At 35.0% G+C, this 72,089-nt stretch overlaps 1 protein-coding gene across 1 annotated transcript; it reads left to right on the forward strand.

The window, feature by feature from the left end:
• The first annotated feature begins 41,082 nt into the window (after positions 1 to 41,082).
• Positions 41,083 to 50,051, forward strand: LOC107842376. The gene is made up of 12 exons (XM_016686182.2): positions 41,083 to 41,392; positions 42,365 to 42,429; positions 42,881 to 42,979; positions 43,488 to 43,620; positions 44,779 to 44,838; positions 45,868 to 45,927; positions 46,405 to 46,527; positions 46,995 to 47,066; positions 47,141 to 47,278; positions 47,695 to 47,850; positions 48,584 to 48,691; positions 49,778 to 50,051. The coding sequence occupies exons 1-12, from the start codon at positions 41,168 to 41,170 to the stop codon at positions 49,811 to 49,813; spliced, it is 1,275 nt and encodes a 424-aa protein (XP_016541668.1). The 5' UTR covers positions 41,083 to 41,167; the 3' UTR covers positions 49,814 to 50,051.
• The last annotated feature ends 22,038 nt before the right edge of the window (positions 50,052 to 72,089 follow it).

Consider the following 72,089-nt stretch of genomic DNA (forward strand, 5'->3'; position numbering starts at 1 on the left):
CATTAAACTAAAAGTATTCATTTTAGGAGTGTACATTCAATCAAAAGGAGTTCAAACTCTAATTCAACAATCATAAATTCATTCAGTTATACAATTCTCCTCATCTCTAACGAGACCCGAGATTCTGCTATTATCTAAGAACCCTTACTTTCAAGTCATTACTAGATTAAATAGTCACTCCATTAGCTAGTTTTTCAGAACTATTTTACGTACGATCTAGTTTTAGTCAAACATATTTATACCTTTTACTTTATGACCCTTGGCCTAAATTGACTTTAGGCTCTTATGTTATGTCATTGCCTCCTTATACCATAATCAATACTTAACACTAACCTTAAGCAAGATCATTCCATATTCTAAAGACACATAATGACAAGTTCACCCATTTATGGTAATTAGGCTAAATAACAAAATTATGGTCTCACACATTTCCTTATCATCTATATTCACATAATTCATATTACAATCTACCATGGAGTCATACAAACACAAAACACTCATCAAGGATTCATAGATTAACATAATAACACATAATTATATTCTTATTTTATTAAAATCGTATTTTATCCATTCAAACTCCATGCCCGAAGGACTAATATGATTTCTCCCATCAAATCTATAAAATTACTAACCATAATCTACTACTCATAAATCATAACCCACCAGGGCGCCAAGCTGTTGCAACAAGTAGCTATAACACGAATGATCCCCCTTCTTCATCATGTTTTCAAAGGTTAATTATCTAAAAAACAATAATTATAAGAGTAATTAATAAACTACTCTTCAAACATATAATTTGGAAATTCAAACCCACTAGTTCTACCTTATTTATGATCTATAAAGTTACTTAAGGGTCAATTAACCATCAAATAGTTCCTTCAAGCTCAATCCAACTCCCTTAATGGAGTTTTAGGCTAAAGGTTCCATCTTTATTTGAATTCAAAATCCTCAACTATCAACTTTTATATTCTTGAACCTTAATTTCATACTAGAAGGAGATGATTCACAAACTATAATCAATTTTTGGTGAAAATACATGTACCCATGAGTTTTTCCCACAATTTCATGAACCTAGGGTTTTAAACCACAAGAATTTCACCTTAAATTTCCCATTCTAAATATTCTAAAAGATGAATGGATTAAAAGTCATTAAAACGAGTAAATTCTTACCTCAATGAAGGATTTCCACCCAAACTAAGAGAAAATTGCCCCTTTGGGGGTTTAGGAATGAAAATTTGGAGTTAGGAGATGAAAACCATCAAACATAGGTTATAAAATATTGTTGTATCACTATAGCAATATGCCATCACTATTGTGGCCTGACCTACTACAACATCCTTAGCTTTTCAGCACAGACAGTCTTCAGTAAAATGGTCATAACTTTTTACTTAGAAAGCAGATTAACAAATGATTGGTTTTGTTGGAAAGAATACTCAGATATATTTAATTTGACAGGTATAAGGCCCCATAATTCCTTATATTATAGGAGAATGCTTGTTTGAAATTGAACCTAGTTTAAATTTAACCCGAAACTAAATCAGTAAGGGCACTTTCAACTTAACTTTGTTCTAGGTGTATTGTATAACCTTAGTATATATCAAATGCACTCCTATACTAATGAATTACTCCTAACACTTATTACAAATGAGAAACATATGCATTTATAATAGATATTTTTAGTAACAACGGAATTGGTCATTACACATGTGAATGACCATGTGAAGTGCACAAGGGCATCCTTGTAGCCCAAGAACACCCACCATTTGTATGTTTACGTGATGGCTAAGTTCATCATTCTAAATCTTGATACATAAGTTCCTATGCATTCTTTTCTATTTGATTTACTTGTTCCATTTTAGATCACAAATTCACTAAGAAAAAAACAAAAATAAAGACCTCCTAATTCTATTTATAGAAAAAAGTGTTATAAATAGACTTTCTGTTGTACACTGTTATATAGATATAAAACAAAAGAAAAAGGGATAAAAGAACTAGTTCTCCCTCTTTTTACTTGTTGCAATTGCTTTAACTGTATTTTATCTTACGCTGTAATTATTTAACAGCAAAGAGATTTTACGTGAAATGGAAATAAATAGAATAACCCCATTATATATTCAATGAAAAAGGGACAAATACTATCCCAAACTTTCAAAATAGTATGTATATACACTCAGTTATACTTTAGGGATGTATATACTCTTATCTTCATATTTTTGGGCCATATTCGAGTTAAACGGAGAGACACATGATATGATATACTCCCAAACTTTTAAAAATAGTATTTATATACCCTCAGTTATACTTTAGGAATATATAAACCCTAACCTACATACTTTTGGGCAATATATACCCTTAAGTCAAATGGAGAGACACATGACATGATTTGAAATATTAACCCAATTTTATTTTATTTTTTATCCAAAATTTAAAACCCCCCCAACTATTCATCACCCTACCCGCTTAAAACCCGTCCCTAATTAGAAAAATTATCCCTCCTCATGTAATGATATTTATCTCCTTTGCATGTGCCGGTGCCAGCAGTGGCAGTGGTATCAGCGATGATGCATAGTCACTCAACTGTTTTCTCTTCCCCATGATCTTTCCCTCTGTTCCATTTGATTATGACACCATAATAACGAACTTCAAAGCCCTGCTTGGAGAGCTTAGATTTACCATCATCAACTCTCCGATCACCACCAAGCTCATTAGTATCTACATAAATCCACTTTAGTCTTTATAACAGTAAGCTTTCTTCGGATATTGAATGCTTAAATTGAAAAATAAAAGATGTTTGTCGAGTCATCCTTTAATTTTGATGACGTAACAAATAAAATATATTTGTGAAAATATACGTGGAATAAGTGTAGAGCCTCATGTTCTATATGGTTCCTTATAATTGATAATTTCTGGTAATGGTAATTTATCTTTTGACTAATGAATTTAGGATTTGGGTATGCCATGTTAATTGGCTACACAATAATTTTGAAGAATTATAATTCCAATCAAACTAAAAATATTGAGTTAGTTTCCATTTTGAGTATTTGAGTTTGATGATTAACAAAGAAAATATTTTTTTCTTCAACATCTTCTTTTTGCTTGAATTAATTAAACATTAAGTGCTGAAATGAACTTCACATTCACTGTATTATCAATTAAAAATTTATAGTGAAGTTTGTACCGAAGAAAGCTTCGATCACGGCCAATTTTTCGGTGCCGAAAGTACCATAGTGTATGCTTCCAAGCACGACCCAACTTATGATAGTAATTTTGTGATTTAACAGAATTTTCAAGATTGGATTTACTTTATTATTGAGAGCCACGTCCATGTCTAAGGTGTAATAGATACACATCGGGCAAAGAAAGGTTAGGGATGACATTGTTTTAATTCGAGTTGAATTTTAAGGGATTAAGGTAATAGATAGTTGGGTTAATTTTAAGATTTTGTGTAATAAATTGGATAAATTATATAATTCCCAAAATATAAGGATCATTAATACATAAAATCTCATATCTTTAAACAAGTACATAAAATCTCATATTTTAAGGATTAATGTTACTTAATATTTAATATATATCAAACCCACACTGTACCACATAATCCTCCCCCATTCTTGCCCAAAATAATTCTCTTCATTCTCGCCCAAAATCATGCTTATCAATATTTGAAAATTTTATCTTTCGAATGGTGCAAATACTGATTCGCCCTAAGGAGTAATGAAATACCTATCCGTTTTAGAAAATTCCTATACTGATTCAGTCATGAAATCCTAAAGAGATATGTAATTTTTCTTCTCTATTCTTGCACTACATCATTGCCATTTTTTTTGGTAAATAATTTTTTACTATACCAAAGTGAATCATTTAAAATCCTGAACAGGGGCTGAACCCCTAATCCTTAATTATTTACAATTAGGTAAAAATAGCCTAACAGAGGTGGAGATCCACTATCTAACAAGCAAACATACCATGTCTCTCTACATTAGGCCTCACTACATATCACTCAATATCTCTATGATTGCTATCTCAACACTACATTAACCAACCCCTTCCTTAGGGGAATGAGTTGAGCAATCGTAAAGCCGGCTGCCAGGCATTAATCGTTAATCCCCTTACGTGGAGAAAAGTCGCTACTTCTTTGCATATTTTATCTTCATGATACCAACCAGCATGAAAACTTATATGATTCCTTTCCCTCCAAATTATGGATACCATATTTGCAAAGGTGTAGGTCATGTTGCATTCCTATCAGTTTGTTTAAAATAGGGATTAAATTTGCACCATTCATGCCATTACAGATTCCTTCAATTTGTCATAGGGATACAAAGTATAGATGTACAGATTACAAACTACAAGTATTAATTCATTGTCCTTATAGTTGCATGAGTGATTAGAACTTGGTTGAGCAGATACAAGAAAATACATCTACTATGGTTTTGATGAAAATGATAGAGGTGGCGATGGTGGTTCCTGCGTCAATGCCAACTTTGAATGCAAAATTTTTATCTACAATCTAATTTTCCCCCACAACTGGTGATATTTTTAATTTTTAAATTACAAAACTCTTCCATTTAGAAGATTAGATCGACAAGAATGATGTAAGCACTAGTTTTACAAGTGGAGATTTGTGATATTTGGAATGGATAATTTAGGGTTGTTCATCTACAATGCATGAATCTAGAATTTATATTCTTATTAATGATTGATATCGCTCAAATTACATCTCGCAATGAGATATAAAAGCGATCACTATCAAATATATAACCCAACCATATTAGGGTCGGTCCCAGGGAAATAGGTTGAAATCTCAACCAAGTATTTATTCAAGAGATCAGTAAATAATATATAGTAAAGGGGGGTTTTGTAGATCAGAATTCCAATAGTAAAACTGGTTGATTTCATTGGATTTGAAATCAATATAAGGGAGGCACTAATACTGTGTTCCCCAATAACTTTTTTGCAGGTTCTTCGTACTTAGTGATCTCTCATGGTTCTTGGCATGTAGAATGGATAGGCTATGTTCACCGAAATGACATTATGACCCTATTAGACGACTATCCTCAATCACAAATTATTGTCTCATGGGTTTTACATTACTAACTCCTTTATTAATCCTAATTTAGTCCATCCAATTTATCGAACCAAGTCTAATTAAATAGAGGTTGATAGCTTCACGTCTCGTTGTTTATTCCCTTTTTCCATACATTACTCATCCTTTCATCCAGAGTAATGATTAGATGAGTTCTGTTGTCTTCAACCGTTAAAAAGAAATCAAATTAAAGAGAATAACAATACATGCCAAGACACCCTTTGTGAATTACCTCATACTTTAAACACCACTTTGTTAATCCATTATGATTCTCATAATCCTAGTTATGGTGTTTAGATACTCATAATTGCAAGTGCACAAAAATAATTCTGATAAGAAAGCACAATTATGAACCTACAAGAATAAGACGAAAAACCATGAATCCCAACTATAAATAAAACCTTAAGAATCAATGTCAACACTTCAAAGAACAACAATATGTCTCTAAAGTATCAATAGTGTGTAAAAGAATGTAAACTATTACAAAAGACCCATTAGTAGTATTTATACACAAAATAAAAATCTATCCTAAACCCAATTGGATTTGTTGAGCCAGCATATTGAATGAATAAAGGTACAGTCATGGTTAGATACCATGATCGTCCTTGGTGATCATAGCTTAGCACTTGACTTTGTCACTTTTCAAAATCTTAGTTGGCACGATGCTCAATACGACCTCGTGGATTCATTGCATGATCGTGCTTCCTTCTCATGGAATATTCCTTTTAATTTTCATCTTACAAAATATCTCTCCCACGATCTTCAGTACGAACTTATGGTATCCTGATATGGTCATGGAAACCTCTCGCCTGATCCTCCTTATACTCAATCATTAGAAGGCATGTAATATGAATTCTCTTCCCATGATTAATCATACGATCATAGCTCCTATGTTAGGTTATGGATGCCTTCGTCTACTTGACACCTAAGTATCACTTCTCTGATTCAACCCATGACAACCATGGTCAATCCCACAATCATAGGATGGCTTATCTAATGTCTTTAAGTCCAAAAATCTGCGCTTTCCTTCTCCAGACCTATTTGACTTGCAAATACCATAAAATCTATTATATCCATATAAAAATACCTTTTTACTTGCAAGTTTCCATAGTTTTAAGCATTGGAAGTGTCGTAAGTGTACGTCACATCAACACCCTCAACTTAGAATAGTTGTACATCTTTGGAAAAACAAAACCCAACTAAACTAACAACGTTTATCCAAGAAAAAACCAAGAGTACCAGGCAACCATTTCAAAGCTCAACTTAAGTATGCATAAATCAAACCACAAGTTTAACCCACCTGAAAATATCATTAAAACCAAAATCATTGGCTATTTACCATGATATGATATGATCAAGCAATGGCATTACATTATCTTTAGACAACCTAACGCATAAACTATTGATACTACCTGAACAACCAGTAACTGTGATGGATCCTCTACGCCCTTATATCAAGCAAGTCCCTAGAACTCATGACATGCATCGTATATCAAAATAGGGACTATAACTAAGGGATCATTCTCATAATGAAGTCTAAATAATGTGTGTTTGATACCATAGGATTGCCTTTATTTCTACATATTAGTTTTTTGGACAATCGGATTAGAATCACTATAGGAATTTTTTTGGCTTGTAATTTAGGCTTGGGTATGGATATGGTACATCTGGATCAAGTGATTATTCATCCTTAGCACTACACTACTTTTGGCTCCACCTTTTCTACTTTCTTTATTTTTCTCCTTTTATCAACTTTGTCGGGCCTCGAGTGTGGTTTCTTTTTCTTCTAACAGTTCTTTTTTTTTTTACCTTTTTCCCTTTATTCTAATTAATTATTTTTTCTTTTCTTTCTTTTTTTTTTCTTTTATAATACCGCACTTGAATCCTTTTTCATCTTACTAACTTGTTCTCCATACCCAAACTTTTTATGCACCCATGCAATAGCCGCCCTCAACTTAGGCGATTGCCTTGAGTTGAGATGCACAGTGTTCAAGGAGGGACCAGGACCAAGGTAGGTTCATTTTAAATGAGTGGGAAGGTAAATGTGTTAGTTCTAAGAAAGGCTTATTAATGCTCAAATTTTGGGATCAAGAGATATCATTTTTATTTGGTAGGTTTTTTAGGCTTATAGTGGACTTATTCAAGAACAGCCTATGATACTTTCCTAATCGACTATACTATGACTTTGTTGAGACTAACCAGACAAGTACTAGATTGCACACACACTCCGACTAGGTGAATCTTACACATTTGATTTAGGGCTATATGCTTAGTTACTGCCTATACGGCTCATGTACAGTTTGTCTATGGTTATTATATTTATAATTATAACCCCATGATGAGATTCACATTGTTCATAATTTAGGGTAAGCACACAATACAATAAAATATAACAAAATTCTTTTGAGGGGTATCATTTAAACACAACATTTAAATAAAAATCAATTGCATGCTCTTATTTATTCAGATTACACTAAGTTCTCCTATTTTACTCTTGGTTACATAAAATACATAAAAATAATGCAAAAACATAAATAACACTCCTAAACAAGATGGTGCTAACTATATAACACATCTAAGGAAAAAGAAGCATGTCAATAAAAACCCTCGAATGTGGTACACCTCCATACCCAACTTAGAAATTCTGTAATGTCTCTATTGCACGAAAGTATAGTAAATGGAATACTAGGGTAGGAACATTTATATGGATCATTAGATGCCTGTCATCAACTAATCATTAGGGGTCATAGATATGTCCCTTCTATGCTCTCCCTCTCTATTGGCTTCAACTGTGGTTGTGGAACTCATACTCAAGTTGGCATCGATGGCAGCCAGTGCACTCAAAGATGGTCTCGTAGGGGTAATCTCTATACACCCACCACTTTTACTAATAGCAGCAACAGTAATACTAGCAAGTGGTACCTCAACCCTCTCCAAAATATGTAACTCAGAGGTCCTTTCAGTCTCTAAAGTTGTTATTGTTGTTCCATCTTTATCCTTCTTTTTTCTTTCTTCCTTATCTTTCTTTTCTTTCATCCTTGTCCTTTTTTATGAGGTTGTGATTTATCATCTGACTCATCTATTATCTCACCCACTTCTTTAACCTTACCCTTATCTTTCAAGGCCTATGTATAAAATTTGAGTACTTGTGCATACTCTCATGATCCAAAATCTTAGGGTCACGATAATACTTGTCACGGCGAACCTTGACAAGTAAGCATATTACACAAATCGATACAAAAAGCAAAATAACAATCCAAGCCCAAGGCTAGGCTCCTAAAACAAAGCCGAGCCATATCAATATAAGAAATGCAAAAAAAAACATACTTAATAATACCAAATCCCAAAACCTGGTGTCATAGTGTAAGAATATAACTAGTACAACTCGAAGTCAAATACAAAAGACATCCAAAATAGGATATAACTTTGTCTCTAAAATACAATAAAGACATAGTCTAATAGGGAAAGATAGAAGTAGACTCAAGATGCCTGAAATCAACCACTACCTTGAAAATCTCCAAATGATGCTCAAAATCAAACACCATGAGGCGCATCTAAACCTGAATCTACACCGAAAGGGATAGTAGGAGTGAGTATGGTCCACTTGTACTCATTAGGTATCATAGGCCGACCGAACAAAGTAGAAAATAAAACATACAAAATACACACTAAGGGCACGTCATCTGCAATCAGAAAATATCCCATAATGGTAGCTCACACTACTTCCACTAACAACTTAATAATATCCACATATAACACAACAAACACCAGAATGGAATACAAGTTTATATTTATACAACATATAAGCCAGGAGAAGAGAACAACATCATGGGAACACAAAGTATAAGTAAGGAAAGATAGAACAATGGATAGGTAACAAGTCAAACAGAATATACAATCACATCACAAGCATAATAAAGTAAATACAATAAGAATGATGATGATGTAATCCATGAGGTTTTCGCACAACCTCCGAGATCATCGCACATCCTCTCAAACTTTCGCACAGTCTTCATATATGCCTATGGAGCTAATGCTACAAGACATAGGACCCATACGAGGTTTGTCAACTCGTATACAATCCACATATATCCATATCTCTTCTAGGGCACATCCCTCGGGGAGGGTTTCTATAAGATGTCTCATTTTCTGTCAGAAAAGCTAGTATTTCATAGTGTTTCTAGTATTTTCATAGTGGTACCAATATTTCATGTATGAGTATGAGGATATAATGCTCCCAACCAACCAGAATAAGTATTTCCACAACCAACCACAATTAATATTCCCACAACCAACCAATATATCATCACGTGAGCCAAATATCCACTCATTATTTCCAACCATCTATGAAATCCAACATGATTCATATGCCAATATAGTATGAATATACCGCAACACATAATTGGTACCACAACATGCTTTTTCATCAAACAAGATACAATTATCATCATGCATACAAGGCTATCAATATCACATAGGACCCCACACGGTCACACATAACACATAATGTTCCAAAACCACCACATAACATCAGATATAGGCCCCCACACAGGCACAAAAGATGAAGATAGCTATTTTCATGATTAGTTCCCGCACCTTTAATATGCTTTTGTATCAAAATTAACTACCCAACCCAGTATGAAAGAAGTTAAGCCATAACCTACCTCGAATGCCAAAATTAAATAAAAGCCATCAATACACAATCATACTCCTCACGCATGGACCCAGAATCAACTAAGACATCAAAATATAGAATCTACGCATTAAAAGAAAACCAACGATACTTATATTATCTATTTTCAAGTTGGGGTCAAAACGGACCCCGAAATGTGTTATCAAAAAAGAAGAGCAAAATTGTAACTATGTTACAAAACATGTTTCCCATATTTTTAGGAATCTACAACTAAAGTCCCAAGTGAAAACAAGTTTAAAATGAGGCTCAAATCAAAGAAAAATTATTTAAAACTTTATCGGGGAAAAATCTCCAAAATCCATTTTAAAATCAAGAATTAAAGTTGTTTTCAAGTTGAAATTGAGGAAAAATTGATAAATATGAGGTTAGAAACTCATCCAAGTGAAAAGGGTAGAAATTGGGGTTTAAATTCGAGAATTACAATTTTTAGGCCTTACGGGCCAAAATCCTTAAATTTCATATTTAATTTAAGTTTAAAACAAGAATTAGATGATAAGGATTGAAGAAAATGATTGAAATGAGTGTTATGGGTCTTACCCAAGCTTAGAAGTGGAAGAAATATCTTAAAATTGAAAAACCCTAAGCTCCAAGTCTAAAAAATGGTGAAAATGGCGAAAACCAGGTATTTATACAACCAGGCTTCGCGATCGCGGATGAGGGTTGCGATTACGGTACCTAGCCTGTTAAGGGTCTCACGATCGAAAAAAGGATATCATGATCGTGACGCCTCAACTGCAGGCCCAATCGCGATCGTAATAGGAGCATCGCGATCGTGGGAGAACCAACTGGGGACTTAGTGTATTCCAAGTCTCCATAAGCTCCTCGAGTTTTATTCGGAATATCGAGAAAGTAAATGAACTATGCTACCTTATCAAATTCAACACTCAGACTCAATGGTGATGTAAAATTTTTAAAAGACGTCATTTTCACAAAGTTGACCCTCAAAATCCAAAATCATAATTTTTTGAACCTTGGGTCGAAATGAGATTTAAAAGCCATAAAACCACACTAGCTATGTTACCACCCTAAAAATTAACGTATCGAATCTGCTGGCGCTGTCCGTTTTGCCATCCGTTGTACAAATCAAAAGATACAAACTGAAATCAACTATAAGGCTCTCAAACTCGCCAAAAATCACAAACCTACATAAATACACCAAAATGCATCGAAGATCATGCCAATCATCTCCACACTCCAGAAATATCACAATACAACCATGAGAAAGGATAAAATAGTCAAATCACACAGACAGATATATTTTACATATTTTATCAAAATTCAGGTCGTTATATCATCCACCACTAATAATCTAGTTCGTTCTTGAACTAAGGTAAAGAAATTACCTAAATCATAAAAAATCTGGGGATAAGAACTATTTACATCATACTCGACCTCACAAGTAGCGTCATCTACAGGTTAATGCTTCCACTGGACCTTAACCACAGGAATAACTCTAGAGTGCACCTGTCCACCAGGTCTTAAATTCTCGGCCTTCACCTGCTTGCAACAAAGGCAACAAGCTAAAAAATCTGATATATCCTTCACCATACCATACCACCAGTAATGCTGCCTCAAGTCACGATACATCTTAGTCACTCCCGGAAGAATGGAATACCTGGAATAATTATCCTCTTTCTAAATCATTCTAATCCAATCACCCACTCTCGGCATAAAAACTTGGCCCCCAATCCTCAAAACACCATTGAAATCAAGTGAGGCTTCCTTAGTCTTGCCACTCAACACCTTATCCCGAATCAACTTCAATCCCATATCATTAAATTGATGAGCTCGAATCTGCTCCATCAAAGAAGACCTAGCCTCCACAAATGACAAAACACACCTAGGTATTGAAATATCAAGCCTAACTATCTGGTTAGCTAAAGACTAAACCTCTTAGGCAAAAGGTCTCTTCTATATCAAAAGATGCGCTAAGCTATCCATGCTAGTCGACTTCCGGCTCAAGGCATCTGCAACCTCATTAGCCTTGCCCTAATGATAGAGAATAGTCAAGTCATAATCCTTAAGCAACTCAAGCCAATGATGCTACCTCATATTAAGATCTCGCAGTGTGAAGAAGTACTGAAGGATACGATGATCCTAGAAAATCTCAGAACAGTCTCCATACAAGTAGTGCCTCTATAATTTCAAAGCAACAAATCATGGGTAGGGTAATTCCTCTCATGGGGATTTAACTGACGAGAAACACAAGCAATCACCTTACCCTCCTGCATCAACACCGTGCCTAACCTAATACCCAAAGCATTACAACAAATGCTGAAACCCATGCCCTCCATGTGTAAAGTCAAGATAGAAGTTGAAGTTAATGAATTCTTGAGCTTTTGGAAGCTTTCCTCACAAGCACTAGACCACTAAAATGAAATCTTCTTTTGAGTTAACTTTGTCAATAGAGCTACAATAGATGTAAAACCCTTAACAAAATGTTGATAATAACCTACCAAGCCAATAAAACTACAAAGGTCGATGGGTGAAGCAGGCCTAGCCCAATCAAAAACCGCTGTAATCTTAGCTAGATCAACCATAATACCCTCATTAGTCACCATATGACCCAAAAAGGAAAAAAACTCAAACCAAAACTCATACTTGGAGAACTTGGCGTACAACTTCTCATCCCTCAATCTCTTAAGCACAATCCTCAAATGCTCCTCGTGATTGACCTCACTCTTGGTATAAAATAAGATATCATCTATGAATATAATAACAAAGGTGTTAAGATATGGTAGAAACACATGATTTACCATCTCCATGAATGCATTTGGGCATTGGTCAACCCAAAGGACATAACCAAGAACTCACAATGACCATATCAAGTTCAAAAAGCAATCTTCAGAATATCAGAAGATTTAATCCTTAATTTGTGATACCCAGACCTCAAATCAATCTTTGAAAATATTGTGACACCCTAAAGCTGATCAAGTAAATCATCAATACAAGTAAAATGATACTTATTCTTAATCATCACCTTGTTGAGCTGATTATAATCAATAAACATACTTATAGACACATCCTTCTTCTTTAAAAACAAGATAGGTGCACTGCAAGGTGATACACTAGGTTGGTTAAATCCTTTATCCAGCAACTCCTGCAACTTATCCTTTAATTTCTTCAACTCGGCTAGGGCCATCCTATAAGAAGAAATAGAAATGGGCTTAGTGCCTGACTGAATATCAATAGCTAAATCGATATCACGATCCGAAGGCATACCAGGCAAATCTTTAGGGAACATCTATGAACTCATGGACAATATGAACAAAATCTAAAGAAGGAGGTGAAGCAACACTAGTATCATGAATATGAGCCATGTAAGACAAACATCCCCTCTCAACCAATCGACGAGCCTAAACATAAGATATAACCCTTTTAGGACCTAAATGAAGCCCACCCTTCTAAGCTATTCTCGACACACCCAGTGAAGCTAAAGTCATGATATTAGCATAACAATATAGAACTGCATGGTAAGGAGCCAACCAATCCATACCTAAGATAACATCAAAATCAACCATATCTAACAAAAGTAAGTCTACCCAAGTACCATACCCAACAAAAGTCATAATACAAGATCAGTGCACCCGATCCACAGCTAGAGAATCTCCTACTGGGGTAGATACATGAATAGGAATAGCAAGAGGCTCACTCACGGGATCAAAACCCAAAGCAAATTATGTAAACATATAAGAGAAAGTCAATCCCAAATCAAATAACACAGATGAAGATCTGAAACAAATAGGGACGACACCTGTGATCATAATATCAAAAGCCTCTATCTCTAGTTTGGAAATTATAGCAAAGCACTGTCCATGACCCCCAACAAGTTGACTAGCCCCATGACAACTACCATGGGCTTCACTACCTCTGCCTCTCGCACCTATGATAGAACCAATACCTCTTATAGCTGATATAAGAGTAGCTTGAACCACATAGTGGGGATAGTACTTGGCTAAACAGTCAATCTCATCAAACATAGAGAAACCTCTAAGGCCTGACCTAATAGGAGAAGGCATCATTGGGCTTGAACGGCCACCCTGAACTACTGGACCAGAGGATCCACTACCTAAACTCTACAAGGCTTCCTGTATTGGTCTACTATGATACCCATGAGAACTTCTGAAATCTCTATCTGGAGAAGCCTGACCTCTAAACTCACCAAAATAATGCACTTTCTTGGTGCCTTCCTGAGATATTCGATGAATACCCTCAATCGTATTAGTATGATGTATTATATTCAAAAAAATGCTCCAAAAATAACCATTTAAGATGTATCAAACTGAAGAGAGACATCTAAACCCTTCACAAACTTTTGAATATTCTCAGACTCGATGAAAATACTGGCATAAGAATATCTGGACAACGCATGGAAGCGTGGTGTAAAGCCCCAAAATTGGGTCCCGAGATATCACACGGTGCTCAAGACTATTAGTAGCCTTAAGCTAACCCTGTCTACATGCTACTGAGCCTAAATCTCATAATGATGGAAATATAAATATAAAAGTCATACTAGAATGCGAACACTATCTATATTAACTGAGAATAATATCTGAAACATCAATACTGAATAATTTGAATCAAAACTGGCAGTCTGAAAAGCCTCTACTAATAACATCTAGAGAGTCACTGGGACAAACCCCCATCTAACTCGAACTATCTTAAAAGAATACTAAATCATGTAAACTAATAAGCAGCAAAATCTGAGTGAACAAGTCCCTGAACTATGAGGACTCACCAACTGTAGGATGCAGAGGGAGATGCTCGGACTACTCACGCTGCTGATACTAAGCACCTGAACTTACATTATGAGACAATATAGCATGTATACATATGTGTGGATTAGTACTTTAAGGATGTACTGAGTATATGGAGGTAAAATGCATAAGTAAAACATCATCGCATCATCATAATTTATAAAATAGTGCATGCTAAATGTAAATGATCACATAAGTTGGAATATCTGAAATACTGAGATCATGAATAATAAATCAATCATAATTTATAAATCTAGTGAGTTCTAACATTTAGTTCTAAAAGCTATACTTGTATTCTCTCTTTAAATTATACTGTCTATGTGTAGAAAGGACTCACTCTTAAATCTAAGATCTGAAAGCTGAAAATTGTAGCTAAAGTTTTTCTGTAAAGCATAGTCTGAATAAATTCATCAGCCTTTACATATAGTTTTCAAAAAGCTTTTCTATAAATATTTTACTTTAACTAGCAGGGAAAACTGTTCTGCAAGGAAAAATACTTTATCTAAAGCTTATCTGTAAGGGAGGTTCTTCTAACCGACATAAACCATGAGAGCTACATAGAGTCCAACATCTCATCATTCTAAGGAAGAAACCTCACGTTGGGGAGAGGTGTCATTCTCTTTCCAGGGAGTATATCCTTATCTTAGGTGATCACTATCTCAGCCCACTATCGGCTCTCAAATATTAATTCTATGGTGGCATGTAGTTCTGGGATATGAGACCTTGGAATCATACCCAACTCGGTGCTAAATACTACTCCTTTTTTATTTGCTACGCTTATCTTGTTGGAAATCCACTTTAAAACTAGCATGAGGGTTAATTATGAAAGCAGTTATGGATTTATCTGAATCAATTTGTAAATGAAGCTATTTTTCTTTTTGTAACCTATAATAAATTTGAAAAGTGGATTCCAAAACTTATCTGAGGATTAGAAGATCAAAACTTTATTGTAAATCTGATATAATCAGCTCATAGGATGCTTAAAGTATCATCTTTCTCAAAATCTCAATATATAAACTTGGGGCTTAATAACCCATGTATCAAACTCATGAAAAAACATCATAATAATCATACTTGATAATGAAAACAATGATAATTCATCTCAAAATTTGTAATTTACTGTAATAGGCATGAAAATAGACATGCAATTCATCTTGTAAAACACTTGAAATCTCAAAATCTTGCAAAGATCAATAATGGGTATGAATCCTAATTCAAATCTCATGAATATCCATTTAAAATAATATGAATTTATAAATAAAACTTGGTTTTGGGCACAAGGATGAAAGAAGATCCTTGTTCATAAACCCTACATACCTTGATTAATAATTAGATGGAGAAAATTGAATTATTGATTCTTATTTGAGTTATTCAAGATGGATTCTTGCTTATCTTGCCTTGGGAATCCCCAATATTAAGCTTTCTTGGAGAATCAATGGAGGATTTTGATTTCTTGGAGAAGATGTTTTAGAGCTCTAGGGTTTTGCTTTTGAATAGAGTGATGAATAATGAGCACAAAGTGCTTTGAATATGATTAATCTTGTGTTTTGGATGGATTGGAGCATTTGGAATTGACTAAAATACCTTTTTTAAACTTTTGAACAGACAATATCTACCTCTTGGGAACATTCATCCTCGAATGTGACTAATTTAAGCTGAAAAATATTGAGAAATTTGAGGCTATAAACTATCATGCATTACTGAAATAAATTAAATAACTGAATCTCAATTAAAATGAGCTACTGAACTGATCTGAGAGTGCAAAAATTCTCATGAAGATAACTATATATAGCTGAATCTAAAACAAGAAAAGAACTGAATGAAGGAAAATTATTACCTTCGGTTGAATCTGAGTTCGTGGAGAAAAGATGTGGATAATTGGTAAGCATGTCTACTTCGGCTTCCTAAGTAGCACCCTCAACGGATTGATTTCGCCACAGAGATTTGACCAAAGGAACTTCTTTGTTTCTTAGTCTACGAATCTGATGATCAAGAATCTCTACTGGGACTTCTTCGTAAGAAAGGCTATTCTGAATATCTGTGCTTTCTAGAGGAACTACAACAACTTAATTGTCCATGCACTTCTTTAATAAGGACACATGAAACACTGGATGAACTGACAATAAGTCTGTGGGTAGCTCAAGATCATATGCTACCTTCCCAACATGGCTCAAAATATGGAAAGGACCTACATAACGGGACTAAGTTTCCCCTTCTTGCCACATCTTTTCACCCATTTCATGGGTGAAACTTTCAAATACACAAAATAATTAACCTCAAACTCAAAGTCTCCTTTTCTTACGTCGGCATAGGATTTCTGGCGACTCTATGCTGCTTTAAATCACTCTTTGATCAACTGAACTTTCTCCAAGGCCTCATACACCATGTCTGGCCCAATTAAGGTGGCCTCAACCACTTCAAACCAACCAATTGGCGATCTACATCTTCGCCCATAAATTGCATTAAACGGAACCATATGAATACTATCTTGATAACTGTTATTATAAGCAAACTCAATCAATAGAATATGCTCATCCCAACTACCTTTGAAATCAAGAACACATGCCCTCAACATATCCTCTAAAGTATGAATGGTCCTCTCTGCCTGACCATCTATGTGCGGATGAAAAGCTGAACTAAGATGAACTTGGGTACCACGACCCTTTTGAAAGCCTCTCCAAAACTGAGAGGTAAAATGAGTACCCCTATCTGAGATGATGGACAAAAGAACTCCATGCAATCTGACTATCTCGAGGATATACAACTTAGCATAATCTTCAGTCGTGTAAGATATGTGAACTGGCAATAATACAATAACTCAAATCAAATTATGTTGATGACGCGAATGGGGTAAACTAGTCACAAAATCCATATTTACCTCTTCCCACTTCCAAGTGGGGATACCAAACTCTTGCAACGCACCACCAGGTCTTTGGTGATCTATCTTAACCTATTGACAAGTTGCACACTTGGCTACAAACTCAACTATATCTCTTTTTATACCACTCCACCAATAGATTTCCCGCAAGTTGGGGTACATCTTGGTGGCTCCAAGATATATAGAATAACGTGCACCATGCACTTCCTCCATAATTCGATGCCTCAAATCATCAATACAAGGCACACATAATCTACTCTGGTATCTCAATACACCATATCCCCCTTGGGAGAAAACCTCTACCTTTTGTCTTTAACTGACTCCTTCAGTTTGACTAAACTAGGATCCTTATCTTGCTTCTTTTTAACTTTCAAAAATAGGGAAGATTCAGAACTACTTTGAACCCAAACATCCCCTTCAGCTGAGTCAATCAACCTAACACCTAATCTAGATAATCGATAAACTTCTCGAACTAACTCTTTCTTATCACTTTCCACATGGGCAAACTGGCTATAGACTGTCTACTAAGGGCGTCTGCCACTAAATTGGCCTTGCCCAGATGGTATATCACACTCATATCATAATCCTTCAACAATTCTAACCACCTTCTTTGACGGAAATTCAACTTCCTCTGATTAAACACATATTGCAAGCTTTTGTGATCCGTGAACACATCAACATGCACTCCATACAAATAATGTCTCCAGATTTTCAAAGCAAACACAACAACAGTTAATTCAAGATCATGGGTTAGGTAATTATTTTCATGTAGCTAAAGCTGTCTAGAGGCATAGGCTATGACCTTACCTCTCTGCATCAAAACACAACCCAAACCAACTCTGGAGGCATCACAATAAACCATAAAACCATCTGTACCATTAGGTAATGCTAAAACAAGGGCTGAAGTGAGTCGAGTCTTCAACTTCTGAAAACTCTTCTCGCAAAAATTGACCACTGAAACTTAACTTTCTTTTGTGTCTATCTAGACATAGGAGACGTAATAGACGAAAAACCCTCAACAAAACATCTGTAATAACTGGATAGACCTAAGAAACTCCTAATGTCTGATGAGGAAATAGGTTTACGCTATTTACTTGCGGCTTTTGTATTTTGGGGATCAACTCTAATACCTTCACTGGAAACGATATGACCAAGAAAAGCTATTGACCTTAGCCAAAATTCACACTTGCTGAATTCGGTGAACAACTGGTGATCTCTAAGGGTTTGCAACACAATTCTATGATGGTCTACATAATCATCCGCACTACGAGATTAGACAAGAATATCATCAATAAATACTATGAAAAATATGTCCAAATACTATTTAAACACTCTGTTCATCAAGTCTATAAAAGCTGCTGGGGCATTTATTAGTCTGAAAGACATGACTAAAAACTCAAAATGACCATAACGGGTTCTGAAAGCTATCTTTGGAATATCATATTCCCTTACTTTAAGCTGATGATAGCCAAATCTATCGTTTTTCTTTGAGAAATAACTTATACCTTGGAGTTGATCAAATAAGTCATCAATTCTAGGAAAAGGGTATTTGTTTTTTACTGTAACTTTATTCAACTGACGCTAGTTAATGCACATACGCAAAGAACCATCTTTCTTTCGCATGAATAGGATGGGAGCGCCCCATAAAGAAACACTAGGCCTTATAAAGCCTTTATCTAAAAGATATTTGAGTTGCTCTTTCAAATCATAAAGCTCGGCGGGAGCCATACGATATGGAGGTATAGAAATAAGCTGAGTATCTGGAAGAAGGTCAATACCAAATTTTATTGCCTTATCGGGAGGTACCCCTGGCAAAACTTTGGGAAAGATATCTGGAAACTCATTAACTATACTGACTGACTAAACTGTTGGAGTCTCAGACTTAGTGTCTTTAACTTGAGCAAGATGATAGATACAACCTTTGGAGATCAACTTTTAGGCTTTAAGATAAGATATGAAATGACTTTTGGGAGACCCTAAATTACCTTTCCACTCAAAGACTGGCTTATTTGGAAACTGAAACTTCACCACTCGGGTGAGATAATTTATAGAAGCATAAAAAGAATGGAGCTAATACATACCAAAAATAAGATCAAAGTTAACCATATCTAACTTTATTAGGTCTACTAACATGACTTTATAAAGGACAGTGATAGGACACTTTCTATAGATCTGTTTAGTGACAATTGACTCACCTACTGGAGTAGACACCAAGAAAGAATAAGGGATCTTTTTAGAACTTATCTCAAAATTTACTGCAACTAACGGAGTCACATGGTCGAAATGATATTACAAGCCATAAAACCATACCAACCATGTTACCATCGTAAAATCGCTATTCCAGATCTTTTGTGCAATCCGTTATGAAATTCATTGCATGAATCATAAGATATCAACTGAAATCAACTATAAGACTCTCAAAGCCATCAAAAACCACAAAATTAAATAAATGGCACCAAAATACATCAGGAACTGTGTCAATCATCCCCATACCTTAAAAATTCCATAATGCAGCCATGGAGAGAGGTAAAATAGTCAAATCACACAAACACACATATTTCACATATTTTATCAAAATTTAAGTCGCTACACATCCATATCCATAGTAAAATCCTTAAGAGATAGAATATGTAGAGGTAGAGGTTGCACATCAACAATTGTCGCTTAATAATATTCGTCACCTTAATTTTTAATTCAGCCAACTCAGATGTGACCATGCTCAAATTTAAGCCTAGACATTCTCCAACCTCTTTAATATCCAGGCCTTAAAACTATGGAAATGAGTTTGCATACCCTGTACTGCTGCCCTAATCTTATCTAAAACATAGGGTTTTACTCCTACCTCTAACTTCTTTATCCTTGTATCATGGTGCATCGATTCTAGTTATTTTCTCTATCAGAATTATCGTGAATAGTGTATAACCTATTGGCATTGACTGAACTATACCCATAGGTACAGTGGGTTGTCGAGTAAGAAATTGTCACTAGCCTTAGAAGTCGAATCTATATAGTAGTTTCAACTCAGTCAAGTGTTTGTAAAGGCAAATCTATTGAAGAACCTCTAACCCGAGTCACATAGTCTAATATACCTTTTATTAAAGCAATGTTTATGTAGTACCCCATGTCTGGGAGTTTTTAAGTATCATATAACTTCTCTCTTGAGTCGTACATACACCTATGAGTAGTATGTTGTAGTCATATGCAAGACATTATAGTAGGGTGAACTTTCTATTGTGGATATGACTTAACGCCTAGAAGTCATCAGGTAGGGTATGAGTGGTATGATGTTAAGTCATATGTTCATCAGTATAGTCTTCCTAAGTTTTAATCCAAGGTATGAGTAGAGGGTTATCAGTCGTATAAAGATGATACTAGCTGTAAGTGAAAATCGTATGTTGACCAGTGTGTATCCTCATGAGTCTGCTAAAATTATGAATTGGGGAGCTAAGTCGTACCCTACCATACAAGTCTTATGGTAGATCAGTAAAGAATGACGAGTATTTTCTATAAAGTTTAGCTAAGGTCTTTTTTAGTCTTTTCCTATCTTATAACTTCCCATCCACGACTTATGACCCTAAAGGAAGCATTATTTTCCTACTCTCTCCAATCAAATAACAACACTTACATCCTCTCATCTTCAAGAACTTTAAGATTAGGGCTTCTCTCACAAGTTCATCCTTCAAGTCCCAAGATCTAAACTTTCTTCACAAGTCAAGAAACTTCAGGTATGTGGGGTTTGTGAATAAAGTTATTCTTTCATCCTTGTACCCAAAACATATGGTTTTTAAGATTGAATTTCCTTATTTTTAATTAGGGTTCATACCCAAATAGTCATATTCTTGAACTATGATGTTACCATGAGATTAAAGGCTTTAAGTGAATCAAGATTTACATATATTTATACTTTGATTTATAAGATTCATATTGTGATTTAAATTTCATTATTGTGACTGGAATGGTTGAAGTATTTCAAGATGATTATTGAGCATGAAGTTTTATCATAAATTTCTAAGAATTTAAGTATATATATTATAAGTCTTAAGCACAGGTATTGAGTTTACAAGAAGATTATGCTCTTAAGCTCCATTGGTAAGTTTATATTATGATTCAAATCAAAGATTGATCTTTTGATCTTAAGATAAGATATGGAATCCACATTTGTTCATCTTGATTATAATTAAAAGTAAAGAGAAGCATAACTAGTTTTCATTGTATAAACCCTTATGCTAATTTAAGGTGTATTTCTTAAAGTATGAGTATATAAGTATTCTAGGAATAGTATTTAGCACCGAGAAGGAAATGCGGATGAGCGTATCCTAAATTCCAAGAAACTAGAAGCCACTGTAGGTTAAGGTTTTTCCCAATATGGTGAATTAAAATGATCACTAACATTAAGGTTCTGTTCTGATGGAAAGGATGGAACAACTCTACCCAACGTGGGTAAGACGTTGGACTCCATGGCAGCTCACTTGGTTTATGTCAATTATAAGGAACTCCCATAAGAAAGGAATAAAAGTAAAAAATTTTAAACTAAGTGTTATGGCTCACAAAGTTTATCCTTATGCTTCCTTATTCATGTTTTATGATTTTGCAGTTTTTATTTTATTCAAGCTTAAGGTAATTCATTTACACTTAGCATGCATCATTTGAATGTCTATGTATATACTCAACTATTGTTTTACTTATGCATTCACCCCCACATACTCGGTACATTCCAAAGGTACTGACCCACATATATGTCTGTGTGCTATATTATCTTATAATGTAGATTTTAGTGCTCATTTCTAGCAACACGATTGACCACGGGCATCATCACCTACATCCTAATTTTGTGTGAGTCCTCATAGTTCGAGGACCTAGTTTATCAGACTTCCGTTCATGGATAGAAGTGTTTTTGTTATATGATTTATGTTTATGTTCGGGTCAGCTGGGCTTTGTTCCAGTGCCTCTCTAGTCAGTAATAGAGGCTTCTAAGACTTTAAGTTTAAAGAGTTCCTTAAATATTCCCAAGTTAAAAACTTTTATTAAGATATTTCCTTGTTTACCTTCAAGTTTTATTTATGTTAGTTCATTTTTCTTACGAGTTTTAAGTTAAGTAGGCTGAATGAGTTAGCTTGGGACTATTCATAGTCTTGAGTATCATGTGACGTCCAAGGGGTACTTTTGGGGCGTTACAAACTTGGTATAAAAGCCTAAGGTTTTGAAGAGTCCTAGGGAGTCAGACAAGCCGCGTTACGTAGAGTCTTGTCTTGGTTATGAAGCGCGCCACATTTATAAGCAAGAGGCTACTGTACGAGTTACGAATCATCATTTCTTTCATGATCTATCATGCTTAGAGTTTTCTCTATCTGCCTTAACTTATGCTTTTACATGATAGAATATGCCTTCTTACCGAGCCAATGCACACAAAAATGGTTATCAACCACCCCTGCACGCTGACCCTCTGAATAAGAATATGTCTCATGCTAAATTTTAGGCTACCTTTCAAGCGTTGGACCAAGATGTGAATGCCAATATTCAGGGCAACCAATAGGCCGCCGTTCTACTTCAGAAAAATAGCAATTTAGCTGCAGCCAGGATTTAGGATTTTAGGAGGATAAATCTACCTAAGTTCTATACGTTAAAGGTGGAAGAGTATCCTCAACTCTTTATTGATGGAGTGAGAAAGACTACTCAGATTATGCATGTTACTGAAGAGGAGAGTGTAGAGTTAGTATTCTATAGGCTGAAGAATATTATATATACTTGGGTTATTATGTGAAAGGAAGGTAGGGGTGAGAATGCAGCTCCTATGGGTTAGCAGGTATTTCAAAATACTTTTTTGGACAGGTTCTTCCCATGTGAAATGAGGAAGGCTAAGGTAGAGTAGTTTGTGAACTTGAGGCAGGGATTTATGATAGTAAAAGAATACTGCCTCAAGTTTACTCAATTGTCTAAGTATGCTCCCGAGTTGTTATCTGGCTCTAGAGCTCGTATGAGTAAGTTTGTTACTGGGTGTCTAATTTGGTAGTTAAGGAGTGTAGGACTGCCATGGTGATTGGGGATATAGATATTGCTCGGTTGATGACTCATGTTGAATAGACTGAGGCAAAAAAGTTAAAGAAAAGGGAGAAGAGAAACAAGAGGGCTAGGACTGGACAGTTTGAATATGGCTAACCAAGGTTAGAGGAGGAAGTCGTTCGCAGTTTCAGTGTCATTCATAAGGGCTAGTGCCATCTTCAGCCAGTACCCCTACACCCAAGACCAGGCAGGAGTGGTGTGGTGGGACATCAAATTACAAGTCTCAAATAGTGTAGTCACAAGGCCTAGTTACTCGACATGTGCAAAGTGTGGAAGAACCCACCTTAACAAGTATTTGATAGGCAAATGGGGTTTCTATGGTTGTGGTAAGTTGGTCCATAGGGTCAAAGAGTGTTCGTATGCTATGTAGGGAAGTAGAGATGTTCGTCCTCAGACTCAAGTTACTAATGCACCAGCTCAGCCAGGTCGCCTAGTTCCACCACAAAGTGTATCTTCCAGTACCGGAGGCGGTTAGCACCAGAATTAGCTATATGCTTTATCATCCCGTTAGGAGTAGGAGAGTTTACCAGATATTGTCATTGGTATGCTTCATGCATTTGTGCTTGATGTATATGTGTTGTTAGACCTGAGATCAAATCTCTCTTATGTAACTCCCTTAGTTATTAAGAACTTTGGGGTAGGCCCTAAAGTCTCTATAAACCCTTCTTAGTATCCACTCCAGTGGGTGAGTCGGTTGTTGCAAGATGAGTCTATAAAAAGTGTCCTATCACTGTCCTCCATAAGATCATACTAGCAAACCTAATAGAGTTAGAGATGGTAGATTTTGATGTCACTCTGGGCATGGATTGACTTCATTCATGCTATGCATTAATAGATTATCGCACTCATGTGGTGAAGTTCTAATTTTCTGATGAGGCAATTTTTAAGTGAGAGGGTGGTTCTATATCTCCCAAAGGTTGTTTCATATCTTATCTTAAGGCCAGAAAGTTAATATCAAAAGGGTCCATCAATAATTTAGTTTGAGTCAAAGATACTAAGTCTGAAGCTCCAATAGTTTAGTCAGTCTGAGTAGTCAATGAGTTTCTCAAGGTTTCCCCTCAAGATTCTCCATGGGTACATCAGAAATAGAATAGTATTGATCTTTTTCATGACACTCCCCGGTTGATCCTAAGGAGTTAAAAGATCAGCTTAAAGACCTCTTAGATAAAGGTTTCATAAGACCAGTGTTTCTCCATGGGGTGCTCCTTTCCAGTTCGTGTGCAAAAAAGATGGTACTCTAGGAATATGTATAGATTATAGATAGTTAAACAAGGTTACCATCAAGAACAAGTATCTCATTCCTAGAATCGATAATTTGTTTGACCAACTTCAGGGTTCCAAGTGCTTCTCCAAGATACACCTTAGATGAGCAAGGTCTTCATATAGTACTATATTTGTCATTGTCTTTATTGATGACATACTGGTGTATTCCAGAAGCAAGGAATAGTATGCGTACCATTTGAGAATAGTACTACAGAGCCCCAAGGACCGTCAATTATATGTGAAGTTTCATAAATGTGAGTTTTAGTTGGAATCCGTTACCTTCTTGGGGCATGTCATTTCAAGAGTTGGTGTTCATGTAGATCTATAGAAAACTAGTGCAATGAAGTACTGGACTAGATCCATCACTCCATTTGATATCCGAAGCTTTTTGGGCTTAGCTGGGTATTATAAAATATTTTTAGAAGGATTCTCTTTATAGCCACACCATTGACGTAACTGACCTAGAAAAAAGTGAAGTTTATATGGTCAGATGAGTGTGAGAAGAGTTTCCAAGAGTTGAAAAATAGATTGACTTCGGCACCAGTGTTAGCTTTACCAGAAAGGTTAGGCAGATTCGTAGTGTATTATGATGCTTTCAGAGTTGGGTTAGGTTGTGTGTTAATGCAGAATGGGAGAGTAATAACCTATTTCTCTAGGCAACATAAGGATCACAAAATAAATTACCCAAGTCACAATTTAGACTTAGCTTCAGTGGTTTTTTCCTTGAAGATTTGGAGGCATTACCTTTATGGTATACATGTTGATATTTTCACTGACCATAAGAGTCTTTAGTATGTATTTTTGCAAAAGGAGCTGAATCTTCGTCAGAGAAGGTGGTTGGAGTTGTTGAAAGATTATGACATGAATGTGCTCTATCATTCGGGTAAGGCCAACATAGTGGCATATATACTATGTAGGTTATCTATGGGTAGTGTGTCCCATATGAAGAAAGAAGAGTAAGAGTTGGCTAAACAGGTGTGTAGGTTGGCTCATTTGGGTATATACTTACTCAACACTAAGGGTGGGAGAGTAGTAGTTCATAATGGTTTGAAATAATCTTTGGTAGTGGAAGTGAGGGAGAAACAACAAAATTACCCCATACTTAGCCAGGTACTGGAAGTAGTTCAACAGCAGAAGGTTGAGGTTTACTCCCAAGGAGGAGATAGTGTACTTCATTATCAAGGTAGACTTTGTGTTCCAAATGTAGACGGGTTGAGGGAAAGGATATTGGCAGAGGCTCATGGTTCTAGGTATTCCATTCATCCGGGTGCTACTAAGATGTACCGTGACTTACAAGAAATTAATTAGTAGAATTGTATCAAGAGGGACATAATTGAGTTTGTAGCTAAGTGTCCAAATTGTCAGCAGTTTAAAGTTGAACACCAAAGGCTAGATGGTACGTTGTAGGAGATCAGTATCCCTACTTGGAAGTATAAAGTAGTGAATATGGATTTCATCACAGGTTTGCCTCGTACGAGACGACAGGGGCGGTCGGAGGATGACAGAGCAATCACGCCTTGCTCCCTCCTGACATCTATTGGGAGGGGTACGATCATAGCTTCATTCATTCGTTGAACCTTGGGGATCACCATTAGCACATGATTTGGTTTGGTTCATAGTAGATCTAATGACTCAGTCAACCCATTTTCTAGAATATATATCCAAGAGTTAGTAAGGATTCATGGGATACCCTTATCCATCATATCAGACAGAGGTACACAATTTACTTCACAGTTTTGGTAGTTTTTTGCAGAATGGCCATGGTTAAAGGTTAAGCTTAGTACCGCATTTTATTCAGAGACCAATGGTTAGGCTGAGCACATAATCCAGACATTAGAAGATAGGTTGAGAGCTTGTGTTTTAGACTTTAAAAGGAGTTGGGATGACCACCTACCCTTGATTGAGTTTGCTTATAATAATAGTTATCATGCTAGCATTCAGATGGCTCCATTTGAAGTATTGTATGGTAGTAGGTGTAGGTCACCTATAGGCTAGTTTGAGGTTGGTGAAGAGACTTTGATTGGTCTGAATTCTTTTCTTGAAGCTATGGAAAAGGTTCAGTTGATTCATGAGATATTGAAAACTACTCAAAGCCATCAGAAATTGTATGATGATGTAAGGAAGAGAGAGATCAAACTTGAAGTAGGTGATTTGGTATTCTTGAAGGTGTCGCCTATGAAGGGGATGATGAGAATTGGAAAAAAATATAAGTTGAGTCCACGATTTGTTGGTCCCTATGAGATAGTGAAGCGTGTAGGAGAGGTTGGTTACGAATTGAATCTTCTGTCAAGGTTAATAGCAGTTCATCTTATGTTCCATATTTCCATGCTTAAGAAATGTATTAGAAATTCGTCTTTAGTAGTTCCCCTAGAGAGTATAGGGGTCAAAGATAACTTGTCATATGAGGAGATTCCGATTGAGATACTTGATAGACAGGTCTAAAGGCTAAGGAATAAAGAAGTAACATCAGTAAAAGTTCTTTGGAGAAAATTGGTTGAAGGGGCTACTTGGGAAACTAAAGCAGACATGAAGACAAAGTATCCTCATCTCTTTTCGTCCAGTTTTGTTCCTACCTAATATAAAGTGTGATTTCCAGACATTTTTTATCCTTAAGTCTGTTTAAGTACTCTTGTATTGTATGGCATATTATAAGAGATTAAATCCTAGTGATAGTGGTAAAGCTTAATTGTACATTTCGGTATGGAGGTGTTGATTCTTGTTCAAATCCCAAATCCTAGATGAATCACATTCAAGGACGAATGTTTTCCAAGGGAGAGATAATGTAATACCCTATGTCTGGGAGTTTCTGTGAATCATACAACTTCTCTTTTGAGTCATACCTACACTATACGAGTAGTATGTTGTAGTCATATGCAATACAGTGTGGTAGGGTGAACTTTCTGCTGTGGATATGACTTGACCCCTAGAAGTAGACAGGTAGGATACAAGTGATATGATTTTAAGTTGTAAGTTCATCAGTGTAGTCTTCCTAAGTTTCTATCTAAGGTACGAGTAGAGGAGTTAGGAGTCGTATGAAGATGATACTAGTCATAGGTGGAACTAGTATGTTGACCAGTGTATATCCTCTTGAGTCTACCAAACTTATGAGTTGGGGAGCTAAGTCGTACCCTACCATACGAGTCACATGGTAGACCCGTAAAGGCTGACGAGTATTTTTTGTAAAGTTTAGCTAAGGGGTTTTTGGTTTTTTCCTCTCATATAACTTCCCATCCACGACTTATGACCCTCAAAGAGGCATTATTTTCCTACTCTCTCTAATCAAATAACAACAGTTACATCCTCTAATCTTCAAGAACATTAAGATTAAGGATTCTCTCACAAGTTCATCCTTCAAGTCCCAAGATCCAACCTTTCTTCACAAGTCAAGCAACTTCAAGTATGTGGGGTTTGTGAACAAGGTTATTCTTTCATCCTTGTACCCAAAATACATGGTTTTTAAGATTTAATTTCCTTATTTTTAATTAGGGTTCATACCCAAATAGTCATATTCTTGAACTATGATGTTACCATGAGATTAAAGGCTTTAAGTGCATCAAGATTTACATATATTCATCCTTTGATTTATAAGATTCATATTATGATTTATATTTCATTATCTTGACTGGAATGGTTGAAGTATTTCATGATGATTATTGAGCATGAGGTTTTGTCAAAAATTTCTAAGAATTTAAGTATATATATATATATATATTATAAGTCTTAAGCACAAGTAATAAGTTTACAAGAAGATTATGCTCTTAAGCTCCATTGGTAATTTTATACAATGATTCAAAGAAAAGATTGATCTTTTGATCTTAAGATAAGATATGGAATACACATTTGTTCATATTGATTATGATTTAAAGTAAAGAGAAGCATAACTAATTTTCATTCTATAAACCCTTATTCTAATTTAAGGTGGATTTCCTAAAGTATGAGCATATAAGTATTCTAGGATTAGAATTTATCATCGAGAAGGGAATGTGGATGAGCGTATCCTAAATTCATAGAAACTACGAGCCACCGTAGGTTAAGATTTTTCCCAATATGGATGAAGTAAAATGATCACTACGACTAAGGTTCTATTCTGATTGCAAGGGTAGAACAGCTCTCCCCGATGTAGGTAAGACGTTGGGCTCTATGGTAGCTCACATGGTTTATGTCGGTTAGAATAGGTTAACTTAGGACTATTGTAACACCTCGAAATTTGAGCTCCCAGGACGCCACACGGTGCTCCGAACTATAAGTAGTCCTGAGCTAACCCTGGCTTCTTTCTACTAAGTCTGGATCTCAAAATAAGAGATATGAATTTAAAATCATAATATATGCAGAAATCTAATCTAAAACATACTAAAAGTTTCGGTAAAATAATACTGAAGGATTCTGAATACTGAATCAAATATTTAAAATTGAATCTAGTAGTCCGACAAACCTCTACTAACTGAATCTAGAGAGTCACTGGGATAGGGCCCCAGCTGACATAAACTATCTGAAATGAATACGAAAACATCTATTAATAAACTGAAAATATGAATAGCTAAGTCCCTGAACTATGAGGACTCACTAACTACAGAGATGTAGATGAGATGCTCAGAAATCACTCGCACTGCTGAGGCTGAGCACCTGAACCTACATTATGACATAATGTAGCACATAGACATATATGTGGATCAGTACTTTGATGATGTACTGAGTATATGGTGATGAATGTAATAAGTGAACAATATCATCACAAGTTATAAAATCATGCATGCTAAATGTAAATGACTCATATAGGATTGAGTAAATCTGAAATCTAAAGATCATCAATAATAAATAATAAAGCATATACTGTAAATCTTATGATCCATTACACTTAGTTCTGAAATCTGCATTCTATTCTTAATCTCAAATCATATAGGCTAAGTGAAATCTGAAAACTTATTCTAAAAATATTTACTATTAGGGAGGTTCTCTTAACCGACATAAACCCTATGAACTACAGGGAGTCCAACGTCTTGACCACCTAAGGAAGAAACCTCACATTGGGAAGATGTGTCATACTCTTGATAGGGAGTATAACCTAATCCAAGTGATCGATCACAAGCTAAATCTGTCATCTATATAGAAATAGGAATAATCTCAATTAGTACCTACGTTGGCTTGTAGTTCTGTGGAAGATAGGGCGCGCTAATCCCACACTTTCTGCTTGGTGCTAAATACTACTCCCTCTTAAATTTGTATGCTCAAACCATTGGAAATTCACTTTTTAAAACTAGCATAAGGATTTATATGAAAACCAGTTATGCATTTATCTGAGTAAATATGTAAATAAAGTTGTTTTGAGTTCTGTAACTGTAATAATATGTAGTGGATTCAAAACCTAAACCAATGATCGAAAGATCAAAACTTTACTGAAAAAATATAAATAATCTGCTCATAAGATGCTTAAAGCATCATCTTTCTTGAAGTAATAATACTAAATCTTGGGATAAATAACTCATACGTCAATATCATGTTAAAACATTTTAAAATTCATGCTTGGTAATATAAATATTTATAATTCATCATAAAATCTAAAATTTCAGCAATATGCATGAAAATATGAACATAATCATGGAATTCAACTTTTAAATCATTGGAAATATCATAAACTTGAAAATAACAATGATGGGTGTAAACCCTAACTTCAATTTCATTGGAAATCATATAAAATTCAGTAAATTTGAATTTATATTTTGGGCACAAGGACGAAAGGATTATCCTTGTTGAAAAACTCCACATACCTTAATTGATGATCTTTGATGAAAAGCTTGAATCTTGGATTCCTATAAATGCTTTGAAGATGAATTCGTAGAGTTCTTGTGTTGGGGATCCTCAATTTTGAATTTCTTTGGAGAATTAATGGAGGAATTTGGATTTCTTGGGGAGAAAGTTTGATGATCTATGGTTTTGCTTGAGAGAGATTTGATGAAAAGTGGATGTAAAGTGCTTTGGAGAGGTTTAATTAATTGTTTAAGAAGGATTAGGGGCTGGGAGAATGACCAAAGTAGCCCCTTTTATCTTTTAGACGGAACTGGAAAAATGAACTCTTTTTGCGAACTGGGTGGCCACCGCAATACGCCACTATTGTGGTGGCTCACTGGAAAATGGACTAGCAGGAACTGGGCTTTATCCGTGATGCACCACGACCGCGGAACCCTTTAGTTTGTCATTTTGACCACTGGCGCAACGCGCCAGTATCGCGAGGACTTACTGGAAATTGTCAAATGGGAAATTGGCCCTCTTCACAATGCGCCAATATCACGGAGGTTTACTGAAATTTGACAATTATCATTTTATGTTTCTCCGTGACGCGCTAAGGGCCAAAATCATGGTGTTTTATGACTGGAACTTAAAATAACCATAACTTCTTACTCGGTTATCTAATTTAGGCGAATCTTACATTATTGGAAACCTTATTCAATTTCCCACCGAATGGGAGGTCTAAATCTAAAGCATTCTACCCTTAATAAATAGTATTCATTTCAAAAGTTATCCCTTAACATTATAGGGACGAATTTAAGCTAAGAAGGTATGGGGTATTACAACTACTCGTAGTATTGAGCACCGTGTGATGTCCGGGGAGTACTTTCAAGGTGTTACAGTTTGTTGCCTTGGTCGACTAGACAAATTTATCAACTACCAAAATAGATGGAATATTTGACTTCCAACATAATAAGGTGATTAGGCTGGGAAATCGCAAGGTACTATGATAGAGAGGTCTCTCTGTCGAATCTCATCCATAATGATTCACAGAATATTCAAATCTAACTCCACCTTAACGGCTTCTACCCCCGCCATGTCAGCACTCAATGTGTTATAATTACTAGTAAGTGATATCTAATGCCTCAAAATAGACCGCTATGGCTTGGCAATGGGGTTGAGTGTATGTTTGTAGATTATTGTACCATTCACCTATTTCGCTCTTTCTTTTACCTCTGTGATGTGATCCACCAACCACTTATAGTGCATTAATTTATATTTGGTACTCAAGATCTTCACTTTCTTTAACTCTATCATTCGATAATCATATTTCAAAGTTTCCCCTATTGGTTTAAAAGCATCACCAAACAAGGCTTTAGAAATAACCTTTACAAAAATATCAATCTCTTTACCTCTCACAATCACCATGTCGAGTCTGGGCTATTTTCTCACGTCTTTTTCCTTTCTAAAAAGATTCATGTTCTCGATCATTATTGCATAGTTGACATAGAACTCTCTTATCAACTCATTCCAAAAATTCCCCACTTGCTTGGTCATCCACCCCAACTTGTATTTTTTGAAAACTCAATTCAATTATGGAACTCTTACAATGCCCTAGGTAACATACATGGTTCTTCTTGGATACTTTGATTTTGGTTCCCTTTGTTTTCCATAAAAACCCCATTAAGTAGTAATTTCTAGAATATAGAATAACTCACCTCCTTGGGTATTCCCCTTTTTGGGGTTGTTTGCAGCAAGACCTTCGGAGAAATATTCTAGATTTTCACTTCCAAAACCATCCATAGACATTCTTTTCATCAGAGTAACTCTCTTCATCAGTACCCATATTTTGGTTCTAAGTACGTTCTCTCTCTTCAGGCTGGAGAGGTTCGATGGGATTTATCATGAGCACCAATACTAGAGATGTTGGGGCCTTGGCCTTAGCAAATTTAGATATAGTGTCCTGAGATTCTACTTGTTCATTATCACTACTTTCGGAGACTCAACCTACAAGTCACTAGAATCTTTCGATTCACTCTCAAAGGTTAGAGGCATGTCTTATAGTTCTCGTTCTTTAGCTATTTTCTTGCGGGATGCTTCATCTTGCTTCTTCTTGGTAGCTTAAGAAGTTTTGGGTGCCATAGTATCTGTATATAAAAAGAGTAGTTCCAAAAAAAAAATTAGAAATACAGGTGTAATAATTCAAATAGATGATTGATGGTATGATCGTGGCATGAAGGGTACAATTATCCTTCTGATCATAGGATGTCCATCTCCAAATGTTTTGAGGATTGTCACATCAAATGACTACAACCAATGATCGTGCTCAGATACTAGATCGTGGGATGTGATCGTCTAATGAACTTCTGCAATCTCACAATTTGGTACCCATAATGTTCCAACCTATGATCAAAATCAACCTTATAATTAAGGACGATACAATTAGTTAAGAAAATAAGGGATGAGACCCTCACTAAAATATCACATAAGATCCCTATAGGCTTCTTTATAGTGCCATCTTTTTAAAGAAGACTCTTCAATATTGGTTTGAGAAACCTCAATCCCAACTGTCTATAAGCTAATAGCAGATCAAATTTCTATTAACACCCAAGTTATACACAACCATAGAAAAATTTGAAGGCCCAATATTAAAAGGAATCATGAATGCTCTAGGATCTCCCTTCTTCTAAACTAGATACTAAAAAATGATTGGACTATAATGGTGCATATTATCAACGAGCTCAAAACTTACAGTTCTCTTATTTATCACCAACTCATTCATAAACTTTATGTAACCTGACATTTTCTTAAGAGGCTTAACTAGAGGGGTGTTCACTGATAATTTCTTTAAAATGAAACTCTATGGAGAAGGAAAAAAGAGGTCGGGGATTGGAATCAATACTTGTAGGACCTCTTTTTCCTTCCTCTTTTTTACCTTAGCCTCTTTTTCAACAATAAGAGAATTGTCAACTATGTTCTAATCAACAGCTAAAATTTTAGATTCAGACATTTTCTCGTCATCGACAATCACTGACTCACCCTTATTTTCAACAACCAAGGACATAAATGGATCGATGGTCATCTTTTAGCTCCTAATAGTAATAGCCAAGCAATAAACATTATTCTTAGGATTTTGGATAGTGTTGTTTGAAAGTGTACCTTGTTGATGCTAATTCAACGCTAAAGATATCTAACCGAACTATTACTTAAGCTTCTTAATGGGTATAGCTGTGATTCAATTTTTTAACTCATACCCAAAATATCTGCCCTAAGCTCTTTAAGACAGTCTTCCATCTTTTCTACCCCTTTTACCTCTTTCACAAGCATATCTTCCATCCTCAAATTGCTACAATTAGCATCTCAGTTCCCTGGTTGAACATAGAGTTCACTCCCATCCTTATAGTCATCTTTTCTCCTTCAATCACCGTCTTATCTCCTACTCTTATCTCTATACCTAGACTAGTTATAGTTATTATCTTTGTAGTAGTTCCAACCTTGATTCCTTTGCCTAGATTTCCAATTATCTTAATTATACCCATAGCCTTTGGCTCGAAAACCCTCCACCGGATTGTTTAGGTACTTAGCTTTCTCATCAAAATCATAGTCATCATGCCTAGATGCCTTACCTTGTGACCCAACACTATTTACTTTTTCTGCGTCCCCTATTGTAAACTACTTTATAAACAGACTAAACCCGGTCCTCAACTAAGGTACCTCTTGAGCTACTGATTCATCTAACGCTCTTTGCTTTATAGATGCTCCAATCATATAAGTGTCTGCGGGTATGTCTGTCTCATGAGTATGTTAAACCCATTTGATTTTAATGATCCGATCTGGATCTCAGAAACCTGCTCTTAATGTTATCTCATGAATGTTTTGCCTGTGACAATATCTTCTACAACCTTATTACTCGCATTTAAACCTCTGTAGAAAATTTTAAGAAAAGTACAACCTGGTATGTTATGATTTGGAACATTCTGCAGCTTATTCTTAAACCTCAATCAGGTTTTATATAACATCTCAAAATGCAATTTCCTAAAGTTATAAATTTTATCTTTCAACGGTAATATTATGGAAGGTAAGAAAAATCTTTTCAAAAACTGAGTCGTCAATTCATTTCAAGTAGTGATCGATCCACATAGCAATGATGTTAACCATAAGAAGCCTCTCCTACTATAGAAAAGAGGAGCAACTATAGTCTAATTATCTCTTGAATTAATCCCAATAGATTTTAGGATCAGCAGTATCAAGCCCTATGAATACCTCCTTTAGGTTCAGTAACTATATATCATAGCACTGATGATGTCAAACTTAGTTCCTGGAAGTAATGCCGATGGAATAATAGCACCTATTTAGACTGGCTCTAAAAATTCTAACTTATCTTCTGTATCATCAATTTGAGGAAGATACCGTTGTAGAGTCTAATTCCCTTTATTTTTTCTTTGCCTTTCTCTTTCCTCAATTGCAGCTTGATGGTCTACTTTAGCTTGTCTATCCCTCTCTTCCCTTACTGCCTGCTTGGCATCTTTTTGTCTCGCATTCTTTTTAGTCATCAAGTGAGCATTGGTTTGCTCTATAGTTTCCTAAAGCCCTGGTTTTGCAACCCTTGGTTCGGAGCTCATTCATCCTAAACTCCTTTATTAACCATTCTTCCTCTATCTCTTAGAGTTTTTTCAATTTTTGGATCAAATGGAATCAGGAGATTGCCTTGACTCTAAGTGGTAGGCATGCACCGGTGTGTGCCCAAGAAACAATAGAAATTTAAAATCAGAAAATATAAACCAACATCCTAACAAACACAAACAATAAACTTCATAACCGTAATCTCTGACAACGACATCAAAATTTAATATCACCCAAATTACTCCTTGCAATAAGATGTAAACCAGTCACTGTCAAATATAGAACCCAACCAGGTTAGGGTTGATCCCACAAGGAATACGTTGAAATCTCTATCAAGTGTTTATCTAAGCAATCGGTAAATAATTTCCAGTAAAAAGGGGGATTTTGTAAATAAGAATTCTAATAGTAATAATGGTTGATTTAGTTTTATTCGTAATCAACATGAGAGAGACAATACAATTGTGTTCCCCAATAACATCATAACTCTATGGGTTCTTTATACTTAGTGATCTCTCATGGTGCATGACATGTAGAATCGACAGGATATATCCATCTAAACAACTTTACGTCCCTATTAGATGACTATCCTAATTACATGTTAATGTCTCTTGGGTTTTGCATTACTAACCTCTATAATTGATCCCAATTTAGTCCATCCTGTTTATCCAACCAATTTTAATTAAATGGAGATTAATAACTCCAAGTCTCGTCGTTTATTCACTTTTCCCATCCATTACTCAGCCTTTCGTCCAGAGTAAAAATAAAGAGAGTTCTAACATCTACAACCATTAAAACAATAAAATCGAAGAGAATAACAATACACCCTGAAACACCCTTTCAAAATCACCTCACACCCTTTCAAAATCACCTCACACTTCGAACACTACTTTATTAATCAATCATGGTTCCCACAAATCTAATTGTGGTGTTTAGCTACTCATAATTTCAAGCACACAAGCATAGTTCTGATAAGAAAGCATAATTATGAACTTACAAGAATAAGATGAAAAAAACACAAATCTCAATTATAAATAAAACACTACAAATCAATGTCAACACTTTAAAGAACAACAATATATCTCAAATGTATCAATAGTATGTAGAAGAATGTAAATGATACAAAAGACCCATTAGGAGTATTTATAGATGAAATAAAAATCTATCCTAAACAGAATAGGATTTTCTGAGCTAGCACATCGAACAAAGGAAGGTACGATCGTGGTTACATACCACGATCGTCCATGGTGCTCGTAGGTTGGCACTTGATATTGTCACTTTTCAGAATCTTGGTTGGTACGATGCTCAGTGCGGTCTCGTGGCTTCATTGAACGATCGTGTTTCTCTCTTATAGGATCTTTCTTTAATTTTCATCCTGCAGAATAACTTTTCCATGATCTTCAATACAAACTTGTGTTATCTTGGTAAGGTCGTGGAATTCTTTCGTCTGTTCCTCCTTATACTCAATCATCTAAAGGCATGTAATCTAAATTTTCTTCCATGATCAATCATACGATCATAGCTACTTGGTGCGGTTGTGAAATGCCTTTGTCTGCTTGACACCTGAGTATCACTTATCTGATTCAACCCATGACAACTATGGTATGATCATGGTCAGATCCTACGATCGTAAGATGACTTGTCTAATGTCATTAAGTCCAAAAATATGCACTTTCCTTATCCAGACTTGTTTGACCTACAAATACCATAAATCCATATCATATCGACATAAAAGTACTTTTGTACTTGTAAGTTTTTATAGTTTTACGCATCAAAAGTGTCGTAAATCCACAACACTTCAATGATACATATGAATGTACCTGCATATCAATCTATCACACTCTACTAATTCATATGAGATATGAAACTTAGTGTTTCTTCTTAATACATACAAATGTATCTCTATGCACAAGTATCATAATTAAAAAATAATGTCTCTTTTTATACATGATATATATGAATGTACTTGCATGTCCATGAATTATTGTGTGCCAATTGATATGCAATATAGAGTTTAGCATTTGTTCATGATACATACTAATGTATCTATATGCACATAATTGATATATATTAAATGTATCACATAAAATTCAAATAATGTATATCACACATATACTTGTTATTGCATCAAGGAAAACTCATAAAATTTTTTGGTACATTATGATTTTGATACATTTTCAGATCTATAATTTTTGGCCAGCGCAGAAGAAACGAGCACCTTACTGCTGGCCAAACTCCAATGATGCACCACCAAAAAATCCAACAACACACTCCCACTCCATCCATCCACGTACGACCACAATCATTACCACGTCATCATACTCTTCACCACCATCAACAACCATCAACAACCGCAACTCTATCAATAAAATCACCAGACTTATTCGTCGAACAACTACCAGAAACGCCAGGCTACATCAATCACAATTTCAGAATGGATACAATGATTTGAAAAGTGCAATTTTAATTTTAAGAAAAAAAATAGAAGAAGAAGAAGAAGAAGAAGAAGAAGAAGAAGAAGAAGAAGAACACTAATAGAGGTGAAAGAATTTGAGAAGATTAGATATTGAGATGATCTGATGGAATTTTTTGAATTTTTCTTCTGTTTTGTTAATCCAGGGATTCTCTATATCTTTCAAAATCATTTAACGTGATTCACTCCCGATAAATGCAATTTATGTTATTTTGGTAAGTTAACTGATTAGTTGGCAATGTATCAAAATCAATATGTATTAAGGTTATTACAATATGTCACCAAATCGTATTTTATGTGATTATATGTAATATGATAAAGTTGTGGGAAAAAATAATTAGCTCCTTACCTTATGTGATTTCTGTAAGTTACTCAAAAAAATAAAATAAAATAAGATTAATATTTCAGGTCATGTCACATATCCCTCTATTTGACTCTAGGGTACATATGACTCAAAAATATGTGGGTAAGGATATATATACATCCCTAAAGTATAACTAAGAATATATACATACCATTTTGAATGTTTGAAGGTATATTTATCCTTTATCCGTTTATTTAATCCAAAACAAACTACGCTAGTGAACTAAGTAAAGAAAAATTACAGAAAAAGAAAATCAAATAATATCAAATTTCATTAGATACTAATACAATATTTTTAAAAGGCTTAATATATCAATTTGCCTTTCAATTTGACATTAACTGACATTAGGTCCTCTAGTTTTTAGGTATGAGTAAATAAACACTTAAATTTATATAAAGTTGAACAAAAAGATACATATTTTCTACGCGACAATTTGTGTGAGGCGCCTATAGTTGAAGTACATAGATACATGCTGAGACCAAGTTATGTATTAGATTTTTTAAACAATTAAGTCCCCCAGTACTAAGTTACCTTTATTAGCGAACTTTAATCCTTAGTGTGAGATTTCACTGTGCAAATTCAAATTTAGTAACGTTTGGTCATGAAAATTAAAATTTTAAAGTTTGACTTGGAGTTTAAGTTAGAATTCGAGTTAGAGTTGGAGTTATGTTTGTTCATTAATATAGTTGAAGTTGTTTTTGAATTTTTGTGAGAAAAGGAGATAGAAAAAGGTGAATTTTTTTTTTTGGGTTTTGCCTTTTTATATATAATTTTAAATTATATTTGAAATTTTCATGGCCAAATATCAACTTGAAGTTGTCTTTGACATAAAGTGAATTTTTTTTTTTTTTGAAATATAAATAATTTTCATGACCAAACGGTTCCTTAATTGAAGTTTTAATGTGAATATCACAACATCGGTGAGAAAAAAATGGGTGAAATTAAAAATATAAACTATACCAAAGCGGAGTCCAGCCCTAATAGGGGCATAAATATCGAAAAGTAGAAATACCAAACCGAATCGATTTATTTTATTTTTTGGTTCGGTTTTGATTTATTTTTTCAGAAATTCGATATTTCGATTTGATTTTTGATTTTTAGGTTGGCGTAATTCGATTTTTGGTTTAAATCAAAATAAATTAAAATTTTTAATATATTTTTTTAAATTATTATTATATATATATATATATATATATATTAATATATATAATATATATTTATTATTTAATATTTATAATGACTAAGTAATTAGCTATTTAGGCTTTATCTAGAGCCCATTAGTGCCTACAGCCCAAAGCCCCAAAATTCAAATATATTGAGTAACCGAAATCGAAAGTTACTTTTTGCATTGATTTTACAACCGAAAGTTAATATATAGGCCTTCATCTGATTTTTGCATTGGAGGTGATTATTCTCATTTGTCACTTAGAAGACTTTATAAGTTTATATTGATTTTGCTTTAATATAAGAAAGTTAAACTAGTTCGATTTTCAAATATGATTAGTCCATTATACAGGCCCAAAATAAAAAAACTAAAATTATTAAATCGAAATAAAACTGAACCAAAATTTACATAAATTAAAGCAAATCAAATTAATTTGATTTGATTACGATATACCTAATTTCATAATCGAAAATCAAAATAAAAAAAGGAGTTGATTCCTCAAAATGTCATTGAACTTGTGTAAACATCCTACTAAACTAACTTTTATTTTTTTTAGGACAATATTGTCACTGAACTATGCACTTCTTTTCATTATAAGGTAAAACTAAGAAATTATTAAGGATATGTTTGGAGAACCACAAGAAAAGTGAAATTAGATGTAATTACATAATCCAATTCTCAATTAGGAATAGAGAATTAGGTGCAATTACGTGATGTAATTACAAAGTTACATTTTTATTTCTTTTTCTTCTAATTTTATTTTTTATTTCTATTACTTTAATTTCTTTTTTATTTTTATTTTTTTTATTCTACATTATTTATCTTTCATCTCTTTTCTTCTCATTTTCCAACTTTTACTTCTTATGATCCAATATAATTACTCATATCTTTTTCCTCATTTAGCGCATTATTACATTTTTATTCTAGTGTTTGAATTAAAGTAGTATTTCATTATTGAATGAGATGACTTATGTGTTTTTCCTTTCTTTTGAATTATTTACTCGTTGAAATTTTATATAAGAGTATTGTATTTTTTTCTTGAATTTTCAATTGTGTTTTTTTTTTATGTTTCAATTTATTTGTTTTAGTACTATAGACTTGTTATTTTATATTGCATGTCACTTCAAATTATCGAGTTAATTTTTCAAATTGCCATTGAAATTGTGCAAACATTCTACTAAAGTAACTTTTGTTAATTACTTTTAGGAAAATATTGTCATTAAACTATGTACATCTTTCCAAAATAAGGTGAAACTAAAAAATAGTTAAGGACATATTTGGAAAGCCATAGAAAAATTGAAATTATTTGCAGTGACATGCAATATGAAATAGCATGTCTATAATACTAAAACAAATAAACCGAAACGTAAATTCAAAATCCAAGAGAAAAACATAATACTTTTGTATAAAATTCCGACGAGTAAATATAATTCAGAAGAACGAAAAGCACATAAGTCTATATTCTCATTCAATAATAAAATACTAATTTAATTCAAACACTAGAATAAAAATTATAAAAATTCAATAATGCACTAAATAAAGAAAAAACATATGAGTAATTATATTAAATCATAAGAAGAAAAGTTGAAAAATGAGAAGAAAAGAGATGAAAGATAAATAATGTAAAATGAAAAAAAGAGTAAAAATAAAAAATAAATTAAAATAATAGAAATAAAAAAGAAATTCAAAAGAAAAAAATATTAAATTTTATTTAAAAAAATAAAATAAAATGTAACCTTGTAATTACACGTAATTCTCTATTCCTAATTGAGAATTGAACTATGTAATTACATTTAATTTCATTTCCTTGTGATTCTCCAAACATATTCTTAACAATTTCTTAGTTATACATTATAATAAAAAAAAATATAATTTAGTGATAATATTAAAATAAAAGTTACTTAAATAGAATGTTTAGATAAGTTTAACATTTTAAGGAATTAACTAAAAAAAAAAAAAAAAAAACCGAACGAAGTTACGGAATGCCCAGCCCTACCGTCCCTATCCTATCCCTATACAAAATATGGCTATCTCCCTCTTTATCCTTTTCCCTCTCCAACTTTAACTAGTTGAATGTTTCAGCAATGTCACGAGGAACTGATCGTCTACTAAAGAATTTGAAGCAATTCACTGACCTTCAGTACAAGCAATTCACTAACCGATATGGGCAGCAAGTCATTGACATTTTAGAATTCCCTATAAAGCTCGTTCTTTCCCCTATCACACTTGCTTATGACATTGCCGGCTCCGCCCCGAGGGGTTTCGGTGTACCGGAATTCATTTCAAAATTGTCTTATTCTACCATCTTTGTAAGTTGGATTATATTTTCTTATTTGTTTTTCTGAATGGGACGTTACGTGTTTGTTGATATGTCTCTGAGAAGCTATGAATGGGAACGTCTATTCATTAATGTTTTTGGATTGAGTTTTCAAATATATGTTCATATTTGCGTGGGGGAGACAATTGTAATCTGTTGTTCATAAGTCAATTGTAAGTTCAGCACACTTGAATGGGTCGTTAGTGTTTCTTTATATGCCACTGAGAGGCCACTAACGGGAAAGTCTATTAGTTAGTATTTCTGAACTGAGTCTTCACATATATGGAGCGGAAGGTCTGCATACACTATACTCCCTCTAGACTCCCAAACCCCGCATTTAGGTCTGTACTGGGTTTTTTGTTGTTGTTGGTCTTCAAATATATGTTCGTGTTTATTTGAAAGGCCTCAAATGGGGAGCCCATTGTAGGTGCTTTTATGAACTGGGGTGTTAATTAGTTCTTCGTATGTCAATTTTAAGCTTAACACACTTTCTTGTTCATAAACGGAGAGTGAATTTGTTATTTGTTCATATGGCACTGAGAGACCGTGAATGGGACAGTCTATTTGTTAGTATTTCTGAACTGGGTCTTCAACGTGTTCCTGGAAGGCCTTGAATGGGGAAGCTTATTGTCTCAGTGTATTCTTAACTATGTCATAGTTGACATATGAGGAAACCAGTTGAAGACCCAATTCAGTCTTTTCTGAATTGGGTCTTCAACTGGTTTCCTCATGTGTCAACTATGAGATTTTTTTGCTTTTTCAAAACTGGGTCGTTAAATGTTTGTTAATATATCCCTAGGAGTCCATGAATAGGAAGTTTCAGCATTCCCTGCATTGGGTCTTCAAGTATTTGTTGATATGTAACGGAGAGTTCACTGCCTGAAATTAATACAAGGACTTTTAAGCTGAAAGTGTTCGTTCAATGAAGGTTTCCTAACAGAGATATTTGGTGGTTTTACTGCAGTTGGTGGCGACTCTGGGTACTTATGACATTGCAATGGAGCTCGGAAAGAAGTTGATCTGCCAGAGGTGCCCTTATAGTCTCAGCTCATGTTACCTTTTTTTAGAATTTATATTCCTGAAGTTGAGTGTATTGTATTAGAAATAGTGAAATTGATAGATGGTCCATGTCAAAAGTTTTGTTTTTTGTTGATTTATGCACGTTGTGTGTAAAAGGGCATCAAAAGACTTATAAAGATATTGGGGCCACTTCATCCATGTTTTGCGTTACAATGGACTATGAGCTTTAAAGATATCAGAATTCGTTTTCTGTGCTCCTTGGTGGTCTCGACGTCCTTATGCAAAAGCTGATGTGTGGTTATCACAAATTGATGCTAAAGCCAGAGAGCATCTTATTTATCACTACCGAGGGCCAGGGAAAGCAGAAATTCTTGTCAAATTTATAGTCAACTGGCATGTCTTGAAATGGAAAGTGATTACATGTGTAGTTGAAAGAAGATGATTGGTTCATTAACTGCAGGGACTGCCGGACATGCAGTGGATGGCAGGCATTGCAATGCACAATGTGCAAAGGTTCAGGCAAGGTGCATTACCAAGTGAAAAGCTATACATTGAAAAGGTAGGTAATCATTGATAGACTTGTGCTCTTGCTATTAAAATGAACATCCTGTTCACGTTTTATGTATTAATCCAATTTCTAGAGTATATTGTGGTCTTTGTCATATCCTAATCTGCATACTCTTAAAAGATACACCGAGGTGCCCTCACCCCGCCACAATACTATGTGACTGTTAAAAGCATATTCTAGTCTTCAGCTTTTTATCATGGATTCAACAGTGATAGTAGCTCATGTAATTGCAATTGGTAGCTCAATGTGTCACCATCACATGTTGGTGTACCGAGCCACCTTCTTCTTGTTTTATTTTATTAATCATAGTAGTTGTATCGGAGGTAGTGGCTGCGTGCACTCTACCCTCCCCAGACCCCACTATGTAGGAATACACTTGGTATGTTGTTGTTGTAATCATAGTAGGTGTAAAAAACAAAAATTATTCTAAGGACAGAAATATAGTGTCAAACACACTGAATATTTATGTCTATTTAAAGCTTCCAAATTGCTGCTGCAGGGGAGAAAAAGCAACAGCTGAATCCATTGCTGATGCGATAGCTGATAACAGGGCTGAGTTGGTGCACCTTCCTTCCACAGTGGACCTTCATTTGCCACTGCCATCTAAAGAGTGTCCCAGTTGTGATGGATCGGTGAGAACTGTTTTGGGAATTTTTTCAATTTTCATAATACAGCAAACATCTTGGGGGCTGAAAATGAACTGAGTGAGTCATGCCAGTAGCTTTTTTGGTTTGAGATACTATCCAAAATGCTAAGGTGAAGAAAATAGAGTTTCATTCGTTATGGCAACCCAAGTTGAGAATAGGGCTTATTGAATAACTAAAGCTAAGCCTAACCAGATATCAACTTGGCTCAAGTGAGTTATGTGACGTGTAAATGTATTTTCATCCAGTGTTGTCAAAGGCTCAAAGGCTCAGATGAAGCGCGCTTAAGCCCTGAAGCGATGCACAAAACATGCTGAGCACTTTGCCTCTCTTAGTGGGCGCTTTAGTGTCGTAATCAAGGCTCCAAGAAACACTAAACAATTGATATTTCACTTTATCTTAATTTCTTTGTCCTTTGATCTGTTATATATACGTAGAACTATCAAGTATTAGTTTTTGACTACACATATATATTATTGTATTTTGTCTTTACACTTTATTTGCGCTTAAATATCCAATGGACCTTAATGCTTTTTTGTACTTTTTGCCTTTGATAACACTGTTTCATTTGAATTTAAGTGAATTTTTGCATGCTTCTACTAGGTAATGGGTAGATATTTGTCAGTTAGATATTCACTTGAAAGACGATTTAAGCGCCTAAGTTCAATCACTTACGTAAATAGATTGAATCCTGCAAAAGAACCCAAAGCGCTAGCTCATGAAGATAATTTTCGGATAACCTAGAACTACGCATTTATCCATAACCTGTTTTGAGCTTTGATATCACCTTGAATATGCACGGGGAAAATCTAGCACACTTGAGTTGACTTTGGAACTCATCCTATTATTCAGTAATCTTGTTGAAGAGGGGCTGTTTTGATACTATATCAATGAATTTGAATGAGGCATGATGCTTCCATTTCATCTAGTAGATTATGAGTTAAGAGCTGTATTTCTTTCTTGCACACACCACTTCATTATTTCCTTGGATTTGTGTCAGTTGTATTAAAGATGGATGCAGTCATTATGCTTCACAATGATCTTTCATATTCACCTCTGCCTTGTCTTAACTCCAAGTAAAAACTGTTTTCCAAGCTTTTGAAACTTTAGCAATTGCTGTTGCTAATGATACTACTTATTCCACAGGGTGTGATGAAATGCCCGGAATGCAAAGGCAAGCTGCAAATAAGGATATCTACAGATGATGTGAGTTCTATCCAATCTTTCCTATTCTTTGCTCCATTTTCTTTTCAGCTGTTTAAAAACCATTGATAATTAATTTTTTATATCATGCTAATATATTTACCATTGAGAATTTTCTTCTTACATCATGCTAAATTATTGGGTACCATTTTAGAATTATAGCGGCAATGGGTTAGTGGTCAATGAACTGGGAGCAAACCTAGAGACCATAGTTCAAATCCCCATAGAGGCAAAAAGCACTAGATGCTCTTTTCCCATGCCTTGATGGGCAGAGTTACCCTGTACCTGTGCTTGTGAGAGGTATCCGTCGGTACAGTTGAGGTGCACAAGCTGCTCCGGATGCCACTGTTATAAAAAAAAAGAATAAGAATTCTAATGGCAGTGAATTTTACTTAAATTTATTAAATGCAACTTCTTTATCTTTTCGATTTCTAGTCATTTCATAGAAACAGTGTGTGATATTTTTATAATAGGTATGGCACTGCTTAGAATTATAGTCTTAACCCTTTCCTACTCATGCTAAGCCTCAGAGACTGAAAACACGCAACCTGTCACGAGCTCTGCTACCATAACTGGAGTGTTTATCTTGGCAAAATAACCCACTTGTTTCGCTCATCCATTTCATGTGCCTCTAAATAAAGTAACAACGTATGAAAAAGAAATGGCATCTGTGTGATAGATGATCGTTTAAAAGGTTTCTCTGGGCATAAATCTGTTCCATTATATTGATTAATGCCGTTGAAATGGAGTAGAAAAATATAGGTATCTGGAGGAAGTAGTCAGCAATGAGTCACAAATTGCATCCAGAGGGAAAACCTAGAAATCTAGTGAACCAGGAATAATTTTTTCTACAAGCATGGAGTATGGAAAAGAAGAATAACAAATAAAATAAGAGCTAGATAATGTCCTTTTTCCTCAGTTGGATTCTTGATGCCATGAATTTCAACGCTAAAGAATTTCTTTCCCTCCTCTTTCAGTTTTGATTTACTTATATAGTCATTCTCATATCTGTCTTATCTTTCAATGCTACAGATTATGGAGCCTCCTTGGAAAGCTTATAATATCATGAGAAAGATGGATTATCCTTACGAGGCTAGTGCTATGTCATCCCTGTTTCTTTTTTGTTGCAATGAGTTTCTGCTTACTACAATATGGGGGATTTTTCTCTTGCATCTCATCCATCATTGTTTGAATTTTTATTTTTTTGTTGATATGTCAAAGGATGAGAAGAAAGATTATCATGCTGTTGGGAGGTGGGAAAAGGATGGTAAAATAAGAAGAATTGATTTCTTTGCTATTTTTTATGGAGAAAATGGGTCCAAAAATTTGTTTCTTCTTTCTAGCTACTTTCCCTCTTTTATAACCAGACAAACTTGGGAGAGAAAAGTCTCAGTTTCTCTTCATTGCCTACTTCCCAATAGCTGTTAGTGATCATCCTATTCACCAGGTTGTCTTGCTCTACTGTATAAGTGTGTCACCTCGCAAATATTTTCTATAAAAAAGTCAAGTATAACACTGCCCCTTACAACTTTGTGCGTTTATCATTTTCCCTCTTATTTACTTTTGCAGCATATTGTTGATAGTATGAAGGACCCCGGCATTGCTGCATTTTGGTTGCTTACTTTGCCTCAGATTGTGGGTGGATTTGAATATGATGATGATGTCAAGAAGAAGATTTGGTGGCAATATAAGGTTTGCTTTATCTTATGGTTGTCAAGGACTGCGTTTTCCCTTGCGATTCATAATTGTTCTGTTATTTTGAGAATGTTGAGCTTTTTACGGAGCCTCTAATACAGGCTTAAGTGTCTGTAAATTTGGAACTCTATCATTGCTCACATTGAAACCGGAAACAAAGGGAAGAGGCAAACTCCATATTAATCAGATAAATATGCTCATCCTATTTCAAGTCCACCAGAAACAAACTTGAACTGATTAACAATCTATTTAACTTTGATTAATATGGAAATAACTCACATATTGATCCAGTCGATTCAAACTAAATTCATTGGTACCTGCTTTTATGAAAATTAAAAGATGACATAGATTGCCTTATTTTGTTTCATCTTTTACCTATTTGAGGGTTTCACACAGTCTGGAAGTCTTAGAACACTTCGGAGCCAGATTTCACTGACAGCTTATGTAGTCTTGTTGCATTCCAGGAATCTATGCGATATGATCAACTTCGAGATGTGGTGGCCAAGAGAAAACCTGGATGGGAGTATTTGCAAGACGTATGAAATTTTCTTTGTGGTAAATATTTGTCAATGATATCCAAATCAACTTTCTTGACTATATTATCTTATAGGCCTTGGTCTCTATTGATCCCGTCCGAGCTAGGGAAGATCCTGTTGTTGTGAAGAACATCCCTTACTTCAAGGCCAAGAAAGCTCTGGAGGCAGAAGTTATGAAGCTTGACCCTCCGCCACGTCCTCAAAATTGGGGGGTGTGTTTTATCTTTGCTTGATTTTCTACTATTTCTGGTTATATTCTTGTTTAAATGCCAGATAATTTCTGGATGGTTTATCACCGTTTTGGGGTAACCAAGAACCTGTCTAATTCATGAAGTCAAAATTCGTAAGCTTTTAAAATTTATCTTGGAGTTATTGCGAATAACGGTTGTACATTAGGTAACTTTTTTTTGCAACAAAATCCCCTTAAAGTAGCTAGCAAAGACAGGAAAGTTCTGCTTCTATCTTCTGTCTTAAGTGTGTATTTAAATTTCCTCCACAACAATAATTTTAAGTGATTAATTTGGATAATTGGCATGTCGTTGATCGTCGGGAAGTTCTATCTTGTTCTTCTATTATTATTATTATTGTTATTTTCCTTATTCATATGGGGTAGTGCATGCATTTGCAGGAGTTGAACCTTCCATTAAACGCATCTTCTTGGAGCGAAAAGGATCTCAAAGACCCAAAAAAGCTATATGAGATGACGGTGCTTCTTAATGCACAAAGAGAAATGGCTGAAAAGATGCTTGATGCTCAGTGGGAAGCGAAGTGGAGAGAAGAAAAGGTTGGGTCTATCCAGGATTTTTATTTGAAATGCCTGTAGAAAGTATAGAGAACTTACTGATATTCAATCTTTATTTTTTATTTTGTATAGTGTCTGTTTGGAATGAATTTAAATGGAGAAACTTAGTCACTGAAATTTCACATAACCTACCCTTAACTTGTTTAAAACTTAGGTATAGTTGCTGTTTGTCTAGATTTGAAGGGAAACAAAAGTCATATGGGTTTCTGATTATTTTCTTGTCCTGTTCGTCTTCACAAATTTGGCCTTTTCCATAAACATGGACCCTTTAGTTTCTGTAGTGATTGCACTGGCAAAACTGCTAGGATGGAATTTAATGTTTTTGTTCACCCACAGAAGGGCAAAAACCAAATTAGGTGTATCATGTATGGCTCCTGTTTCATTAAGAAAATTTCAGTAGTCATTAGGCGTATGTGGACTTCTGATTTTTTTTACCCACTGGCTGCTTTGGGGTTTTTATTGCTGACTTTGTAATGTATGGTTGGTCCAATTTTACATAGTGACATCACTGAAGTTCAAATTTGCGTTCTTATGCCTGCAGTGTGTGCTTTCAAGTTTGAACTGGTTAAGCAATTTCCTGATAATCAATATTTCTTTTGCCTCAGAAGATTGAATGACTTCATTTCCTATATCTGTTATCGTTGAAATAAACATCCATATTACTGATATTAGCTGCTGATATGTTCTCCTTTGTGATCATCTGTTCATATCTCAGCTTAACAAAATGTTGGAGGAGAAGGTCCGACCATACATTCAGAATATTGACAATACTGTACTTCCTCAACCTATTGTTATGGAATCAGAAAGGAATCAGGATCAAAAGGTACTTTTGTCTCTTTGGGAAATTTATGGATCAGTTTATAGTTGCTTTTTTGGATTGAAGTGAAATCAAGTTAAAAAAAAGCCTAAAATAACAAATAAGTTGACTTGATAAATGTGATGGTAACAGTATCCTATCCCACCAAATAAACACACATTTCAGATCGAGATTCCTTTAGAGACTTGAAGTAATGCTTTTAAAGATCAGCTACAACAACAACAATAAACCTAGTGCAAATGTGCAATCCCACAGGTGGGGTTTGTAGAGGGTAGAGTGTAGACCTTACATCTCCCTACCTTTGAGAAGGTAGAGAGTCTGTTTACGATAGACCCTTGGCTGAGAGAACAGTGAGAAAAGGCAGTAGCAAATAAGCAGAAACAACAGGAAGATAATAAGATATTGAGGCTAAAGAAATGCTTTTAAAGTTTGGTTTGCAATAATGGAAGCAGCATACACCAACACTTCACCTGGTGCTACACATGAATACAAATATTTAAAATGCTCTGTATCTTCAAACATTAAGTTGATAAATATGATTCGTCCTCAAATCCATCGGGGGAATGGTTTTAGGATTACTTACTAATCTGTATGGTCACTTCTGACATTTACTCTTGGTACTTTCCAACAAAAAGTAGATGGGTGCTAAGCGCTGTTGTCATTAAAAGCCCGCACTTTATCGCTTAAAGCGATCAAATGCCACCACTTTTGATGCTTAAAGCAATGAAGTGATGCTAATTGAGGTATCATCGCTTCACGAGTGAAGCTTTGCTTGCTTTAGAGAAGTTTGCATTCAAAGAACAGTGTACAAAGTGTACAATGAGGAACGCACTTCTTTTGAATGTCAACTCTGAGTTGACCGTCTTGACATTATTGTTATATTGGATGACTAAATAAGAAATGGGGACTCATATAGTCAACTCCGACTTGATTGGGACCGAGGCTAAGTAGTTGATATTTTATAAAATTATTGATCTTTTATAATTTTGATTATTCGTAAATTGTGCGCTTCACTTGTCACTATTTTTTTTAAAGCCCCATGATCTGCTCCTGAAAGCAGTCATTTTGAGAATATAGTAACTTTATGTGCAGAAAAAGCATAGACGACGGAGATGGTGGCTGTTCTGATTGTATTTGCTTAGTCAGTACACATGCTACCCAACTCATCGGAGATCTAACGCTTATATATAGATTGCACCGTTTCTTTTTTCTTTTTAATTTTCCTTGCCCCTTCGACGTTCTTCTATTCTAGTGTTTGTTGTATGTCACAGGGAGTTGTGGTCCTACCCCTGGTCTATTTATCTTGTATATCATACAAAACAACAAATGCATATGCAGATTATATGAACTTCTTCCTTGTCTTTTATTCCCCAGTACTGTGCCCCCATCCCTCTTTATACTCATAGGAAACAGTTTGCAGGAGAAAATAAGATTCAGAGAATATCGAACTCTTACATGTCCTTATTAGAAATAAAGGGTGCCAATTGGGCCGGTTCGGCCCACTTACCTAACTCGGCCCGATCAGCCCATGGACGGTAGGGTACCGGATTTTGGGCTGGGTTATTTTTGAATTTGGGCCCGGTTAACCAGGCTCGGATCAAACCCGGTCCAGGCTTGCTAATTAACCAGCCTGGTTATCTTCTTTTTTTAAAAAAAAAAAATTTATTGATTTTGCCCATTGGACCAATTTGATCGTTGGGCCCAAGTTTGGGCCCCAAAAACGGCTAATTGGCCTATTTTATTTTAAATTTTCTTTTTTTTTCAATTAATTTTTTCTTTAAACTCCAAAAAATTTCTATAAATATCCTACACTTTTAAATCATTTTTCACACAATTTTCATTTTCTCTCAATTCTCAAATATTCTATATATTTTTCTAAAGTGCTCACTTTAATTTTTTTAATTTTGCGATTACAAAGTATGAGTGGAAGTTTTTAAAGTCGCAATCTTCGGATACTTTCAAAATTTGGTATTGTCGTTCCATCTCTTACTTTTAATTTTTAATTAGTGTATTAATTGTTGAATATTTAATTTTATTATATGTGTATTTTGAATTGTTTTAGTTTAATTTATATTATGGATAAATTAAGAAACCTCGCCACTAAAGATGTTAAAAAAATTTGTCCTAGAAGTGGTAGTGTTAGTAAAAAGTGAATTACTATCGGTAGAGGTAGTTCAAGTAGTAGATATACTCGTGTGTCTTCTCTGGTATCGCTTAGTCAACCTTTTGAGGAAGAAATAGGTGTAGTTGCTCACGATATGAATTATGTAGAAATTCAGAAAAATTACGGTATAGAAGAAGAAAATAAAGTAGATGCGGTTAATTTAGATGAAGATGATGAAAATATTGGTGAGACACCCGCAATAGGAAATGCTAACGTTAGATCTGAATCGGTTAATCTTTCTCCCCGTCCTCCCTGTGCCCCAAGAGCTCGTAAAACAACTAATATTGCATGACAATTTTTTGAACGTATATCAGATATTGAGGTGCAATGAAATATTTGTCAACAAATATATAAACATAAAAGAGGAGGCAAACAAGGGGGTATGGGTACGTTAATGAGATATACAAGTGATAATCACGATAGAGAGTTAAAAATTGCACAAGGTGGTGCGGATGTTGGTGGGCCAACGCAAACTAGAATGGACCCAGCAACCGGTCAGGCAATGAAGAAGTATAATAAATTGAGAGACCGAGAAGAAATAACAAAAATGATAGCTGTGGGTTATTTGCTTTTTAGTTTTCCTTCTTCTGATGCCTTTATTCATTATATTCAAGCAATTTATAATCCTATGTTTAATGGTATATCTAGAAGTACTTGTAGGACCGATATTTTTAGACTTCATTCATAATATTATTTTTATTTATCAACATTGTTAAAGAATATTCAAGGTAGAATATCCCTAACTTCTGATCTTGGTCGTGCTGTAAATAAAAATAATTATTTAACCATTACTTGTCACAGGATAGATACTAATTTTGTTATGCAAAAACATATTCTTCTTTTTTATATGATAAAGATCGTAAACATACTGAAGATTTTATTGCTGATTCGATTGCTAAAGATGCAAAATTTTACGGTATTGAAAAATAAAATCTTATGTACTGCTTTTGATAATGCTTCTAACAACAAAACTGCTATAACAAAGTTAAAATCTAAGTTATCTCTGGTGTTACCTGAAATTTTTCATGTTAAGTGTGCTTGTCATATATATAATTTAATTGTAAGAGATGATCTTGAGTTTTTTGAGCTTTATATTGAAAAAATGCGGCTTGCCGTTGGTTTTATTCAAGGAAATAATCGTAGAAAAAGAATTAGAGACTTTAAACTTAAATGTGAACAAAATGGGCTAGCACCGATATTGATGCCCGAAGAATGTGATACTAGATGGAATGCTACGTATGATTTTTTAAAAACTTGTTATAAATATAGAGTTCCTATTACACTATCTTTTAACCAACATTGCGGTTCGTTTGCTGATTCTTCCCACTGCATGCTACATGATTCTGATTGGACTGCAATTAACGATCTTGTTAAGTTTTTGAAAAAATTTTATATAGCTACGGTTGAATTTTTCGGTGCTTATTATTCTATTGTTTGTAATATTTTGGCATATATAGCCGATATTTCTGGTTTGCTCAAAGAATATAAAAATAAAGAAGGTTACAAAAAAGTTGTTGGTGCCATGTTTGCTAAATTTAAAAAATATTTTTTTTTATTTCCCCTTTTTACTTGGTTGGTACTATACTAAATCCGTACATGAAATATAATACTATGTGTCACTTTAGTACTCTTATTTATGCTAACTTAGAGATAAATACTAACAATGATTCTGGTGATGAAAAATAAGAACAATCTAATTTGTGGACGGCTATGGGTGATGCGAATGCTTACATAAATAAATTATATAACTATTATGCTAATTTAGTTGATTTAACTGTACCGACAAATATCACTTCAACTGTCGCTCCTCATCCTCCCGAGGAGCCATCATTTTCTAAAAGGGCAGCACATAGTGATTTTTCTGATTACTTTTATGATTTACCTTGTTGGAACTGTGTTGAGGAGGGAGCTTACACAACAACTTATCAGGAAGAGCTAAAGTATTATCTCCAAACGCCGTTAGAGGATCGCAGATGACAGATCAACGCATTGAATTGGTGGAGGAATAATGAAACAGTATTCTATGCTTTCAAGATTATCCAGAGATATCTTGAATGTTTCAATGTCAACCGTTGCATTAGAGAGCGCTTTTTGTCAGGGACGACAACAACTTGGAGACAACTGACATTCATTAGGAAGCAATGTAATGAATGTTCTAGTTTGCCTTAGAGATTGGATTAGAGCGGAACGAAGAAATTAAGGAATGGAAGTGGAGTCGAACGACGAGCAGAGACTTGAAGAAATTATGACTTCATCGGAGAACTCAGCAGAATCAAATCCAATGCATGATTTTGCCCTCGTTGACTTTGACTATCCTAACAAATTTCTGTTAATATTAATATGAATGAGTTGGAAAAAATGATGTAAAATTTGTAGATTTTTAATCCATGTAAATTATAAATTTTGGATTATTTTACAATCAATAAAATTCAACATTCATTCACTCCTTAGTCCTTACTTTGTAATTTTTTTCATTTAATGATTTAAATTGAATTTCTAGTTTAAATTAAATACTTAGTTTTAATATATTACTAATTTACTATCAAGTATTATTAATTTATTATATTAAGTAACATATGTTTTATTTAAAGAAGTAATACATTGAATGGTACGTATATATGTGTAAATATTTTCTAAAGTAGTATATATTTAATAAATACATGTGTATATGTTTTATAAATTAGTGTATAACTATATATTTAGTGTGTGTGTGTATATATATATATATATATATATATATATATATATATATATATATTGTAGTATATGTTTTATTTAAAGAAGTACATACATTGAATGAGACGTATATATATGTATATATTTTCTAAAGTAGTATATATTTAACGTATACATGTGTATATGTTTTATAATTTAGTATATAACTATATATATAGTGTGTGTATATATTGTAGTATATATATATATATATATATATATATATATATATATATATATTGTAGTATATGTTTTATTTAAAGAAGTACATACATTGAATGGTACGTATATATGTGTACATATTTTCTAAAGTAGTATATATTTAATGTATACATGTGTATATGTTTTATAAATTAGTATATAACTATATATTTAGTGTGTGTATATATTGTAGTATATATATACTGATGTATATGTTTTATTTAAAGAAGTACATACATTGAATGATACATATATATGTGTAAATATTTTCTAAAGTAGTATATATTTAATATATACATGTGTATATGTTTTATAAATTAGTATATAACTATATATTTAGTGTGTGTATATATTGTAGTATATATATATTGAAGTATGTTTTATTTAAAGAAGTACATATATTGAATGGTACGTATATATTTGTATATATTTTCTAAAGTAGTATATATTTAATGTATACATGTATATATGTTTTATAAATTATTATATATATCATTATATTGTAGTATATATCTTGTAGTATATTTTTTATTTAGAGTAGTATATATATTTAACTAACGTATAGTCGTATACATGATTACATGTGTAATTGTGTATATGTATTATGTGTATATATTCTTTAAAGTCTAATGTAGTATATATTATATATATAGTGTATATATATATTGTTTAACGTATTTAAAATGTATGTAGATGGGTATATATAGTATATTGGAGAATTTTTTTTTCTTTTATTTTTTGACCAGTTTTGACCGAATTTTTAATTGGTTTTGACTGAATTTAGGTGGGTTGGACCAGGTTGGATTAGTGGACCGGTTCAGAGTTGTTTTAAAATTTTTACTATTGGTTCCGAAATCAGACCGACCCATTTAACCAGGCCCAAATCCAAATCGGTCCACTAACTGACTAATATTCATGGACCGGTTCCGAGTTATCCGGCCCGGCCCACTTAACACCCTTAATTAGAATGTAAAAGAAGAAATAGTACTTCCAACTGCTTGTAGATTAGGGCTTTGATTCTAGAGTCAATGACTACAAATTATAATAATGATGTCTAACTCTTTTTTTGCACGTGATTGATAAAAGTCAATTCACACTTGGTATCACCGTTTACCATTTGGGTGGATTACATCATTAAAGTTCTGTACATAGGAAACAGTTTGCGAAAGAAAGTAACAGTCAACGTGCGAATGATAAGACGATTCACATTGGGCTTCACTGTTAATTTTTAGGTGGAATACACAGACAGATCCTTAAAGTTGACTAGAATTTTTATCGAGCTACCTCAAACTAAGCACTGTACCTGTTGACTACCTTAACAACCCTTTTTTGTGCCTCTTCAGCAAAGCATGCTTACTCCTTTCAAAGTTTTTGCGCATGTAGCTAAATGCATCCAACGTGGAAATTACAGCAAATACCAATAGATATAAGTGATTTTTATTACTATATCTTCCACATCTGGAATAACGATAATTCCCTGCATACGCCTAAAATGAAAAATCTAACAATGCCTCTATGAGTGTAGAGGCGGGTCACTTAACCCGCACAGACTTGGCAGAAGCGAAAGGATTACTACAAGGGCGACAACACTGGTGTAGGGTAATCCTTAGTGGATGTGAACCTAAGTGCATAATGCTCCTTTTGCAGGAGCAACATCGGACATGCATAAGTGGAATTGCTGGCGTGAGAAATGTTCATAGGTGCAGCATAGCTTGAGCCCACCCACCCAAACTTACAGGAGTAGGTCTTTTTCCATTGAAGCCTTTTGTAGGCAAGACTACACCCGACTCATTGCACCTGCGGTGCCAAACTTGGAACCAACCCTCAAAACTAATTTGAAACATCTCAAAAATATCAAAAGTAAAAATCGATCATAAAAGCACATTTCGTATCTGTTGAAATTATTTAATCATCCATCTGTGTTTGACTTGACCAACTATTGATCGTGGTCAACTCTACACTTTTCAAAATGCTCAAAATCCAACCAAGGGTTCAAAAGACTTCCGAGCACCTCGTGATGAAATCTGTACTCCACAATTTCTACTTAATCACCATTGATAGCCAATGGAGCTAAGCTCAAGCTAAGAAGAGAAGAAATCTTATTGAAATTATGAACATAGTTACATTCTTCACACAGTAGTGTATTTTACTATTCCAATACAACTATCATCTATGACAATATCTATAACAAATTTGTACACATGGCTAACTAACTCTACTGTACACTAACTGACTATACCAGCTATACACCTGAAATATCTAAGCTAGTCTATTGTTGCTTTCACCTACACTTCTTCACCTCATGTTACTCCTATTTCACCACTCTCCCTTCAGCTAGTAGGTATGAAAATGTTCAACATACCAAGCCTGCCAACTAGATATTCATGTTGTGGTCTTGGTAATCCTTTAGTCAGGAGATTTGCTAGCTGATCTTTGCCAACTAGACTGTACGTCTTGATCAAATTTTCTTGAATTTTCTGCCTAATAAAATGACAATCAATCTCAATATACTTGGTTCTTTCATGAAATGCTGAATTCGCTGTAATTTGTAATGCAGCTCTGCTATCATTATACATAATAACGGGTGAAGACACCTCATTATGCAACTCTTTCAGCAAGGGCGTCAGCCACACTACCTTAGCAACTGCATTTGCCATACTACTATATTTTGCTTCTGCTGAACTCCTGAAAACCACATTCTGCTTTTTTGATTTCCAAGAAACCAATGAGTTTCCATTCTTGACAAGGACCCTGATACTAATCTTCCACTGTTCCCAATCTACATCACAATACACTACTGTTTAATAAGATCCCCAAGGCTGGCTCCCTCACTCTAACTGCTGCTTCCCAATGAGATCTCTTTGGTTCCTGTAAGAATTGGCGAAGAGTTTGCATTCAGAAAGTTATGTCAGGCCTAGTTAATGTTAGATAGAGCATTTTACTAATCAATCTATGGTATTGAGTCTTATCCTCTAACATATCATCATCTGTTGTTTGCATTAGTTTGTCCAAATGTTGTGTTGTCAGCTTTGTATTGGCTTCTAGAGGTTTCAATAGAGGCTTAGCAGTGCCAAGTCTTAAGTCTGAGATGACCTTAAGCGCATATTTCCTCTGATTCATCAATATACCCTTAGAGGATCGGATCTACTAAACTCCATACCAAAAAAAAACTTTAAATTTTTAAGTCTTTTATTTTGAATGTCTTGTGTACTGCTTTGGTTTCCTCAACAACAATAAGATTACTCTATGTCACCAACGTGTCATCCACATGTATCAAGATAATAACAATAACAATGCATGTTTGCTTTATAAACAATGAGTGGTCCAAATTACTTTGAACAAATTCTAACTTGATTAATGCCTCAGATAGCTTTAAATTCCGCTGCATGCTGACATGTTTTAAACTATAAAGGGATTTAATAAGTTTACAAACCATGCCAAACTTTCCTTAACTTGACAATCCTTAAGAAAGTTACATATAAATCTCATCATGCAAATCACCCTAAAGGAATGCATTGTAAATAACAAGTTGATGGACATGCCAAAAAAGTGTAACCATAGATAAAGTAGTCCTTACAGTGGAAATCTTGATTGCATGAGAAAAAGTCTCATGGTAGTAAAGACCTTTTTGTTGATTGTAGCCTTTGGCTACTAACTTGGCCTTGAATCTCCCAACCTTACTAGAGGCTTTAAGCTTCACCTTATAAACCTAATTGTAGCCAATAACAATCTTGCCATGGGGCAAATGAACCAACTTCCAAGTGTGATTATCTTGAAGAGATTGAAGCTCTGATTGCATGGCGTCAACCCATCTGCAATATTGAACAACTTCTTGACATAACCTAGGTGCATGGACAACAGACAAAGCCTCAAGATAGGCTTGGTGTGTAGGTGAGATGCGTTTATAAGAGTGACATACATTAATGGGATACTTAATTAGCTTTATTTTTAGTGATATAATCCACATGCAAAAGAGGTTCCTTAAACATCTTTTGGGATCTCCTAAGTGTACGAGGAGCAGGATGAGAGATTAAAATATCAAATAAAAGGGGTGGAAGGTTCTGGCAAAGGCACAACATGGGAGAGAGGTTTAGAAATAAGTAGCTAATCTGTACAATTACTAGGAGAATATAAAGATGTATGAGAATGAGAGGATATCTCAATCTCAAAAGGAGCTTAAGGATCAGTGAAAATGTTGAAGAAGGCCAAGTAAAGTGATCAGTTGGAAGAGAAGGACTAGGAATGTTTTTGAAGGTAAAAACATGCTCCCTAAAAGTAACATCTCTATTAATAAAAAACTTTTCTTTTTTAAGATCAAATAGAACCTATCCTTTTATGATAGAAGAATAACCCATAAAAATAGATGGGACTGCTCTAGGAGCTAATAAATCCACTATAGGTAAAATACTGACATAACAAAGACAACCAAATATTTTGAGGTGATCACGTGAAGGTTTCTTGTTAAAAACAACTCTTAAGGCGATCTACCCCCAAGAACTATTGAAGGAAGTCTGTTAATGACATGTGCAACAGTGTATATACAATGCCCCCAGTATTTCAAAGGTATACGTCCTTGAAATCTCAAGGTATCCACCTCAAAAAAGTGCCTGTGCATACTGTCAGCCACTTCATTTTGCTGAGATGTGTAGGCATAAGTTTCTTAATAAACTATCCCAAGTTTCTTGAGTAGATCCTGCATTCAGAACTGGTAGCTTCCCCCTATTATTTGATCCTATCACCTTTACTACAACATTGAACTGAGTATGTACCATTTTAAGAAATGCACTTAAAACTAGCAATACACCACTCTTAAACTTCAACAAAAAAATCAAAGTAATATTAGATAAATCATCAACCACAATTAGAAAGTATTTATTTCCATCAAAAGTTTCTACATGATATGGTTCCAGACATGAAGATGCAATAAATCAAATGGTTTAAAAGAAGTACTTGCACTAGGATGAAAAGACTTTATAGTATGCTTTTCTAGATTGCATACTTCACAGTTAGCTAAGACTGATTTATAAACATCTTGATTATATGCAAATAGTAATTTCATGGACTTTTTTAGAAGAATGATCTGGGAGAGAGTAGTCGAGGTGAGGCTGAGACGGATAGTGTCTATTTCGGAAAACCAGTTCGGATTTATGCCCGGCCGCTCGACGACGGAGGCAATCCACCTGGTGCGGAGGTTGGTGGAGCAGTATAGGGAGAGGAAGAAGGATCTACACATGGTATTTATCGACCTGGAGAAGGCATACGACAAAGTCCCCAGGGAGGTGCTTATGAGATGCTTGAAGGTGAGTGGAGTACCGCTGGCATATACCAGAGTAATTAAGGATATGTATGATGGAGCGAAAACCCAGGTGAGGACGGCGGGAGGGGACTCAGAGCATTTCACTGTCCTGACAGGATTGCATCAGGGATATACTCTTAGTCCCTTTTTGTTTGCGTTGGTGATGGATGTGTTGACGCGGCGCATTCAAGGGGAGGTGCCGTGGTGTATGCTTTTTGCAGACGATGTAGTTCTGATAGATGAGACTCGAGGGGGTGTGAATGACAAATTAGAGGTGTGGAGGCAAACTCTTGAGTCTAAAGGGTTCAGGGTGAGTAGAAGCAAGACAGAGTATGTGGAATACAAGTTTAATGACGTGAGACGGGAGAATGAGGTAGTAGTGAAGCTGGAAGCACAGGAGGTATGTAAGAGGGATAAGTTCAAGTATCTTGGGTCCGTGATCCAGAGTAACGGTGAGATTGACGAGGATGTCTCGCACCGTATTGGGGCGGGATGGATGAAGTGGAAACTCGCGTCGGGGGTGCTATGTGATAAGAAGGTGCCGCCCAAGCTTAAAGGCAAATTCTACAGGGTGGTAGTCCGTCCGGCCTTGTTGTATGGAGCGGAGTGTTGGCCAGTTAAGAACTCCCACATCCAAAAAATGAAGGTGGCAGAAATGAGAATGTTGCGCTGGATGTGTGGACTGACTAGAGGGGATAGAGTTCGGAATGAGACTATCCGGGAGAAGGTTGGTGTGACTTCAGTGGAGTGCAAGATGCGGGAAGCACGATTGAGATGGTTCGGACACGTGAAGAGGAGGGGCATGGATGCCCCGGTCCGTAGGTGTGAGAGGCTAGCGTTGGATGGTTTTAGGCGGGGTAGGCGTAGGCCGAAGAAGTACTGGGGTGAGGTGATTAGGCGGGACATGGAACAGTTACAGCTCATCGAGGACATGACCCTAGATAGGAAGGTCTGGAGGGCACGAATTTCGGCAGAGGATTAGGGCCAGTTTGGGTCGCTAGTGTAGGGAATTACTTGGTGAGGGTTTTATTTCTGTTATGATTCCGTGTTCCATGTTCCATGTTTTATTACGAATCTGTGTGCTTTCCTCTGCTTTCCTCTGTTTTATATTACTTATGGGTGCCGTATTTATGTTATGTAATCTGCTTCTGTGCTTTACTATGTGTTTGTGTGGTATCTCGTGCCTTGAGCCGGGGGTCTATCGGAAACAACCTTTCTACTTCATCAGAGGTAGAGGTATGGACTGCGTACATCTTACCCCCCAGACCCCACTAGGTGGGAATACACTGGGTTTGTTGTTGTTGTTGTTGTTTTTAGAAGAATGAGCCATTCTTCTGTGCCACAACAAAATATCCTTATTTTTTTATGCAATATGAGCTTGGACAATTGAATTGTCAGTAGTTCTTTTACTTTTATATGTCTTGGTAATAAGTAGATATAAGCCACCGACCTCCTTACTAATTCCTTTTAGTATCCCACTAGCAAGGTCCTGGATTAAGCAGTATCCAAGATACAAAGAGACAAAACAACTAAGTTCTCTTGTTATCTTGGATACTGACATAAGGTTATACTTAGAATCAGGTATGAACAAAACAGTTTGTCACTCATGTATCTCCAATTTTGCATGTGCCTATATGAGACACCATTATTAATCCACCTTTTGGCAAAAATACCTTCTTATTATGATCTGCTTTCACCTATTATATATCAGTCATGACATCTAAACTAGCATCCATATAATTTTGTATCCCTGGTGTCAATTATACATTTTACTTGTTCTAAAGTGGACAAAGTAGTAAAATCAATACCTGCCATGCTTGCCATATTAGTTTGTGGTCCTTTCTTATCAAACATCATCCTAATGTTACCTTGTTGATCCCCGGTGAGATGTGGTGCTCTTGGAAAGTCCCCTTGCCTTCTTGAGTATCTAGCTTAATATTTTCCTACTTGAAATTACCTTGAATATGCATTAGGATTAATGTATTGTGCTTTAGAATTATAAGCAACATTTCCCCTATACATTGATGTGTTAATGTTTTAATCAGTAGCATTGTGTGCAGGAAGTCCCTAGGGATCCCTACTTTCTTTTTCTTTACGGCCAAGTGGATATCCAACTAATCTATAACAGATCTCCATAGTATGACCCTTAAGTTCGCAAAAATCACATTGTAAGTTCCTATGTGGCTTATTAAGAGTTTCTCTTTCCTACCATCATAGATCCTAACACAACCCTTTCTCCAAAAGTTGATAAACTAGCTATAGACCTCTAACTTTCTCTTTCTCTTAGTATAAGTAAGTTTTGTTGATGTTAGGCATAGGAATAGTAATCAAGATTTGGCGTTTTGTTTGGTCATAATTTTCATTAAGCCCCATAAGGAGACATATCACCTTTAATCCTTCCATATACTTCAGAAAGTTTTTAGACTTAGTACAATCATATGAAAATGGTACCATACTATCAAAGTCTGTCCAAAGATGTCTCATTTTTGAGAAATACATTGAGATATTGTCAGTTCCCTGAACTAGTGTTGCAATCTCCATATGTAGTTGATAGATTCTAGAAGTATTAACTTTGTCAAATCGCTCATGTAGGTCATCCCAAATCATTTTTGAATTTATTGAATAGAGAATCCCTATGTATAATTCTTCGAAACTGGCCTACAATACATCCAATAACAACTGCATCACATCAATCCCATTGATGAGCTACATCTACAGAAAAATCCTCCCTTTTCCAGATTTTGTCTACTATTCCTAGATTATTCTCTCCAAGCAATTGAATTCACATAGACCTGCTCTAAATCGAGTAACTCTCAAATATTGTCAAGTGAATGTGTAGAAATGGACCTCCAACTTTATCAGAAGGATAAAAAATAGTAGATGCATAGGATTGGTTTTTGGGGTAGCCACTAAAGTTTCTATGATGTAGATGCACTAATATTCTCACTGAAATAATCATCCTCTCTGACCTATAAGTTCAAAACCACAATAATGACCGTAAGCTCTGATACCATAATAAATTTGTACTCTATAATTTCTACTCAATCACCATTGAAATCCATTAGAGCTAAGTGATCTTAGGTATATTTATACTCCTAAGTGTCATTATTTAAGGGCATTTAGCTTAGTTTTGAGGACTTCTTGATGTTCTTAATGAGTTATTAAGGATTTAATTGTGTATTTATATGTTAAGTGACATTTTTAGAGTGTTTAAGGTATTTTTGAAACAAGTTAAGAATCAAAATAATCAAATAGAGTTAGACGAGAAAAGTAGTTGTGCTAGCTTGAGTTATACTTGGTTCTAGTGTATTTTGATGAACTATATATTGTGTTGTATGGACTAATGCTTGTTATTTGATATTTTAGGAGACCACTAAAGGTGTTTTGGAAGCTAATTGAAGCCTACAAATAAGTCCTAAGTTATGGTAAACCAGGATCAAACGCACGACAAGATAGGAGCCAAACAAAGTGAAATCTCTCACTTGGGAGCACTCCTTGCACAACACACCCCAAGGAAGGATAGGGGATACACCGAGAATCATAGGGATAACCCTTAATGCCTTGGCCTCCCCTTGTCTGGGAGATGCTACCCCAAAAGTAGGCCTTAGGCCTCACGACGCGGGACACCTCTCGAGGTGTCCAAACATTAATTTTAAGCTTCTTAAGTGAGGGGAAATGTTATCAATGAATATATTTCATGTCAGGCTACACATGGATGACATAAAATAGTATAAAAACAACACTTAGTCACAATTTTATGTCATCTTTGGATCAATACACGAATTGGAGAGGAACAAGACATCAAGGGGCTCAAACTAGGGTTCTTTGTTCCTTAACTTTACTTTCTTGTAGTTTTACATTATGAACTAATTTATGGTGATTCGTTGTAAGAATATGAGTGGCTAAACAACTTATTATAGGGTTGAGGTTACAAACATCATTGTGCAATTATGGTTTGAGGTTGGTTTATATATTTATCAAGTATGTGATTGTTCTCATGTTCTTGTTTTACTATTCTAAAGCATCATGAACTTTAGGATAAATTATAGTCCCAAAATGAATTGAACATAAGTATTGAGGGATGAAATGAAGAACGTAAGGAGTGTGGCTCATATCTTTTATCTGTAGAATCTAATCGTTAAAGCATGATTTGTGTTTAGGATAGAGATATACCTAAACACCCCACTTGGTAAATGAAAATTACATGTAGTTTAATGCATCCAATTTAAAGACTCACATCCTCACTCAACGATGTAGTTGTGAGGTTAATTTGGGTTGATGAATTAGAGGATGACCATTCTCAAGTTATAATATCAACCTTGTAGATCAATAATCATGATAAACACCAACACCGACTAGAAATCATAGTTACGCATGAATGTGAAGTAAATGCCTCAACCCTGGAATCTCTACTTATATTTTTTACAATCCAAAGTTTGTATCAATGTTATTTTTAAATTTAGTTCATAATTTAAAAACTCAAACAGTTAATTGGTTACAAATTCACACTTATTTAATCTAATTAGTAACGCTTGAATTGGATAGTTGCTTAACACCAAGTCCCTATGGGATCGATATTCAGCTAAAAATGAGCTACTATATTACTTGTATGACCACGTACACCTGCGTGTGTGGTAGGATACAATAAGTTTTTAGCATCATTGTCGGGGACTTAAAAATTGGCAGTTTTTTGATTTTTAGTTTTGCTATTTTGTTTCATAAGTATTGATAACTTGATCTTAGCTTCTATACTTGTAGGTACAGGTCTGACTCGTAAGTAAGCTAGCAAGGAAAAGGGATTTGGTTGACCTATATCCTAAACCTAAGAGACACTTATATCAATTAAGGAGAGAAACAATACTTCTCTATCGTATTTTGCAAGTTTAACAGGGCAAAACCATTTTTGCAGTAATGGTTGAAGAACAACCAACTCATAGGATAATACATAAAGTGCCAATCTCACTCTCAACTAATGTTACCTTTTCCATTTGCAGATCAAAACCTGGAGGTAAATTTGAGCTAAAGTAAAATATGGTGCAATTATTAAACAGTAGTGGGTAGTTCACAGACCTGTCATATGTAGATCCACAAGTTCATAGACAAACTCTCTTGGAGATTAGTGACACATTTGTTCCCACTAGAGTAAGCCTATAGGTATAATTGAGGTGGATTGTGTCACAGATTTGGCCGCTTAGTTGGCATCCTTCTAAAATTAAATGATGACCCAATTTAATAAGTTGAGTGTGAATCAACCTTATGCCAAAGTAAATATAGTTCATCAAGCTCAGTCTTGGTGTGAAGTTTATGGAATTAGTGGTCACAATGCAAACTCTTATGGAGAGAACCCAGAGTTGGTGAACTTTGTGGGCAATGCACAGAAGGGTAACCAAAATTATGGTAATGCCTTCAATCGCAATTGGCAGAGTCAACCCAACTATTTATGGGGAAATAATTAGGCTTAGGCTTAGCAGTTTCAACAGTAGTAGAGCATTCAGAATAACTCTCAGGGCTAGTAATATTAAAGAGACTTTGAAAAAAATCCTACCCAATTAAGAACAAATGGCTGCAGAGATAAAATTAGCAAATTGCTTAAAAGAATTTGGACACACAGTTGGGGTAGTTAGCTTAGCCACAGAATAAAAGACCTCAAGGGGGTTTTCCTAGTGACACAGAGAATCCAAAGCAAGTGATGAAAATTAAGAGAGGTTTTTAGGTAGAGAAGCTGATCCAAGTAGAGAGGCTAATCTCTAAGTAGAGAAGCTGATGCTCTCCAACTAAAGGCCTATGATTCTTTTTATAGGAGAAATAAGCTCTAGATAAGCTTGAAATAAAGATAAACATCAAATAAAATATCACACGTGGCCAACTATTCTAAAAATAGTAAAACCCTATCTTATCTTCTAAGAGATAAGCCCCATCTTCTAAAAAAGTTAAGTCCTATTTTGGCACACACTTTTATGGGATATTTGCAACCTATTTTATTCAAGAAGATCCCCACTAACATGTGACAGAGCCTAACAAAATACAAATATGTTGTTGGCATGTGATAACATATGCAATCAGGTGACTGAGCAGCTTGTTGTTGACTTGCAAGCAGGTAGATCAGCAGATTGTAGCTCCTTTCCAACAGGTAGATAAACATCTTGTAAGCTCTTTGTAATCAGGTACATAAGATCCTTGTAGGCATCTACCAAATAGTTGGATAAGAAACTTATAGACAAACCCATTTGATAGGGTAACCCACTTGAAAGGGTTTCGTGGTAAACTTTGAAAGGTAATTCCATGGAGCTTACAGTGAATAGTAAATTTTTCACATGTCATTCAATGTCATCTTTCAAGCTGTGTTGGATGATGTCAGCGATAGCTCGCGTATCCTTTTTCCATCCATCAGTCGACGCTATGTTTCTGCCTAAGGCGATCTTGGCATTCCAAGTTTTTTAGTGATCTGGTGAAGTAACTCTTCCTGTTGGATAAACATTTGCATTTCTGTGGGGGTGCTTTCAGCTGTATTCTTTTGATGGTCTTGGTGACTTTATCTCTCATGATTTTATATCGTGGATGGTATTTTTTTGTTGCTTGACAGACTTTATTCTAGTGGGGATGATCATCGGTGTAGTTCCATTTTCCCCTTTCCCTTGGCCAAATTTCATTTGGAATGTATCTATTTTTCTGGAAAATGAAGCATTGTGCTTCATAGTATTCATCTTCCAGTGAGAGTATTGAGATAGAAAATTTCCAAAGGAGTGAAATTTTTGGCTGAGCTTGGACATCACCGCCTGTGATTTCTGCTAGATGATGTAACATGAATATCATCGCATTATAGAAATCCTCGAAACATCAAACCTAATAGTGTCGTGGCTTCAACTACAACATGAACTTTTTTAAAGTTGGTTGGATTCGATTGAAATGCCTAAAGGCATCACACTTTAACTCTATGAGAATATGGTACTGGTGATATAGGTACTAGAATAACCATAAGAATTCTTGTGAGAAGTCATTGTCTAGTTCTATGAACACAAGACAGAAAGGATATTATGGGTGCACTCTGAATGACTTCAGGATAGATCCTCCATATTTTTTGAATAGTTGAAACTCATAGAAATTTCTTATTTCTCGGAGGATGGATGGATCAAAGAGATCCACATACTGATTGAACAAATATAAAAGGAAGTTTACTCTTTTAGAAGATTGTATTCCTGCTGTGTTGAACTTGAGAATTTAACTAGCTGGGTTTTTATTGCCTTCTCCCGTACTCGATACCCGGTAGAGATCATTTGCATAGATGTCACCTAATTCTTTGTATACATCTATGGGGAAGAGGGCATCCTCCATTATTTTTTTTCCAGTTAGAAGACCGATTCAAGGTCATCCTCTTTGCTGAGGTAGATGCCTGTATTATCAGCTATTTCTTTAAAGAGGTGGACAGAGTCCTTTGACTTTTTGGCTTAAGGATAATTTCTTATAAATGGCTAGGATTTTTGCAGATGAAGCAGCCGTTCTTATTCTTATAATTTGTTGCCTGATCGTCTTGGTCTTATCGTCTGGAGGTCTAGGCAATTTAAACCTCCTAAACTACAACTAGTTTTTGTCCTTCATTTTGCAGCTATAGTAGGGGTAGTTTGATCTAGTGACAAGTTCGTTCCTGCTACAAGCATGATCAAGAGCTGGGTTATTTTGGATGATTTAATTTAGTACATATCTCTTCACACATTCTGTCTGGAAGATGGCCTACATGATGTATCCTACTTGTGGGACAGTTATGTATTTGAACTTCTCCTCTACAATCATCATTATGTGGCCAACTAACATCTTTGGCAGTAATGATATGAAGGTTTGCTTTAGGATGGGATCTCTACCTAACTCAAAGTAGTTCTTTGCCATCTTTTGAAAGTGGATAGCGATGTCATCTCTATCAAACTATAGGCACTTAATCTCGAAGAGCTTTTTGTGCAACTTTTCCTGTCTGTCGCTTATATCTCCATAGAAAACTTCTTGTAGGATTATGATGTTGAAGGTAAAGTTTTAGGATGTTAGATAAGTGTTCTTATCGATTATCCCAAGCATATTCCACCAATATTTGAGAATTTCAGAGAATCTGGAGGTGAACTCTGAGAGTATTATGTATTTTTCTCATTCATCCAAATTCTTCATTGCCACCCAAGTGTAGAAGTCTTTGATTCTCTGAGGCTAAGCTAAAACCTCGACGTTGTCAAGAGTGAAGGTGTGGAATCTGGTTCCAATAGTTTTTTTTGCCACTGTTGCTGGTTCTGGACTTTTTTTTGAGATTGGATTATCCATCATCCTGTCTTGGTCATTGACTACTTTAGAGACCTCTGGCTTCTTGGAGGAGTTCATAAATACAAGTAGATAGTATTCTTCGAAAGATTCCATGGAGGATTTAGGAGTGTCCTAACCTATTCTCGGGAATCAACAAATTCTTCACTATCCTTGATGTATCCATCAACTTGAAAGTTATCACCAGTTTAGAGTATTAATCCGAATGGTTACCATCGGGTGAATATTATTCTTTACCCATAGCAAGGTTAATGGGATCAACATCCTGAATATCTTTATTATATTTCAGATGATCAGGATCATCTATGGCTTATGGTTCTGGAATTGAGTTGTCATTGATGTACAATCCATATAGATTTAAGACACCTTAATCTGAGAGAATCGAGTCATTGTCTGGATCATGATGTGATGATAATACTTGTGATTAAGAAGACCATCTTTCAATGAGATGTTCCATTATTTGTCTTTGTATGTCACTTTTGGTTTATAGATTATCAAGTTATCATTTGGAAAAGTGATTTCATGGTTTGAGATTATCATGGTTCCTTTGTCTGTATCCTTTTTCACTGAATTCCATCTTTCTTTTAGACTATTTGTGGGTTGTATCGGCTTTATTTTTGGCAGCAATGGCATCTTTTCTTTCCCATGAAAGCTTAATAATGTTAAACTCTTATTCGTCCCGAGCCTTTGGAGAGAAGACATAGACATATAAGACCTAGAAGGGATAGTGGGAATGATGTGGCTCATCTTCGGAGAAGAGTATATTTTTTGCAACATGGGGAATAAGGTTGGCTTTGGTAGGGACATTTGGGTTTTCTAAGCTTCAAAACTACCATATTTTAGGTGTTGAATTTGTTCTTTAAGAGAAGTCATTTCTTTTTGCTGCTAGTCAAAGAAATATGATAGTAAGGTGCCTGATGGACATATATCATACTGCATAGATTAGAGCCTGTGCTCTAATTGATGGATAAGTCCATCATGCTAGGTAGATACTTGTTCTTTTTTTTTGGTCATTTCTTCGACTATGTTTGCCAACTTGGTCTGTGTATGAGCAACACTCTTAAGGGATTGGTTGATGCTAGACATTAACCTATTTTGGATCATGGCATTTTCAGATTGCTAATTGAGAGTTGCTTCTGTGTCGCTGAGGGGCATCTTCTCTCCTGTTGTTGGGATAATATTTTTTTTTGTATCTTTGAAGAGTGGTTCAAGTTATTCTTTTTAAAAGGTTTATTTGGTGGGAACTCATCTGAGTGACTGGTCCCTGTGGGAGACACTATGGACATATTTGTTCCAGGCTTATTTTTAGCTGGGTGATTTTAATTGCTGATGGTGAGGTATCCTCTTGGCACCTGTAGCAATTGAATTTCATTATCCATGGGTAGTGTCCTGAGAAAGGACATTTGCACTACATGTTATAGCAACCCTCATGATTGAAGGACTTAATCCAATCATAATTCTGTATGTAGCTGCTGAGGGACCAGGATAGAGTTTCTAGGCTGTCAATGTATGGGAGGTTATCGGAAGGTTAGTACATATGGATAGAAGAGGTTGTTTTGGGAGGCTTTTTGAGATACGAGTGGTCAAAACTAATTGTGATAGTGTTGTCACCTCTTTTGGCAAAGGTTGGTTCAGTGGACTGGAGAGGTTGATAATGGTCTCTCAACTTCTCATAATTTGTGACCCATGAGTCTGGGAGTACTTGTATAAGTTTATCTTTGGGTATTTATCTTGGAATCTGGGTACAATGAGTGGTCCCATTGGTGGCATCTATGTTTAGGAACAAAGTGTTTTCGCCATCTGGAAGGAATTGATCCATAGCATGATTTTAGACCCATTAAGCTAGCTGGTAGTGGAGAGTTACCTAGATGGAATATTTGGCTTATGGGTCTCCAAGAATCTGAACCTGGATCTTCAATGCCTTTGTCAGATATGGATCAGAGAGGGACATGTTAAAGTTAGGAAATGTATTAACAGATTGTCTCGGCGTTCAGTGGGATTTTAGAGCTACCCAAATTTACATGTTGGTATTCATTATATCTGGTATCAAAAAAGGAAAGATGTGCCACTATTGGCTGTCCTTTTCTTTCGTGATACGTCAATGCTACCCTAATAGAATTAAAATAGATATAGGTGAAACCTTGGGTTTTCCATAGTCACAGAAAATCTTCCGACACCTACAGAGTGATGAACTGTTCCTCTCGAGTTGCAAGAATAGGATGCTGGTCAAGTTTTTATGAAACAATGTATTCTTTAACTCTTTTTAATTTTTTCTATACTAAAGAACGGATCTGCAGCCACGGATTACATGCCTTCTGTACAAAGGCTGAGTAGGGGTTTAGTAGAGCTAGATATATTATGGATATCTTTTATCTTGGTGGTAACACATCCACTTTGTACAGGTAGTCATATTTACCTGACAGAGTTTTACTAAGGGTAGAAGACATGTTTAGTTTGACTAGAGATTTACATGGACTAAACACACTTAAAGGAGACGGTAAAGACTCTGAGATAGACATATTTTTTTTTTGTATTTTTTTGAACTATAAATACTCGATATATTTGTGCCAAAAATCTAAGGAGAAGATTCTGCAAAATATTTGTTCAAAAATATAAAGAAAGTAACTATGACTCAATTATGTACAAGACTTTGGTTATAATAACTAGAAAAGAAAGAATATGAACGGTTTTATGGCTAACAGCTTGTAAACATAAAGTAAAGACTAAAAATGTAAAGTTGGCTCTAGTGGTGCTCAAAGGAATCATGGAGGATGTTCTCATTAAGGTTAGTAAGTTCATTATTTATGTTGACTTTATTTTTCTTGATTATGATATACAGATGACAGGGTACCGATCATACTAGGATGTCCATTCTTGGCAACGAGAGAAGCACTAATAGATATGAGAAAGGGCATTATGTTTTTTAGTATGTATAAAACGCTTAATACACCCTCACACTACAAGGATTTATGAATGATCACAGCTATGGAAGTGGATAAGTGTGGGGTAGAGAAATGTAGACCTCCTATGACTTCTTTAGACACTCTCATAGAGTTTACCTCACCATCAATTAAGCCCCAGATTGAGAAACATGAAGAAGAACCTGAATAGGTAAGTGTGGAAAATACTGCAGACCTTGATAGTAAGCACTCAAGATTTCAGAAAAGAACAAGACTATTGAATCTTAGTAGGAAAAAGAGTGTGAAATAATATGGTTGAAAGTTGTGATCTGGGTTGTGCCACGATAATAAATCATGCACTGATTTGGAGGCAATCCAAGTTAAGGTAGTTTTTTTTTATAGTTTTCTTTAGTATCACCTTTGTTTTGAACCAAAAGGTTGAAGAAAAGTCCAAGTACTAGAAGTTTGAGCTAAGGAGCATAGCAAAGACTGAGTGTGGGGTCCTCTAGTCTCTCTTTGATAATCAAAATACTATTAGCTAGGCCTAGAGACCTCAGAGAGTATTTCTATCCTTACTTTTAGGTTCTACTTTAGGGACAAAGTATGATTTTAAGTGTAGGGTGGGTAATTTTCTGATTGTTTAGGGTGAAGTGCTATAATGAGATTTTCATTTTTAGTTATTTTCCAGATTTTGTCTAAATTTAAAAAATTATAAAATGATTTTATCTTTGTTTATTTCAGTTTTGTTGTACATTCTTTGTTGCATATTGATGTCTGGAACTTGCATGGTGTGTTTGCAAAGCAAAATAAAGAATGTTAGATTTAGGAGATAATATAGACATTTCTTTGATAGCCATGTTTCATACCCTCTTTATCTACCCTTATTGTATGATTTTAGTTAGCCCCGTTGATCTTTTAGCCTATTCTTTAGTAGCCTCATATGTAGACTATTCCCTTTCTTTTGATTGTCTGTAATTTGATTCAAAAATCCTAAAAGCTTTAGTTAAAATATTGAGATGTTTAGGAGTGTAGATTTTAAGAAGGTAAAGTGAAAGTGAAGCCCCAAGATAGTAGCTATTGGTGTATAGAAAAAATTTTATGTGTCGTGGTTGGGAGTGAGGTAATGAAAATGAAAAACTGATCAAAAAAGAATTATGTATTGATAGAAAATGCTCCCTACTTAAGATGTGTGAACTAACTTAAAGAGATGGGGCAAAACAAAATATAAGTAGGAAGACAAAAGGGGTAAATATTTTTTATTAGAGAGGAGTTCAATGGAATGCGTGATGTATTAAAGTGCTTAGTGAAGATAGTCACTATTACTGGCCAGAATCGTTCCCAACCATCCCTTAGCCTACATTACAACTCTTAAACTCCTACTTGATCTTGAGCCTTGATATTCTGATATTAGTGTACTATACTAAGGGCAATATTATGGTTCATCTTATGTGACATGTGAATTTCTTGTAAAAGTGAGCGAAATTTAATTCTTACACCTATTTTTGTGATGAATTGCATATCTGTAAGTGAATGTGGGTGACTTTCTTGTGGTGAGAGAATATGTTTAATGATGGTTAGGTGATTTGTATGATCTCTTTATTGAGTAATATACATGAGTTTACCAACTTGGTAGAGTCAATTCTTGTTGTTTGGAGGTTTTGAAGTAGTGTTCGTGAGTTTTCAATTGTAATATGACATGCTTGTTGTAGAACTTGCTCTTCATATAGTCGTTGTAGTTCTAGTTTGAATGTCTTAGTTGTATTAGTGATGTTAGATTACTCCATGATTATTCTTAATGTAAAGAATTGTTCGAGGACAAATAAGGCTTTAAGT

Source organism: Capsicum annuum, chromosome 9, assembly GCF_002878395.1.
Source record: "Capsicum annuum cultivar UCD-10X-F1 chromosome 9, UCD10Xv1.1, whole genome shotgun sequence".
NCBI lineage: Eukaryota > Viridiplantae > Streptophyta > Magnoliopsida > Solanales > Solanaceae > Capsicum > Capsicum annuum.

Coding starts and splice junctions, on each gene's coding strand:
- LOC107842376 (XM_016686182.2), top strand. CDS start 41,168: ATGTCACGAGGAACTGATCGTCTACTAAAGAATTTGAAGCAATTCACT. Junction 41,393..42,364: donor TGTCTTATTCTACCATCTTT/GTAAGTTGGATT, acceptor GTTTTACTGCAG/TTGGTGGCGACTCTGGGTAC. Junction 47,067..47,140: donor GATGGGAGTATTTGCAAGAC/GTATGAAATTTT, acceptor ATTATCTTATAG/GCCTTGGTCTCTATTGATCC.